The following is a 71,091-nucleotide window of genomic DNA, read 5'->3' as shown; positions in this document are numbered from 1 at the left end:
TGACCATAGATAACCCTTAGGGATTCTTCTACCCAGTAGCAGCTTAAAACATCTCCTCTACAGCCCAGTATGGGCCTGAATACTGAGAACTGCTGCTCAGTTTCATTGTCTAAGGTTGGTTACTTTAAAAAAAAAAAAAAAAGATTTTATTTATTTGAGAGAGAAAGAGCACAAATGGGCAGAGGGATATAGGGAGAGGGACAAGCAGATTCCCCACTGAGCAGGGAGCCCAATGTGGGGCTCAATCCCAGGACCCTGATATCATGACCTGAGCCAAAGGCAGAGGCTTAACCAATTGAGCCACTGAGAAGTCCCCAGGTTGATTACTTTTTTATTCAAAGACTTGTCTCCAGCATTGTTGCCCTGTTTGGTCAATTGAATGAGCTGATATTTATCCCCTCTGTGGCTCATTTATCTTGTTTCCAACAATCCTGCCTTTCATGAAGTAGGTGATAGATTCAATTGCAAAGCTACATGGGGTTTTTTGGGCAGCAACACTGATATTTTTTCAGCAATGCTGGATAGCCTATTACCACAATTGGAGGCTTTATTTATCATGCACAGATGATTCGTGCAGGGTTTTTCTGCAAATTTGAAATCCCTAGGAAGTATTAATTTCCCAAGGCGACATAAAAACACACATATAAAAAAAATAAAAATAAAAATAAAAATAAAAACACACATATTTTTTTACATACATTTAGCCATGGATTCTTGAAACTAGGAAGGACCCACTACACTTATAAGGGAAGCAACCATGGATGAAGTTATTAATTGTGGAATACTCAGTATCTAGTACAGTGTGTGGCATGTAGTAGTTGTGTAGTAGATGTTAAATATACAATCCCTCCAGGTGATTCAGTCTCTGAGTATCTATGCTCATAAACTTTGAAATCAGACATCTATCTGCTGGAGCCCTTCTCCAACCTCTCTTTCTCCATTCTGGGATTCTTTTCTGAGCCCTAGAACTATGGCTGTGCCTGCCTGCCAGACATCATCACTGGGATGGCCCACCAACCCCTCAACAGAAACATGCTTAAGAGTGGAATCTCAGCTTCCTCCCTTCTCCCCCTCCAGGGTCCTCATCTCAAGAATGGCAAAATAACCCACTTGGCTGGCCACACCAGAAACCCAGACATCATCTTTTTTGATCATTGAGGTTGTTTGCTTTCCTTTCCTATTATAGCAATACTTCAATGAATATTTCTATACTTGCTTCCTTACACCATGTTTTTATTTCCTTGAAGACGTCACGTCTTCACCACACCTACTCAGCTTCCAGTCTTGTGGACTCCACTCCCACACCTACTCAGCTTCCAGTCTTGCAGACTCCACTTATATATTTTTTAAAGATTTTATTTATTTTTTTATTAATGGGAGACAAAGAGAGAGAGAGAGAGAGAGAGGCAGAGATGCAGGCAGAGGGAGAAGCAGGCTCTATGTGGGGAGCCCGACATGGGACTCGATCCCAGGTCTCCAGGATCATGCCCTGGGCTTAAGGAACGGAGCTAAACTGCTGAGCCACCCGGGCTGCCCTTGACTCCACTTCTTAACCATCTTTCATAAATGCCTTTGGAAACCACTGATTCTATCCATCATGTCATCACAGCTGTCTCCAGGCCGTGTTCCAGAATGGCTGTATCTTGCTCCCAACTTCCTTCTTAACTTCTGTGCCCTCCTTCATGTCATTCTCCAATTGACAAACAGTGTTATCTTTGGAAAGATGCCTTTGGAAGTTGAACAAGATATTTGCTTTTACAATTGATTGAAACCTTGGCTTTCATGACTGTTGCCTTAGCTATGAGTATAAAAATAATGTACTTATAAACCCAATTGACAACTTTGTTCTCCTAGAGATCAATAATTTCCCCTGAGGCTATAAGCCTCAGCCACCTAGTCTACTCTTAGGGATGGAAAGATGGTAGGGTAAAAGGAATTACCTACAATAAAAAATACATATATTGCAAATGTTTCAAATATATATACTATATAAGAATATATATTTTATTTCATTTTTTATATATATTTATTTCAAATGTTTCTTGCCATTCTTTTGACAGTATAAAGATAAATAACGTCAGTTTCCACATCCTTGTAATAGGATAAGCCTGGTGTTTGAGCCTAGGTGCTCAGTTCATTGAAAGTCCTAACAATAGCAAGTACATTTCTGATTCTGAATTATGGGGAGAAAATTTAGACATAAAATGATTTGATTCATTGAATTTTTTTTTCTAAGAATTAGTATGTGCTAGAGACATATTGATTGCAAGGAATAGAAATCTACTCAGATGAGCCAAAATACAAATGGGATTACAAAATGTCAAAGGGAAGGTCATGGATATCAAGTGTAGGGAGTACATGGAAACTGGAAATCTGCCAGTCTCCTCTTTGCAACTGGATAGCTAGAAGGCAGACATGGAGTGGGGTTAAGGGTCTTAGATCATGAAGTCAAGGACAGCATCAAGAGATGGTACAACAACAAGATGGAAGGAGCCCACACTCAAGCAATTTTTCAGACTGAAGCCAAGTTGACCAACTTGGACTACTTGGTGTGAGAGAATATGCTTCAGTCTTGTTTAATTCACTGTTGTTTTGGTTCTCTACCATGGCAGCTTAACTTACTTCCTAAACATTGCACTCCCTATCCCTTCTACCTCTAACTCAATGCAATCTCTACATTTATCTCTCCCAGGCTGTGTGGTTTCTCTTAACTTGCTCTCTGCTTGCCACCTGGGTTCTCTCTCAGTGCTAACTCTGCCAAGATCCCCATGACTGATAACCCAGCCTTCTCTTCAATGCTAAATTCTTAAGACAGGGAGTGTCTAATGGATACACTTCCAGCTAGACATCTATTAAGCTATGGGAAGGATCATAAGGACTCTTAGTACCAGAGCTGAGGATGGAACAGAGTCTCTAGGAAGAAAATGTGGAAAGGAAGGACATGGTAAGCAACTCCAGAATAGCATAGGACTTTCTCCATAGAACAATGTAGACCATCTGTGGATCCCAAATTAAAAGCTTAGGAAATAAAGCAGAAATAACTCCTGAGAATTATGTATGAGTGACTTGCTTTAATTCCTCATCTCATTTTATCCTCACAATTACCAATGGCACAGGTACTGTGATCATCCCCATTTACAAGAGAGAAGAGTGCAGTGCAGAACACTGTGATCAGCTGAGTCAACCTCAGGCACTCTTGCCCACAGCTCTGCACCACCTCTGAAAGGCTCATAGACCTCTAACCCAGCCCTATTAGAAAGGGGAAGTCTGGGGTCCCTCGACCAGCTGCTGTACAGCAGGGTGAGACCCTAAGCCTCTTGACATCTAGCTTGTGATCTTTCTACCACACCAGGCTTCCCTAAGGGTGTCTGGAGAAAACACCTGGAAAGGTGTTGTAATGTCAGCTGCCTTTCTTGCACCACACTCTACTTGTGAGACTTTGGTCACCACTGTGGCAATTGAAAAATAGTCTTTAATTGAGTCCAAGTGGTGTGATGTGGACCCTCAGCATTGCTATTTTCCACCTCATTAGCTGTAAAACATCCCCCAGGGTCTCATCTTGAAGCCTTACAACTCCTCCCCAGTGTGGAATGGACAGATGTGCTGCCCCGGTCAGCAGGCCCACAAAGGCAGCCATGGTGATAATGCTGGCTCACTTGGATTGAATACAACAGTAGATACCCAAAGTGATGATTTTTCAGCTTGAAAAACAATTACCTAGTTAAATGATATCCATTACTGGGAATCAAGACCATTGTCTTGGGATTCTCTTCTGCTTCCCATGCCTGCTTCTCCCAGGCCTCCTGGTGTGTACAATACTGAGAGAAGGCAGGATGCCAACAATACCCGGCTGTGTCCCATCAGGTGGCAGAGGACTCTTTCCAAAACAAGGCAAGGTGGCACCTTTCTGGCAAATAAAGCAAGATGGAGCCAGTGGCTCAAATATACATGCCCAAGCTCACCCTCTCACCTTGTTGATGTCAAGGTTAGTTGACATGTGCAGAGTGTGAGACAAGAGCTCCCTATGGAAAAACTGAAGATGGACAATTTATGATGGCCTTGGCATTTACTTAGGACATCCATCCATAGGACATCTGAATCAAAGACCAGGAAGTGGGTCAAGCAGGCCAATGCTTGAAGAACACACTGAAAAGAGCAAGGACCTGGAGCCCCAGGAGTAAATCAAAGAGTAAGTCTGTTAACTAGTAAACTAAGAATAGCAGCTATTTTATCAAGCACATTCTATGAGCAGCACTTTTCATGGATCTTCTCATTTAACATTCATAAAAAAAAATCCTATGATGTACTATTATTTTTCTTGCTTTACAAATAAAACTTTGAATTCCAGGTCCTGAGATATCTCCACTACAACACCCAGACCTAGGCATGGAGATGCCACATGTCAAATCACAGCAGAGTGTTCAGATATGGAAAATTCCATACACTTTAGCTATCCTGCTTCAACAAGAGAACTCTCCTTTTATCTATATGCTAAATATTAATAGCCCCCAACCAACACATATACACACAAAATTCCACATTTTAAAAAAATCAAATAAAATCAAATCAGATCCAGCTCTGAGTTCTTCTCACAGAAGTTTCTAAGAAGTTTCTAATATCTAACACTGGAAGACTCCCTCTTTCCCCTTTCAGTTAATTTTTTTTATTTTTTTTTATTTTTATTTATTTATGATAGTCACAGAGAGAGAGAGAGAGGCAGAGACATAGGCAGAGGGAGAAGCAGGCTCCATGCACCGGGAGCCCGATGTGGGATTCAATCCCGGGTCTCCAGGATCGCGCCCTGGGCCAAAGGCAGGCGCCAAACCGCTGCACCACCCAGGGATCCCCTCCCCTTTCAGTTAGACCAGAAACCCCAAGGTTTACTCAGACCACAAAATCTAGGGAGAGACCTAGCTCCCTACTTCATGGTATCTTTGTTCATCATCACCAAGGACAGAGGCTGTTTTTAGGAAGAGAGCTCAGGCATCTCCACTTTGGGAATATGCAAACTCTGACCTTTTCCAATCTCACAGCCACTGCATACTCATCCTCAAAGCTCAGAAATAAACAGCCCCTCCCTCTATGAGAAGAACCATCTCAATTGTGAAATACAAAAGCCATTGAATCATATTTGAGCCAAGGGAGTCCCCACCTTGGAACTCAAAGCCTGGCTGTCCATCCTGCTGGGGTAAGGAAGAGGACAAATCCCTCTTCACTCTTATTGAAGTATCCCCAGCACCCCAACAAGCCAGAAAACATCTAATTTCTCAAGCACTCACCCTGTCACATCTGTTTTACCCACTGGGCTTCTTTGAATGGAGCACACCATAGCTAAAAACAAAATGGTTGAGAGAACTGGAAAATGTTTGCATTTTACAGATGAGCAACCAAGTTTCCCCAAGGTCTCTGGACTTATAGAAAGCTCATCAGAGTTTCAAAAGTTGCCTCACTCTGGATTCAAAAGCTCAATGATTGCTAGATCTTGATTTCTAAAAACGAGTCACATTGAAGGAAGCCAAAGCTTCTTTGAAAAATGTCTGGCTCAGGCTGGGACAAAAACTGTGTGACAGGGTCTATAACATCAAATCGTGTCTCAATAATATGTAAGTGCTAGGAAGAAGAAAGAAAGAAAGAAAAGAAAGAAAGAAAGAAAGAAAGAAAGAAATAAAGAAAGAAAGAAAGAAAAAAGGACACAGAAACCAAAGTGAACCAACTTGAAGGGGTTTCCAATGGACAAATCTGAGACAATGTGAATATCAAAATAAAGTAGTTGCTCTGCACTAAATTATGTCCCTCCAAATGTATATATTGGAGCCCTAAACCAAGAAGATGAGGGCTTGGGAGGTAATCAGGATTAGATGAGATAATAAGGATAGGCTCTCATGATGAGATCAGTGCTCTTATAAAAAAAGACACCAAACACGCTATCTCACCACGTAAGGACACAGCTAGAGGGTGGTCATCTGTGACCCTGAAAATGGGGCCTGACCAGACACAGAATCAGATGACACCTTGATCTGGGACTTCCAGCCTCTGTAACTGTGAGTAATACATTTCTGTTGTTTATAAACCACCCAGTCTATGGTATTTTGTTATAGCAACCCAAGCAGACTAAGCTACCACCTAAGAAATATTCTACAAAACAAAAATGCCAATGTCAAGAAAAACAAAGATAAAACTCATGAGCCACTCCAGGCTAGAGGAGGTGAAAAAGCAAGTAAAATTAAATACAATGTTTAATACCAAAACAGGATCCTGGGTTAGCATAAAAATGACCAAAAGTCATTGACACAATTGATGAAATCTGAATAAATCTTATAAATTAAATAATAATATTTAGGTCAGCCCAGGTGGCTCAGCAGTTTAGCACTGCCTTTGGCCCAAGGCAAGATCCTGGAAACCCGGGATGGAGTCCCATGTTGGGCTCCCTGCAGGGAGCCTGCTTTTCCCTCTGCCTGTGTCTCTGCCTCTCTCTCTGTGTGTCTCTCATGAATAAAAAATAAAATCTTTAAAAAATAATAATAATATTTAATATGTCTGATTTTGATCATCATACTAAAGAAATATTCTTGTTATTAAAAACACACAATAAATTTTTGTGAGTTAGAGATGCACAATACCTGCAACCTTAATCTCAAATAGTCCAGAAAAAAATGAATAATTTGGATATATATAGAGAGAGGGAATAATAAAGCTAATGCAACAAAATGTTAGTCAATGGTGAATCTGGGTGGCTTATGGGAGTGCTTCACAGAATTCTTGTGATTTTTTGGTATTTGAAATGATATCAAGATTAAGAACTACCCTCTAGACTCAAAGATAATTATGTTCACTCATATACATCCCATATGGGAGGAGGAGAGCTAAATTCAGTCAAGCAGTGAAGATTTCCACACCCCAGTGGCTAACTAGGTCCACATTTCTGTTGGGTTCACACAGCTATGGAAATATTGCAGTTAGTGGCGGGGGTTTTCTGAGTTATTCACATGGAGCTGGAGGATGAAGAATGCTGAAGACGATATCCTTAGAGAAACCCCCAGGGCACTTTTATCCCAAATGCCCTCACCCCAAGAATCAGCTTGAGTTCTTATATGTCAAGACTCTACTGTAATGGCAGAAATTCAATTAAAGCAGGCTAGCAAAAGAGATTTACTGGCTCACTTTAGCTGCATGTTCCAGGGCTTCAGAGTTCCAGGGGCTCAGAGGCTGTTGTCAAAAGTCTGTCTCACTGTGTCTTCCCATTCTGGTTACATCTGCCTTCAGGCAGGCTCTCCCTACATAGGAGCAAGATGCTACCAGCAGCTCTAGACTCGCCTTCCGCCTCCTTCGTGGCCTCAGGGGAAAGGGAACCTCTTTTTCCCTAGTGGTTTCAGAGGAAGTACTTGCTTGACTTTTATTAGAATAATGTGTCTATCCCTGATGGATTCTGGGTTGTAATCACTGATTGTCTAGGTTTTAGATCATGGAGCAACCCCTAAGGCTGAGAAGGTGAGTGGTGGAGAAGCTGTCATCTGATCAAGTACTCTGTGTGAGAGCTGGGAAGGGCTTCTCCCCCACAGGAAAAAACAGGGAGCCAAGAGGAGAAAAGGCAAGGATGGGTTGATGGCGGTGGGGGTAAAAGCAACATGTCAACTCCACCCTACACTTCGACTCTCCAACTTGCACATACCACAGCCTCCCGTATCTTCAAAATGTCTCCACCTGAGGATCCCTGGGTGGCTCAGGAGTTTAGCACCTGCCTTTGGCTCAGGGCATGATCCTGGGGTCCCGGGATTGAGTCTCATATCAGGATCCCTGCATGAAGCCTGATTCTCCCTCTGCCTGTGTCTCTGCCTGCCTCTCTCTCTCTCTCTCTCTCTCTCTCTCTGTCTCTCATAAATAAATAAATAAATAAATAAATAAATAAATAAATAAATAAATAAATAAATCTTTTTAAAAAAATGTCTCCACCTACCAGGATGCAACGAAATCATGTACAACCAAACACTGCCCTCTCCCCCTGCCCCAGAGACAACCTAAAGGCATGTCCAGATCCAGATCCAAGTCCATGACCCATGGGTGAATTTCATTAATCTTGATTAGATGTGGGTATGATTTCCAGATGTCCAGCTAATGCACGACTGAATGATAAATTAACTCTCTCTCTCAACATCTCTCTTGTATGGCAGTGGAGACAGGAAAAGAAAAATTGCAACAAAACTCCCGTTGAGAAAAGAAGACAAGGAGAAACCATATAAGACCACCACTTGTTCATATTGTTTACCCTAGGAATACAATACAAGGGCTCCCTCCCGGCAGTGAACAAGTCCTTGGTTGGTCCCTTTGGGCTGCCCCACGTCTGCTCTCTGAGGAGATCCTCCTCATCTGCTGACCTTCTTTGCCGGGTCAAGAAGGACGATTCTTTGAAAGCTGCATGTCTTTGGCAATCCAATTTCCGATTGAGTAGGTTCAAGGCCCTGGGATCGCCTCCAGGGATGAATAGTTCAGGCTTTCAGTTTTCCAGTACAGGGACTTCTCTAGAAGCCCAGTGATCTGACAAGTTTGTTAAGATTCTGGTCTGCTCATTTCAGGGCAAGTCCTCAGACCAGCATCCAAAGTTAGAATTCTGCTTGGGGGTGGGGTGGGGTGGTCCTGGCATCCAGACCACGGCTTGGGAATTTCTACAGATGACAAACAGGCTTCCCCCTGTTCTCTTATCTGACTCTCATCAAATTGTATCACTAGCCATGGGCAGAAAAACTCTCAGAAAGCCAGCTTTTATTCTCCAGCATGTCTGGGGCGGGCCAGCTTCTAGCAAAGCTCATCTCTGTCTTCAAAGTACTGAAGTCCTGCTCCAATATCCTTTTTCCTCCATATCTCTTAAAGTGAGTACCAGTAGGCACGTGGCCCCTGTCCCAGGAGAAGCAAGCTACTCTCAATCAGCTGGTTTGCTCCAAATAACTTCCCCACTGTAGATTTACAAATTCTCATTGCTCCACACCAGTTGTCATTCAGCCGATTCCTCATTTTAGGTTCCATTACTTGCAACACCCCCACGTCTGCTACCAGTTTCAATCCTGAGCCTGATCTTTCGGTTTCAGGACACAACATTCTTATTTATTTTCTCCAGTAGCTGGAAAGTCCAGAAGTCGATGCACCTTCTAGGACCGCAGGATCCAGGTGCTCAAATGATGGCCCTGGGAACTTTCTCTCTTCATCTCTCAGCTCTGCTTCCCTGTGGGTCCGCTTGGGTGGGAAGATGACCGCTGGCCCCTCCAGACCTGCAGCCTACCAGCTTAGCAACCTCACAGAGAGACGGCTTCTCTTTCCAGGTAAAATGCCAGGGGTAACTCTCATCGGACCAACCTGGGATTGCATGTTCGTCCCTGAATCAAATTCCTGAGGTAGCTGAGGGCAGCATCAGTCCTGGCTGAGCCACATGGACAGGGAGGTGAGGACAGGAATGACCCAAGGAAAATGGGGATGTTGTCATCAGAAGAGAGAGAATGGTGCCTGAACAGACACAAATGATGCACTTCCACTCTCAGTTTCTAAACTTCAATCGCAGCTGTACCTGGAGGGCAGCAAGGAAAAAGGAGTGAGCAGTCCTGCACCACCCACTGTGTGCCTTTCATCTGCTTATTTTTTCAACATAAAATTTTGAGCACCTGTTATTACAAAGAATAAGAGCAGCTGACTCTTGTACAGCACCTATTGCGTCCTAGACTTCTTGCTGTTAACTCATTTATACAGCCCACAAGTCTCCAAGGTCAGTCCCATAATTACCATCCCCATCGTCCAAGAAACTGGAGCACAATTCCCGTAGTTCAGTTGGTTGGAGGGCTGGGCATCTATGCTAGTTTCCCAGCACCGCTGGGAAATATATTCTCTGACAGCCCTGGAGTCTAGAAGCCTGAAATCAAGGTGTCAGCAGAATTGTACTCCTTCTGTGAGTCTGGGCGGACCTCCTTTTCTCTTCCCAGCTGCTGGTGGCGGCCGGCGGTCCTTGGGCTTCCTTGGCTTGCCACTGTGTGGCTTCCTCTGCCCCATCGTCACATGACCCTGGTCTCTTCTTATAAGGACACAGTCACATTGGATTAAGACCCACCTTAATGACCATATTTTAGCTTAATGACATCTTGCAAGACCCTTCTTTTAGGTAAGGGCACTTTCACAGGTCCTGGAAATTAGGACTTCAACATATTTGGGTGTGGGGGGGGGGCACAATTTAATCCATAACATCCAAGCCAGGCCTGGTCCCAGAGTCCTCTTGTTATCTCTGGGGTCAGGTCTGGGAGACAGCTCCAGCGGACCCAGAAGTGAGGACGCCAGGTGTGTACCTTCCAGGAACTTTCACGGAGTGGGAGGCCATCGGGTGGGCAGCGAGCGCTCTGATGAGCGTGGGCACAGAAACCAGGCACCACCTGTTCCCCAGATGATTCCTGGAGGAGAGGATGTCTGCATGGAGCCATGAGGGATGAGCAGGATGTAGGCAGGAGGGGCAGGGATGGGAGGGAGGAACAGGTTCCAGGCAGAAGGGAGCAGGACAAAGGTTTGGAGAGAGAGAGAACAGGTCTTGTCTGGATTTGTCATAACAGTTCAGCAGGACCAGAGCAGAGAAGTCAGAGGGAAATTCAAAAGAGGAATCTGAGGACTGCAGGGGCAGACCCAGAGTGTCACAAGAAGCCACGCGAGAGCATATGCCGGGCTCTGTCCCATAGAGGTGCTGATTTCTATGAAGTTCCCGCTGTCCTGTGGGGTCGGTGATATTAGCTCAATTTGACACAATGGAGGAATCGAGGCTCCCAGAGATCACAGCTGTCTAGATAGAGGCAGAGGCCAAATGTGGCTGGGCTCTGAGCCTGGAAGTCCCCTGAGGACCCCTCTTATTCCCCGGGGTGTAGGGATGTGAATGGGGGGGCAGTGAACAAATCACCAAGCCAAATGCTGAGTTCAAGTCCTGCCCCTCTGCTCATCAGCTCAAGACTTTGGGGGAAGTTGCTTCCGCTCCCTGAACGGTGCCTCCCACACTCAGACACCTCGCCCTGGCAGGGCTGCTGCCTGGAGTGGCCAAGAAGTGGACACAAAGGAGCTTGGGAAAGAGATGTGCGGAAAAATGGGAGCAGCCTGGTGACAGCATGATTACTATCATCATCGTCCTTGTGACTTAATGGGAGAGGATGGGAAGCAGCTGCCTGGGCAGGCCGAGCTGGAGGAAGAAGCGTCCTCGGGTGGCGGGTGGCGTCACAGGCCTGCCACCCTCCCCAGCAGACCCGCGCGTCCCCCACCATTTCCTCCCGATGCAATCAGCGCTTTAATTAAAATCAGTTCATCAGACTCTAGAGGCACAGCCAACAAAGGAAGCAGAAACAGCAATTACCTTCTGGAGGCGGTGCCTGGCGCTGTGGAAGTTTCCTATGGAGAGAAGCAAGTGGCGGTGGCCTGGCAAGAAGGGGGAGAGGGAGACCCTTCCCTCTGTGTGCGTGAGAGACCCAGGCAGGGTGCTAGGATTTCTGAGTAAGCATTCCGTCCCAGCTCCCCGGGGAGGACCCCGTCCCCGCCTGGGAAGTCAGGGTGGGGCAGGTGGCTGCCTTCCCCAGACAGCCCAAGAAGCAAGGCTGGACTTGAAATGCCTCTGTTTGGTTTACTTGGGAAGCTGGGGACTTATTATGGTTAAAATTGTCCCCGAGGCTGGACACCCCCCCCCCCCCCCGTCTGTTCTTCTGTTTGCTCATCCAGCCCATCCCTGAAGGCCACAGAGCTGGCCCAGACCCCTCCACCCTCCTGCACCCCACCCCAGTGCCACAGCAGCTCTGGCCAGGACTCCTCAACAGAAATAGAATGCAAGTTCATTTGGGGAATATAAAAAATAGTGAAAGGGAATAAAGGGGAAAGGAGAAAAAATAGGTGGGAAATATCAGAAAGGGAGACAGAACATGAAGACTTCTAACTCTGGGAAACGAACTAGGGGTGGTGGAAGGAGAGGTGGGCAGGGGGTGGGGGTACTGGGTGATAGGCACTGGGGTGGGGGGCACTTGATGGGATGAGCACTGGGTGATATGCTATATGTTGGCAAATTAAAGTCCAATAAAAAGTAAATTTATATATAAAAAAAGAAATAGGATGCAAGGCACATACACAACTTGAATTTTTCTAGCAGCTATGTTTTATTTTTTTTTTATTTTTATTTCTTTTAGCAGCCATGTTTTAAAAAGGCAAAAAAGAAAACAGGTGGGATCGATTTTAATCATACATTTTATTTGGCCCAGTGTATCCAAAGTGTTGTCATTTCAACATGCAATCAATATTGAAAATCATTACTTTTTTTATACGAAGTCTCCAAAATCCTGTGTGTATTTTGCACTCCTATCTCAAATCCGACTTGCCGCATTTCTTTTTCTTTCTCTTTTCTTTTGAGTACGCTTGACACACAGTGTTACATTCGTTTCAGGTGTGCAACATGGTGACTCAACATCTCCATATGTGATGCTATGTTTGCTACAGCTGTAGCTGCCATCTGTCACCGCACAACACTAATGGCAATATCCCTGTGTTCCCTGTGCTGTGCCTTTCACTCCCATGACTTACTGATTCCCTAACTGGAAGCCTGCATCTCCCACCCCTCCTTCACCCATTTTGCCCATCGTCTCTGGCAACCATCGATTTGTTCTCTATATTTTATACATCTGGTTCTGCTCTTTGTTTATTCACCGGATTTGATTTTTAGATCCCACATATACGTGAAATCGTATGGTCTTTGTCTTTCTCAGTCTGACTTATTTCATTAGCAGAATGCTCTTTAAGTCCATTCATGTTGGGCAGCCTGGGGGGGCTCAGCGGTTTAGAGCTGCCTTCGGCCCAGGGTGTGATCCTGGAGACCCAGGATCGAGTCCCACATCGGCCTCCCTGCATGGAGCCTGCTTCTCCCTCTGCCTGTGTCCCTGCCTCTCTCTCTTTGTGCTTCTTATGAATAAATAAATAAAATCTTAAAAAAAAAAGTCCATTCATGTTGTCACAAATGGCAAGATCTCATTCTTTTTTATGGCTGAGTAATCTCCCGTGGTGTATATACATCACATCTTCTTTATCCATTCATCTATCAATGGATACTTGGGTTGGTTCCATATCTTGGCATTTGTAAATAATGCTGCAATAAACACAAGGGGGCATATATCTTTTCAAATCAGTATTCTCATTTTTGGGTAAATCCCAGTAGTCGAATTACTGGATTGCATGGTATTTCTATTTTTAATTTTTTGAGGAACCTCCACACTGTTTTCCACAGTGGTTGCATCATTTGCATTCCCACCAACAGTGCACAAGGGTTCTTTTTCCCCCACATCCTTGCCAAAGCTTGTTATTTCTTGTCTTGTCATTCTGACAGGTGCAAAGTGATATTTCACTGTAGGTTTGATTTGTATTTCCCTGATGATTAGTGGTATTGAGCATGTTTTCATGTCTGTTGGCCATCTGTATGTCTCCTTTGGAAAGATGTTCTTCAGGTCCTCCGCCCATTTTTAATCAGATTGATTTATTAGCATTGAGTTGTGTAAGATCTTTATGTATTTTGGATATTATCCTCTTATCAGATTTATCATTTGCAAATATCTTTTCCCATTCAGTAGGCTGCTTTTTCATTTTGCAGATGGTTCCCTTCACTGTGCAGAAGCATTTTATTTTGAAGTAGTCCTAAGAGTTTATTTTTGCTTTTGTCTCCCTGGCCCTAGGAGACGTATTTAGAAAAATGTTGCTATAGTTGATGGCAGAGAAATTATTATGTTTTCTTCTAGGAGTTTGGGGTTTCAGGTCTCACATTTAGGTCTTTAATCTTTTTTGAACTAATTTTGTATATGATATAAGAAAGTAGCCCAGTTCCATTCTTTAGCACGTAGCTGTCCATTTTTCCCCAACGTCATTTATTGAAGAGACTGTGTTTTCCTCCATTGCATGTTCTTGCCTCTTTTGTTGAAGATTAATTGGCCATATAATTTCCAGTTTCTTTCTCAGCTCTGCTTTCTATTCCTCTAATCTATGTGTCTATTTCTGTGTCAGAACCATACTGTTTTGATTATGATACCTGGAATTGTGATACCTCAAGCTTTGTTCTTCTTTCTCAAGATTGCTTTGGCTATTTGAGGTCTTTCGGAGTTCTGTACAAATTTTAGTATTATTTGTTCTAGTTCTGTGAAAAATGCTATTGGTATTTTGATAGGGATTACATTAAACCTGTAGATTGCCTTGGTTGGTATGGACATTTTAACAATACTTACTCTTCCAACCCATGACCACTGGTTTATGTCCTCTTCAATTTCTTTCATCAGTGCTTTATAGTTGTCAGAGTACAAGTGTTTCACCTCCTTAGTGAAGTTAATTCCTAGGTATGTTATTCTTTTTGGTGCAATTGTAAACGAGATCGCTTTTTAAATTTCTCTTTCCACTATTTCGTTATTAGTGTGTAGAAACATAACTATCTCTGGGTATTAATTCTGCATCCTGAAACTCCACTGAACTCATTTATTACTTCTAATAGTTTTTTGGGGGAGTCTTTAGGGTTTTTGATGTACAGTATTAGGTCATCTGCAAAGAAGGCCAATTTAATTTTTTCTTTATCTTACTTTTCTTGTCTGATTGCTGTGCTTACTGCCCATATTTCGAGGGCTCAGTAGCCACATGTGGCCAGTGGCTACTGTACTGGACAGTGCAGGTCTGTACTGTGTTAATGCTGGGTGACAGTCATCCTCATTTATCAACCGGGTACATCTCCCTCCTGTGGAACTAGAACGTAGTGAGGATGTATTCACCTGCCAGAGAGCCTGGCACAGTGCCTGGCTCTCGGTAGAAGCTTCATCATTGTTTTGGAGTGAATAAATGATTCATCATGAGGGTCTCTCGGCTCTCATAATATGAAACAGTGCTAGGAGATGTGGGCATGGCAATGGCCCAGGAGTCCTGTTCCCATCTTGTGGAAGCCCTGCACCAAAGAAGAAACAATGCCTCCAACAGGTGAGCTTCTAACATCTGGCATTCACTTATTTTAAATATCAGCCCTGATGTGTGTGCACCAGCAAAGGAAAGCAGGTAAGTCCATGGGGTAGGGGTGGGGAAGAGTTGGGGGCTGGAGGGAGACCTTCCATTTCCTATATTGCCCTACTTAATTTCATCCATTTGTTTAGTCAACTATAAATGCTTATTAGCTCATTAGTTTGTTCATTTAGGAAATGTTCCCAGGGCACTTCATTTAAGCCAGGTATTTGCCAGGTGCTGGTGAGTTTCTTGAATAAATAAGAAATCATCCTATCTCTTGTTCTGTAATCCTCAGTGGACTTGTTCTAGCAGAACCAATGTTTAAACTAGAATAAACAAGCAAATGAGCAACCTCCATATAAAACTAACACCTTTCCTATCCCCCCCCCATGAACATTTTTTTTTTAAGCTTTATTATTTAAGTGATCTGTACACCCAATGTGGGACTGGAAGTCACAACTCCGAGATCAAAGTTACGTGTTCCTTGGACTGAGCCAGCCAGGTACCGCATGTGAACTTTAAACTAAGCTTCCATCTCTCCTTCCATTGACAGTACACCTACTATGTGCCAGGTACAGTGCTAGGCCCTCTTCCTACCATCTCATTTAATCTTCCATTTTTAGGGATGAATAAGCTCTGGATCAGGAAAGGTTAGGTAGCTTGCCCGATGGCTTCCAGCTGGCAGGTGGCAGAGCCAAGATGTAAACCTGACTCTCCAGCCTCCCTAAACAGGGGCTTTGGACCCTACTGCAGCTCCCTGTCATTGCTGTGGAAGCTCTGCTCCACTGTCTTCATGTCTTTGAGGCACACAGTGCCTGGCACACAGCAGGTACTCCGGGAATGCAGACTGAATGGATGAATGGGATATTTAGTAAAGAATTAATGAATGAATGAATGAATGAATTAATTAATTAATTCTTCAAAACTTTGTGATAATTTGTTTTCTCACTGGTCTAACTAAAAATATAGGTCCTTGATAGGCAGGAACCATAGCACAGAAGGCATGTGGACTCTGCAATCAGCTAGATCTGGGTTCAAATCCTGGCTTGGCCCATATTTACTGAACCACCCTGAGTGAGTTTCTTAACATCTCTGAGGCTGTGTTTTCTGAGCTTTGGAAGCAATGTATGTGAGATTCTATGCCTAGTGTAGCGTCGGTGCTCAGAAAACACCTGGTAAATGGGACGGCACTGAATTGCAATTGATTACAGAGTCTTGGGGAGGGCTGGGGAAGAGAAGGCTTAATTTTGGTTAGAGGAAGATGAGCCGGCATCAGAGTCATTCAGGAAGCTTGTATAATCTCAAATGCGTGCCCCCTTCCAGAGAATGAGATTCAGGGCGCACTTGCCTGATAATCCAGACACTGGTGGGATCACTTTTTGAAATGATCACCCTGCAGCATTCAAATGGTCAGAAAAAAAATGTGTCTTGCAGCAAAGGTCGACAGAGGGAGAGTAGAGACAGGCCTCAAAGGACAGCAGGATTTCCTGTGCACTTTGCTGCCTCCACCGCTGCTGGATTTTCTCTGTCCGCTACAGGAAGGGTGGGTCCCAGGCCATCTCTGCCCCTGTGATGTGCCTTGAATAATTGATCAAGTCACTCAGTGAGAAGCTCATGAATTCTTAAACCCTTTTAAGGGCCTCCCAGGAAAGGAGGGCATGCCCTCAAGGGTCACTGTGGCCCTGTGCCCTCTCTATCTAGGTCTCAGATGAGGCGAAATGTTGGGGTTGGGCTCCCCTGCTGTGGCCTTCAGGCCAAAAGCCATTCCAGAAATGGAGTGTTTCCCCTCACAGGATCCCCAATTCTCTGCAAACATGGATTCTACACCAGTACTCGGCAGAAGGGCAGTTTGGAGACTGTTCCCAGGACCCAAATCCTCTAAGTAGACCATGCATAGATACATCTATTTCCTCTATCCCCATTCCAAGCTGCCAGGACCCAGAGCATGAAGGCGACTTAAAACTTGGGATGCTCAGGGCCCTGGCAAATTGCTCCTCCAACAAGTACATAAATTTAAAAAATGGAAAAATGCTATGAAAAAAAATAAGGTTTTTCTGTTTCTGTTTTTTTTTTTTTTTAAGGATAGATTACTTAAGGTAAGGGAAGGCCTGGAGGAAGTAGCTTTTGAATTGAAACCTGAACCATCAGGGACGCCTGGATGGCTTAGGGGTTGAGTGTCTGCCTTTGGCTCCGGTCCTGATCCTGGGGTCCAGAATGGAGTCCCGCATGGGGCTCCTTGAGGGGAAGCTGCTTCTCCCTCTGCCTATATCTCTGCTTCTCTCTGTGTGTGTCTCTCATGAATAAACGAATAAAATCTTAAAAAAAAAAAAAAGAAAGAAAGAAAGAAAGAAGAAAGAAAGAAAGAAAGAAAGAAAGAAAGAAGAAAGAAAGAAACCTGAACCATCAAAGGAATATCTGGAGAAAGACAGCCAGCCGAAAGCAGAACGAAGAGCAATGACTGTGTCCCTGTAGGGAATCACAGTGAATGAGAGGGTTAGTGGGGTATAAAGGAGTCAGAAGACTGGATCTGGGCAGCCCCCGTGGCGCAGCAGTTTAGCTGCAGCTTGGGGTGTGATCCTAGAGACCTGGGATTGAGTCCCACGTCGGGCTCCCTGCATGAAGCCTGCTTCTCCCTCTGCCTGTGTCTCTGCCTCCCTCTCTCTCTCTCTCTGAATAAATAAAATCTTAAAAAAAAAAAAAAAAGAAGAAGAAGAAGAAGACTGGATCTACTGGCCCTTATGAGAGCTCTGGGGAAAAGAGCAAAGATACTCAGCTTTCTGGGTAGACATAGCCCCTTGTCCACACACACAAAATTCTGCAAGAGGAGCATGGCTGAATTTTAACCCCCACTTGCCTGTCTGCCAGGCACCCTTGTGCAGTATACAATATGCTGAATTATTCTTGGAGGACTTGGGAAGTGTCATTATCTGCCTGTGATAGAACCAGACAGAAGGGGGAAATCAGAGCTCAGTGCTGGCCAGGTTAAATTTGAGATGCCATTAGCCATCCAGCAGAAGTTGCTGAGTAGACAGATGGATGTGCCCATCTGGAGCTCAGGGCAGAGGTCTGGTGTCCTCCCTGGATCATCACACGCTTGGATGAAGTGGCCAAGGAAAAGCCACAGAGTGGTATTTCCGACATGCACATCTGCTTGTGAGGTGCTTACTAGTCCATGGGAGGAGGTGAACAAAGTGCTTTGAAATCAAAATTTAAGGAGATACTCACTCCCAGGGTCACGTAAGTGCAGAACTGGCACCTGAGAGTGAGTGCCACCTTAAAGTCTGTGTCTTAAATCTAGTCCTGGTTCACCCCCTGTAACTCAATGGAGAAAAGGTAGTCATAACAACTAACAGTGCTGGCACAATCAGACACTCATTTGGGAAAGGAAAAAAGAAAAAGAACTTTATGCTTTCCTTTATACCACATATAAAAGCAAAAATAGATCAGAGACCTGAACATAAAAGCAGGAACTTTGAGACTTTAGGGGGAAAACACAAAGAAAATCTTCATGACCTTGGGGTAGGCAAAGATTGCTTAGGCCACAAAACGCATGGACCATAAAAGAGAAAAAAAAACATCAACTGGATTTGATCAAAACTAAGAACTTTTCTTTGACAAAATTCCATTAAGAAAATGAAAAATGCCAGAGGCCCAGAGAGACTGTGTGCAGTATATATATCTGACCTAGAACTTGTTTCCAAAACACGTAAGGAGCTCCTACAACTCCATAGTAAAAAAGGACAATTGATCTAATTTTTTTTTTCAGTGTATAAAAGAGTAGAACAGACCCTTTGCAAAAGAAAAGAGACAAATATCCAAGAGTGAGCAAGTGAAAATGATGTTTGAGATCATCAATCAGGAAAATGCAAATTTAAACCATAATGAAGCACTACTCTACACCCACTAGAAGGGCTTCCGTTAACAACAATGCCAAGTGTTGGTAAGAACGTGAAGCAACTGAATTCTCACACACTGTTGGTGGGAATGCGAAATGTATGAGCAATTTGTAAGACAATTTGGCAGTCCATTACAAACACACAAGGAAGCCTTTCCAATCTGAAAATGGAAACAAGATCTCTACACCAAGACCTGTACCCCAATGTCCAACATTTTTTTAAAAGACCTTATTTATTCATGAGAGACACAGAGAGGACGAGAGGCAGAGACATAGGCAGAGGGGGAAGCAGGCTCCATTCTGGAAGCCTGATATGGGATTCGATCTCAGGACTCCAAGATTACTCTCTGAGCCAAAGGCAGCTGCTCAACCGCCGAGCCACCTCGGCATCTTGAATGTCCAACACTTCTGTCTTGATGGCCAAAAGCTTGGAAACAACTCAAGGGTCCATCAGCAGAAGAAAAGCTACAAACAAGAGTGGTCCATCCCCACACAGCAACCTTACTCGGCAATCAGAATGTAACTACCTATATGTGCCACACCACGGACGACTCTTGAAAACCTCACGCTGAAAGAAGGAAGTCAGACAAGGAAAAAATGCAATCTGTAGGAGTCCATCTATGTAGAAATCTAGAAAAGACAAATCTTATCTCTAGTGATAGATAAGAATGGCCTCTCTTATCTGAGGCTGGAGGTGGGTGATAGAGGTCGACTACAAGGGAAACAAGAGGGAATTTTAGTGGAATGTTCTACATCTTGATTACAGTTCTGGTTACAAGGGTGTATATATGTACCAAGACCCATCCACCTGGATCTGCACAATAGGTACATTTACGTAAATCATGCACCAATGGAGTGATTTGAATACCTCCATTCAAGCTGTTGTTGACAACCTTTTAAATCCTTTGTTCCTTCTTGTTACTCTGAGTGTGGCAACCTGAGAAGGTTTCCTCTCCTCAAGGGCATTGTGGTTAAATAGTTTGGTTCTGGGTCGGGACATAATAGGCATTAAAAATGGACTCAGGGGACACCTGGGTGGCTCAGTGGGTTAAGCTGCTGCCTTAGGCTCGGATCATGGTCTCAGGGTTCTGGGATCGAGCCCAGCCTCAGGCTTCCTGCTCAGCAGGGAGTCTGCTTCTCCCTCTGCCTTTGTGCTCTCTCTTGCTCTCAATCTCTCTCAAATAAATGAAATATTTTTAAAGAAGAATGCACTCAGGAATTGGGGTGCATGAGGGAACTGGGACTCAGAGAGGAGACCAGTCTAAGGACATAAGAGTCTGATATAGGTATTGACTACAAGGTGTTGCAGGAGGGGAGGGGGAAGTTTGGGTTTCAAAAAATAAAACCAAAACAAGCAAAGAGGCAGACGTCTGTCTGTCACCCTCCCACCTCCTGTCCTGTTTTCAGAGCTGAGTACTGGAGAGGTCAGGGTGCAACCTCCAAGTAAGTCCAGGCCTGCCATGCGGGTAAGGGCACAAACCTCAGGACTGTGGAGCAACTGCCAGGTGAGATGTCCAGGTGAGATGCCCGGGGATGCCTCCCCGCGCCTCCCACCCCCAGGAACACAGTCTTCACCCAGCCGCGAGGGTGCAGGGGTGCGAGGTCCACCCGGTGCAGGTCTCGCCCCCCCCACCCCGGGTTTGGTGAGGAGCAATGCTAGCAGCTCTCTGCTCTCACTACTCTTAGGGAACCTAGAAGCTCTGCTCGGGAAAGTGAGGCAAGGCAAGGCAATGCAGAACAAGCCGAGCTCGCCTTTAAACCTCCTTTTTGCCCCATTCCAGGGCTGGAAGGATACCAAGAGGCTGGTCCCTGACCCTGATCCCCAAGCCTGGGAGCAAGGCAGGCCAGCCCCTCGCGGCGCCATCCGCCTTGCGCTGTTGGTCCAGGCGGGCTCCCGCTCCCCCACCCCGGCCGGGTGACCCCCGGCCTCAATTTCCCCACTCGGGGCCCCGGGTGCTGGAGGGGAGCTGGAGCGCGCAGGGGTTCCGGCGGCCCCGCCCTCGGGGTGGGGCTGGGGTGGTCACGTGGGGGCCCCCGAGCCCCGCCCCGCCCCGCCCCCCGCCTCTGCGGGGTCCGGGTCTGGAGCGGAGCGCACCGAGCCCGCGAAGCCGCCACCCGGGGCTGCTGAGCTGAGGTCGGCGGCGCCGGGGGTCCGGGGCCAGCTGTGCCGGCGGCTGCACCCGCAGGAGCAGGAGCAGGTGCAGCAGGTGCAGCAGGTGCAGCAGCGAGGACCCGCGCGCGGGCGGCAGCGGCGACACCATGGATCTGTCCTTTATGGCCGCGCAGGTAACGGGGCGCCCTCCCCGCGCGCCCTGGGCTGCGAAGTTTGGGGAGGTTCGGGGCCACGGGCTCGCCGGAGGTTTCCACCGGGCGGTGGCGCCGCGGGGCTTCCACGTCCCCTGTCCTTTGTCCGGAGCCGGGCATCCCCGACCCGGAGGCGGACGAGCGCGGCGCCCGGGGGGGGGGGGGGGGGGGCGGGCCGTGCGCCCCGAGCGCCCCGGGTGCACCGGTTCCCGGAGCGCGCGGGGCCTGGGGGTGCGGGTCGGCCCCTCCCTGCCGCCCCCCTGCAGGACCCAGGACGCCCCCAAGGCCGTGCAGCCCAGATCCGTGCAAACCCGGCTGGGCGGGCTGCCTCGCTGTCCCCTCCCCACCTTCCCGAGGCGCGGGAGACCTCGCCCCCCCACTGTCCCCTAGACCGCAGCCCCTGCAGCCTGAGGAAGGGGGTGAGACCCGCTCTGTGACCAGCCGCTGGAGCGCAGCGATCCTTTTATCCTTTTATCCTTTTTTTTTTTTTTTTTTTTTGCTTTGTGCTGAGCCTGTAGCCACCAGTGCCCAACGCGACCATAGGTCTTCCCTTCGCACAGAACAGGTTGCCGATGGCAGGAAAACACAGATGACCTCTCATCACTGGGCCCTCGCTGAAGGAGGGCCCCCTGGAGTTCCGAGCGTTGGGTGGTCCTTACGTTTCTTGGCTCAGCTCTTGAGCTAGAACAAAGGCAGACAGACACCCCCTGGCTCTGCGCTTTGCGGAGCTGCCTGTGGCCTCTCGGGGGCCCAGCGCCGGGGACAGTCTGGCTCCAGGGAAGGCCACGTTTCCTCTAGGAAAAGAAAGCCCCAGTCTGAGCCCCATAATCAACTCAGATCTTGCACCTTCTGAGTCGATTATGTTGGGAGCCCAGAGGTAGGAAGGCCCCCGGAGTTCCCCTCCATCCCCTGCATGTGGGCCAGGAGCCCCACTTGCTGCTGTTTAATTTTCCAGGGAGTGGATTTTAAGACAACGCTTCCCTTTCCCTCCCCCAAATTTCACCCCGATGGAAGCCTGTTGAAAAAGTAGTAGCCAAACCCAGGCTGTATGGACAGCGAGTCCCCGAACAGTCATGGAAGGATGCCGGATCCCCAGGATGGCTCCAGATCCCAGCTCTCTGCAGCCGCTTGTTTAATTTTCCAAAATGTTCTCTGCTTCTGTCAGCTACACTGGTCTTTTTTTGCCTAATTTTCTGTCGCCTGTTCCTAAGCCCATGTTTATAAAAAACTGTCATGCGGGCATCATTTTAGACCGTGGTGACTTTAGCTACAGGATAAGTGGAGCAGCTTCACCAGATTTATTTGGAGGGGACAGAGGAGCTCACACGTCTGTCTCTGCCTGCCCCCTCTGCATCCCACTGAACAGCTTGTGTCCATGGTTACGAGATAAATTGATCACTGCTAACCCCGGGGCTGGCTGGAGCCTCCGCAGTTGCTATGGTAACCTGACAAAATAAACAGGGCTTTGCACCATCTATATAGTCAGAGCTTGCACAGAGCTTGGGTTCTTTTTGTTTTTGTTTTTGTTTTTTTTCCTGTCTCTTTTTTGTTTACTCTCAAGTTTTGTGTGGTGATTGTATTCCTGCCAACAGATATCTGGGCATTGATTACATGCCCAGTTCCGAGCGAGTTGCAAGGAACAGAAACGTGATTGCCATCACAGGGGGACAGACGCAGAGGTCTGTTGAGCACCTGCTGTGTGCCAGCCACTTGCACACTTTATTAGAGTGAATCCTTACTAGTCCAGGATGTGGGCCCCGTTTGTTATTCCTCTTTTTACAGATCCGGAAAGCAAACTTCAGAAAGATTAAATAATTTGCCCAGGATACACCATTATTAGGAGGAGGAGCACGCCAGAGCTTCAAATCTGGGGCTGGGTAGTTTTTCACAGCTGCTGGGGTTTCCTCCTTTACTGCTCCACCCTGAGAAGGACATGCTCTAAGGGACGGGGGACATATCTAAAGATGAGTCATCTCTTCTGCTTCTTCCAGGAAATGGTCTCACAGGGTGCGTTGCTTTCTGATGTTGCTCTGTCCTCCTCATCAACCACGAGAGTGGGAACTTTTGCTCTTTATCTGCAGCACTGAGTGCTTGGCCGCGGGGAGTGCTTACCATGTGGTGAGCACCACCATGAGAGTGGAGTGACCACCAGGTGCAGGTCACCCAGCTGCTGTCCCCGCACATCAGCAGCGGACAATTTTAATGGGGAAATGTTAATGCCTCCATCTACTTGTTCGGCAAAAGTTGGGTACCTGCCTTGTGCCAAGCTCCGTGCCAGGCCCCAGGACTGGGGTGCTGGTGACCAAGTGGAATAGGGTGTAGGTTTTCTTTCTGGGTGCTTCCAGAGGACTGGGATGGGATGAGCCAGGCTATGCCCAGCAAAGGGAATCCATCAGGGCTGGGTGGACCAAGACGCTTGGCACATAGTAGGCTTTCAGCAAGTTTCTGTTAGATGATTGGATGGGGGTGAGACAAGATGGATGTGTATGGTGAAAAGACAAGAACAGGGAAACAGTGCGTTCAAGGAGTCACACCCCCACCCCCACCCCCCGAACACCTTTGAGGACGTCAGTCTGATGGAGTAGAACTACAGACAGATCTTCCCTGGTGTATTCTAGGCAGAGAGGCAGGAGGGAGGGAGGCCTGGAATATAGTCACAGACTCTGCCAGGAAGAGGGAAGGTAGGGGCATGGGACAGCTGGGACAGGGGGCCAGCGCCAGGTCACAGAGGTGCTGACTGTTGAGTGGGAAGTCTACATTAATCAGTGGGAAGTGGGAGCCATTGCATGTTGTGGAGCAGGGAGTGGTTATAACTGAAGTAGTGCTTTGGGAAGATCCCAGCCCCAGCGGAGCCCAGAAGCATGAGGAGGCAGGAGTGGAGCTGGAAGTGCACACCTGCTTGATCAATTAGCTTGATTAATTGAATGAAACCAGCTTTTTGTGACTCCAAAAGCTTCTCTCCCTCCTCAGTCTCATGAACTGTGATTCCTGCTTCCAGTTTTCAAAGACTCAGAGAACATAAGCCTTTCAGAAAGGTTTGCCTCTCAAAGGCTAAGCATTACAAGGACACCCTTTATAGAAGGAGAGGGTGGACACCCGGGATCAGGCCATTGCTCTGATGCAGATATGCCCTCGCTGTTGTGGGCTCGTGGGGTTATATGTTGGGGGCTTGGAAGAGGCTGTGGACACTGATGATGTGAACACTCAGCTCACAGACCCCACATCACCCCTGAGCTCTGGAGGCTCCCAGCCGCCCATTCCTCCACCCTGGACACACCCCTGCCCCGCTCTGCAACAGGCCCTGGATCCCCAGACCCCCTGTAGAGTTGAACAGTTAATAAGAGATGTGCAGAGACCCTGAGACCTCCATGAGGAGACAAGAGAGTGAACATTTAAGGAATGTACTGTGTGGGCAGGAAGAGGGCCCAGGAGCGCTCCTCTCAAGTCGGAGGCTGTAAGGCCGTGATGAACAAGCACACGGATGGCTCAAGAGCTCGGTCTTGTGTTTGTCTCATGCTGTAGGGAACAGTGACTAGTCTAACCCCAGGAGATCCCGATGTTGGTGCCATTAGGATCCCCTGGGAGCTTTTAAGACCTGCTGCCTCTGCCCTGCCCCCAAGTGCCCCCATCAGAGTCTCAGCTGGAAGCACACATCGGTATTTTCTATCATTTCCCAGTTGATTCCAGTGTGTGTGCTCAGGGTAGAGGCTTGAAGCTGAAACCACACTTAGGGGCTATCTCCTTCCCCCTCCTCGGGATGGAACAGGTCCTTGGCTCTCTGGTCCCTGTCAGGTCACAAAAAGTCATGTGGTCACTGGAAGTCACCCGAGTATGGGTTCAGCAACTTATAAGAGTGAGACCCAGAATAATATAACCCGGGACCTGCTCCAGGATTGAGGGTCTCTCTTCCTCCTGACCGCACCTGCCACAGGTGGGAGACCTGTAATCAGGCAGGTGGCTTTATTAGTCCCATCATGCAGACGGGGAAGCAATGGAGAGCCAGGGTGGCTCCACCGACAAGCAGAGGAGCCAGGAGTAGAGCGCCGACCACAGGGCCATCCTGCATGTGAGCGCACCACCTTGCAGACCAGACCCAGTGTGGGGTTGGGGTGGGGAACTTGGGGCCCCACCGTGAATCAGCTTTAGGAAATCATCAATCCCTGGATACAGAGTGTTGTGTTTATGTCCATTAAAAAAAAATATTTTGCTTGTTTATTTATTTGAGAGAAAGAGCAGAAGCAGGAGGAGGGGCAGAGGGAGAGGGAGAAGCAGACTCCCCCCTAAGCAGTGGGGCTCCATCCCAGGACCTGAGATCATGACCCAAGCAGAAGGTAGATGCTCAACTGACCGAGCCACCCAGGCACCCCATGTTTATGTTCATTTATAAAGACACTGGTATACTGGATTAGGGCCCACTCTTTAATGACCTCATTTTAACTAGATTATACTTGCAGAGAAACCAGTTTGAAAGGAGGTCATGCTCACAAGTATGGGGAGTTAGGGCTTCAAAAGCATATTTTTGGAGGAGACACAATTCAACTCACAATAGCATCCAAAGATCCAATCAGGTTCTTGATTCTTATATTAGTGGCCCCTGGTCTTCGAGAGGCAGCGGACGGATCGCTTCTCTACACTTAGTTTCATCATTCCGTGAAATGGGCACAAAATAACCCTCCCCTTGGAACTGTCCATCTAGTCCCTCAGCAGATGTTTCCTGCGGGCCAGGCCCGGAGCTCTGGGGAGGAGAGGGCCACGGGCCTGCCGTGTGATATGTGACATGGTGTACGTAAACGCAGAGCCCAGAGGAGGCACCTAACGCAGAGGTCAGGGAAGGCTTCTGGAAGTTTGAATGGAGCTGTGCGAAGGATGCCTCGCCATTATGTAGGCCCAGAGAGCAGCCCTGAGCTCTAGCTCTTTGTGCTGCCATGCAGACACACAGGCCCAGGTCTGTGAGGTTTTCTGGGTTTCCAAGAAAACTGAAAATTTGGATTTTTACACACAGGCTGGATTTTTTTAAATGCGGGCCACTAATTAAAGATTTTTAGTAAGCCAACCAACCACAATGTGAGCTGTTTCAGTTACTGATTGCTCATTATTTCAGTTACTTAGTGGCTTAAAGCAGTCATTTATTTTGCTCGCTGTTTTGTGGGACCAGATCTGGGAAGGACTCAGCAGGGCAGTTTTTTTCTGCTCAGTGGCAGCTGGGCCTGGAGTCCAGCTCCAGCATGGAGTCCCAGCATGGCACACACGTCTGGCGGCTCTATTCAACTTGACCATTCTCTCCACTTTGTCTTGCAAATGTTCCTTCAGGCAGCTGGGGTTTCTTGCCAGTATGGTGGTCTTCTTGCGTGGCACTGCCTCCCCCCTGGATGGGCATTCCCAGGTAGAAGCTGTGAAGCCTTGAAGTCCCAGAATATCAGTAACTCTGTGGTCATTTGGTCAAGGAAGTCCTAAGGCCAGCTCAAATTTCAGTGGAAGGGATCCAATTCCATCTCTCAATGTGGGGAGCAGCGTGCATGTCCAGGAGGAATGGAAGGAGTGGATATCTTTGGGGCCTGGCCGTTGCATGGGGCCAAACTGGGCAGGCAGGTGTGTGGGTGAGGGTCATCCTGGGGGTGCCCGTGCAGTTGCTGTATATCGATGGGATGTGTGTAGAGCTGGACAAAACCTTGGGAACTACCACGCTCAAGAGAGAAGTAAATTACTACTAAGGGAGGTAGGCCATGACTTTATTAGGCTGAACTGTATCAAGTTGCTGATATTGGGGGCGCCTGGGTGGCTCAGTGGTTGAGCATCTGCCTTCATGCCCAAGGCATGATCCTGGAGACCCGGGATCAAGTCCCACATTGGGCTCCCTGCATGGAGCCTGCTTCTCCCTCTGCCTGTGTCTCTGCCTCTCTCTCTCTGTCTCTCATGAATAAATAAATAAAATCTAAAAGAAACCAAAAAAAAAAGTGGCTGATATTTGGTCACTTCGACCTGACAATTTCATATAGTTCAGCCTAATGACTATACAACCTGGTGAGACAATAAGTTCTTGAGTTATGGAGGGGTGGAGGGAGGAGACATGGGGTGGGGATCAGTACCTGCTGGGGAGATCTGAGGGGCTTCCTGCGTTTGAGGAGTGGAGGCCTCCCCCTCCCAAGACACACACACACACACACACACACACACACACACTTCTCCCCTTAGCTAGGCTTTTAGAACCTTGGCCTCCTTGGTGGGAGGACACAGTCACATCTGGAACGTTGTGTTGATGGTGGGCGCGTCTTTCTGGAAGACAGCATGCGTGGTCTAATCATAGCTGAGTTACTTCTGCTGCCAGGCCACCCTCCTGCTGTCCCTCCCTCTCTCTGGACCTTGCAGGGCTCACAGTTAATTTGCATTATAATCATTTTTCATGGAGGAAGAAAAAATTCACAAAAGAATCTGGTAGTGTTGGAGAGGCAATTCTGTTCTCTCTTAAAATGGACATAGCTACATTCATGGGCTTGTGGGATTTTTACGAAAGATCTGCAAGACACCAGCAGAAATTTTCTCTCCCGAGAGGAACACAGCACCGCCCAGAAAAACAGAATTCTAGAGAGCCTGGCAATCTGCTACTCAGAGAACGTTTTTCCCCAGCCAGCGGCTGCTCCTTTTTCTTAAAGCCAGAATTATCATTAAAATACAAATTGTCTATTATCTCAGATGTTTTTAACCAGAGGGCCTGTCTTGTTGTGCTTCAAATTCTCATTTAAAAGATTTAAATATTTTATCATTCTAATTAGACCTGCTTGGGGAGAGAATATAACGCTACATTTTTGCGGAGGTGTAATGAGCAGTCAAGGGAGAATAAAAATCCATGGTACCTTTTGTAGACTGGGTTTCTAGACAGCATTTTAAGAGTCAAGACATTCCATCTGACTGGCAATAATTCTGTGTCCCAGAGCTAAGAGAACCGGGGCATCTGGAGGTGGATTGCGAGTCTCCAATTAAATACACAAGTATTTAGGTCCAGCTGCTGTGTACTCGGCCCTGCTCTTAGGATCTGAACCCCAGTTCCTTCTACTCTAAGCTGATGGAGACCTACCTCTCTTCACTCCCTCCTCATTCTGTCCCCTCAAGATGTCCCTTGTGCCTTCCCATCAGAACTGCCACTTATCAACTGCTTAGGGGGGTGCCAGGCAGGCCCTGTGTTGTGCAGCGTGCAGAGTCTCGCTAAATCCTTTTTGGCAGCTCCATAGAATAGGCAATTTTAGGATCTATTTTTACAGATGAGGAAACTGAGGCTTAGGGCACACACAGCTGGGATTCAAACCCAGATCTTTGTTGCCATGTCAGCTTGTTTTCTTAAATGCAATACCACAGTCTCTGCCTTCTGATTAGTCTTTAAGCCATTCATGTTTAGTGTGACTTTTTTTTTAATGTGGTTGGGTTTAAATTTACTATCTCACAATTGCCTATTGGTTCCATCTGTTCTTTGTTCCCTTTTCCCTCTTTTTCTGCCTTACTTCAGATTAAGAGATTTTTAGTATTCCATATGATCTCCTTTGTTGGTTTACTAGCTCTGTTCTGCTATATTAGTGGTTGAGGATTTGTGGTATATGTCATTAAGTTATCACAGCCTGTCCACAAAGCAATTTTATGGCACTTCACATATAGTGTAAGAACCTTACAGCAATATCCTTCTCTTCTCCCCCCTCTCAGCTGTTGTGCTATTACTGTTACACGTTTCACTTCTGCATGTTATAAACCTCACACTACATTATTATCTTTGATAAAAGTCAATCATCTTTTAAAGCAATTTAAGTACTAAGGATAAAGTCATATGTATTTTCCCATAGGGTTATTATCTCCAGTGTTCTTTATTCTCCTGTGTAGATCACAAATGTATTATTTTCATTCTGCCTAAAGGATTTTCACATTTTTAGTGCTGAAATGCTGGCAATGAATTCTTCCAACTTTTATATGTCTGGGGGGAAAGCCTTCTTTTTTGGGGGGGAAGGGCTGTCATTTTTGAAAGTTAATTTTTACTGGGCGTAGAATTCTAGGTTGATAGTTTGTTTTTCAGTGAAGATACTATTCCACCATCTTCGTGCTTGCAATGTTTCCACTGAGAAATCTGCTACCATCGGATTTTGTTCTTCTAAACATAATATGTCATTTTTCCTTTGGCTGCTTTGACAGTTTTCTCTTTATTGATTTTGGGCACTTTGCTTATAATGTGGTTTAGTGTAGTTTTTTTTTTTTTTTCATGTTTCTTGTGCTTAGGATTTGGGAGCTTTCACATCTGTGGGTTTATACTTTTTATCACCTTTGGAAAGAATTCTGCTGTTCTTCCTTTTTTCCCCACAGTTTTATTGAGTTGACATATAACGTTGTGTAAATTTAAGGTATATAATACAGTGATTTGATATGATCACTGTATCCTTACCTCACATAGTTACAATTCTTTTTTTCTTATGGTGAGAATTTTTAAGATCCATTCTCTTAGCAACTTTCAAATGTATTGTACAGTATTTTAAAAAAATTAATAGATTTTACTTATTAATTCATGAGAGGCCCAGAGAGAGAGGCAGAGACACAGGCTCCTGCAGGGAGCCCGATGTGGGACTCGATCCCAAGACCCCGGGATCATGACCAGAGCCAAAGGCAGACGCTCAACCACTGAGCCACCCAGGTGCCCCTTCTTATTTCTTTACATATCATTTCTGTTCCCTCCTCTCCTTTTTTTGGAGACTCTATTTACACATATATCCGGCCACCTACATGTGTATGCCAGCTCCCTGGTGTTTATTCTTTCTTGTTTGTGTTTCATTCGGGGTAATTATTATTGACATGTCTTCAAGTTCACCAGTATTTTTCTTGAACATCTAATCTCTATGAATCCCATGCAGTGTATTTCTGATCTTAGACGTGGTAGTCTTTATGCCCAGAATCTTAATTTATGTTTTTTTTTTTTTTAATATCTTCAATTCTCTTTACATGTTCAGTGTTTCCTTTAGCTTTTTGAGCATGTGGAATAGTTTCAACAACTGCTCCTCCACCCTCCTCTGCTGGTTCTAAATCTGCCTCAGTTCTGCTTAAGTTTGATTGACTACTTTCTCCTCACTAAGGGTCATATTTGCCTGCTGCTTTTTGCATGCCTGGTAATTTTTGATTAGATCCCAAACATGAATTTTACCTTCTGGGATGCTAGATAGTCTTGTATTCCTATAAATATTCTTGAGCTCTATTCTGGGATACAGTTATGTTACTTGGAAACAGTTTGACCCTTTGGGGGCTTGCTTTTAAGGTTTGTTAGGTTGGATTGGAGCCATCTTTAGCAGAAGAGCCATCCTCACCCACTGGTGAGGCAGGTGGCTCTGGGTATTCCACCCAGGGCTCTGTGAATTACAAGATTTTCCAAGTGGCTGGTAGATTCAAGGACTCTTTCAGGCCTGTGTGGATGCCAGGCGCTATTCCCTGCCATCCTTTTGGGTACTTCCCACCTCCAGTGCTTCCCTGACCCACATGCACTCATCGGTCCTCTCCTAATTATCTGAGGGGTCCTTCCAGAGACCCCCAGGACCCTCCGTAAACTCTCTCCCGTCCATTGTCTCCAGCTGCATTGGTCTCCCCGGACTCTCAGTCCCATCTTTTCAATCGGGAACCCACTGGTCTCTGTCTGGGTTACCCTTTCCTGCTCCACAGCCTGGAAATTCTCCCCAGGCAGGCAACTGAGTCACTTGTAGAGATTACCTGGCTTGTTTCCTGTCTCTCACAGGTCACTGTTCTTCACTGCAGGATGTCCAGTATCTTGAGAACCATTTTTATGTATTTTGCACATTTTTCTTGTTCTTTCATTTGGAAGGGTAGATCCAGTCCCTGTTACTCCATCTTGGCTGGAAGCAGAATTTTCTTAAGCCTGTGTTTTTAACAACCATGTCCCCACCTTCTTCCTTTCCTGCACTGTGGAAAGCCAAACTGCATGGGCCGAACAAATTCCTTTCCATTCTACTATTGTCCCTCGAATTTCTTCCACGACGTCTGAGATATTGAAAGGGCCAGTGTTGTGATGCAGGTGTCAGGCCTGTGTGCCAGCAGCCGGAGGTTAGGTGGCTTAGTGAGCCGGGGTCAGTTCCCTGATGCATCCCGGCAGGCACCTGCTCTACAGGGAGGCTCAGTTCCCAGAAGGATGAGAGTCAGGGGTGGGCAGCAGGCCGCTGCAGCCTCAGGCCCACCCAGGCTGGGACCCTGCGTGTCTTCCCCAGGCCCTGCGATGGCCCCTCATCCATCCCCACAGCACGGAGCTGGGGGAGCTGATTAGAAATGCAGTGACACTTGGCTTCCAGCAGCTTTGGTGGAGGGGACCTCGGGCCCTGTGCCCCCGCCTCTCTGCGGAGCCTGGCAGTGCTCCTTCTGCCTGCACCTCCTGCCTCCTCTCTGATGTCCTGCCAGTCCCCTTCCTCTCCGCGGAGTTTCTCCTGGGGCCCCTCTGTGGGTCCCAGTAACCAGATCTATCAGGCAGGGTGGGCTTGCAGGCAGCATGCCACAGAGAGGCTCCCCACAAGCTGTGTCAGGCAGTGTCTAGGAGCCAGAAAGGGGCTATCATCTTTGTCACCCTGATCATCATCATGTGAGTGCACATCACACAGAGAACGTCACCCTCAGGCAGGCAGCTGGGTGAGGCAGGGTGAGGGAAGAGGGGCAGATGGTGCGGCTGCGTCTTGGACATGTGGAGGACCAGGCTCTGTGCCTGGACAGCACTGCCACACACCCATTTCAGACAAGGGTTCCTGAGGCCCAGAGAGCCTGTGAATCTGGCCCAAAGTCACCCAGGCTGGAAGGGGTGAGATTGGGTTGGGTCTGAGCCAGGGCCCAGGGACTAGCTGGGGGACAGCTGATGGATTGCAGCCCTGACACGGGTGTCCTGGGGCGCCCTGGACAGGTGTGGTTCCATGTGACAGCCCCCCACAGCCCAGCGCCCCTGTTAGCCGCCCTCCCTCTCTAGAGCCCATGGGCACAGAGGGGACTGTGGCTGCAGGGAGTTGTTACAGAGCCCAGACAGGCTGGCGCCAGAGGCTCATGGGGGGGGGGGGGGCGGCGCAGGAGGCTGAAGGAGCTGGGGCCGGGGCTCTGGAAGTGGTCCTCCCCCCCCCCCCTCCTCCGCCTCCGCACCCCGCTGCCCCTCTGCCTCCATCAGAGCATCATAGAATCCTGGCATTCCCCGAGGACAAGGGTTCCTGTTTCCTTTATGCTGGGATCGTGACTCTCCAGCCCAGGGCCAGACCTGGTAAATATTTAATCAATGAATCCAGAGAGCTAGGAATCAACAGAAGTGCAAGAAAAACTGGATAGAAAACTGTCTTGGGGCGCCTGGGTGGCTCAGTGGCTTAAGCATCTGCCTTGGGCTCAGACCACGATCCTGGGGTCTTGCTCCCTGCTGTGAGCAGTCTCCTCCCTCTCTTCCTGCTGGTTCTCTTTCTCTCTCTCTCTCTCTCTCTCTAACTCTCTCTCTCTCTCAAATAAATAAATAAATAAAACCTTTAAGAAAAGGAAAAAAAAAAAGAAAGAAAACCCTATCTTGCATCACTTTGCCAGACACTTCCGGGTTCTGGATCACAGCTTTCTTTCCCCGAGGCCCCCAGTTACTGACAATACCTGGTCCTGCTGTCACTGCACCCCACGACCTGTCTGTGATCTCCCCAGCTCCCTCCTTTCCCCCCCCCCCCAGAGTGCCTGCCATGGGGGTGGGGGTCAGGCCTGGACTCCTGTTTTCCAAGCATCCTTTTGTTCCAACCTCTGAACGGTCCCACGGTGGGAACTGATGAGGTGGTCCTCATGCCCAGAGCGGTGAAGACCCCCACAGCCTATATCTGATGGGAGGGACTTGGGTTTGAGTAGAGGGCTGGTCCCTCTTAACTCCTGGGCCTCAGCATCCCCCGTAGCCCATCTGGGGATGAAGTACCCCTCCCAAAGAAAGACAGCGCTGCTAGAGTCATGAAGCATTGGTGGGGAGCACTCACTCCAGGCAGGCTGAAGCTGAACCCTCCCATACGCCAAAACCTTACAGCTCATGCCCCTTTACACATATATCTGCCTCCCCTCTCTGTCCAGGAGACCCTCAGAGGCTAATGGGACTAGCTGGGCCTTATTCCTCTTTGGAGCCTCAGGGCCAGGCCCATAGTAGGTGCTTAAGAAAAGCCCATGGGATGGGCTCACACAGTGAGCCCCCAAGTCTAGGAACCCCAGTGTGAGTTCTGACTTCCGTGTTGCTGTAGGACCCTGGCCAGATCACCAGGCAGATCCACTGTAATCTCAGAACCGCCCCCCACCCCCCCACACACAGCATACCTTGTAAGGTGGCCCTCTGGGTATCTTCAGCCACGGGGAACTCACCACCTTGCAAGACTGTGACTTCTGCTGGAATCAAGCCTTGCCCCTGCACAGCCAGGAAAATCACTTCCTCTCTCCAAGTCCCGGCATGCTCCACTGTGCAATGGGATAGGAGTAGTTGTGATAAGTTATGATAAACCTCAAGACTTTGAGGCTTAACACTGGTCATGTCGCTCCTACTAAGTGTCAGTAAAAGGAATTACTCGCAGCAAACTTTCTCTCTTGAGTCAAAAATCCTCTTCCCTTTAATTCTGCCCCTTGGTCCCAGGCAGTGAGTCTAATCCTGCTTGCACAGTGACCTCCTCTGTGATTGCACAGGGCCCCGGAGAGCACATGAGGTGGGGGAGCAGGAGGCCCGAGTCCCAGGGCTGGCTCTGCCATGTGAGACCTGGAGGGGGAGTGAGATCCGTAACTTCTCGGAGCCTCAGTGTCTCTGTCTGTTAAATGGGTGCAGTAACACCTGGCTCACGGCACGGGCAGGAGAATGAAATGAGATGATGGTTGTGCAAACAGTACACTTTGTACAAGACTGCATTACCTGTTACTCTGAACCACCTTCCTGTATCCTCCCTTGGTATCATTCTTGGTTTGGGACTAAATGTTAACTATTTCTCTCCACTGGTTTCCCAAATGAATATTCCCTCTGGAATCTTCACTAGGTCAGGCAGTGTTCTCATAAATCCATTTTCTTAAAATAAGATGTGATGCTCCAGAAGAATCCATCACCTCCTTGGATCCAGCCCTGATACACCCATGAATATGGCCATGGAGAATCCAATCTTGCTTTCCGTAATGCTATACCTTTGACTCATGCTGATGAGAGACCTCTCTTTTTGGAGCGCTACTTAGCCATTTCTACCTTCCAGAATGTGTACGACTGATCTTTTTGAACCCTAGCACAGATATGTCAAGAGCTGTGAAGCGTCTGAAATCCCATCCTGTTTGCAAGTGCGCCTGCTATAATTTAAAAGACGCTGACAGAAGCCATGAGGCTCCTGGATAAAGGACTTTATGACTCATAGCGCAGCCAGTGGCATGAGCTTCATGTTCTCACCAGGGCACCTTACCGCACGAGCCCGGAAGGATGATGCCGAGCAGCCCGGGGGAGGCCAGGCACACACTGGGTCTGTGGAACGGCCGGGAAACCCCATGCTTCGGAAACCCCACACTTTTAAGGGAGCTGCTGGCAAACCCACCCAACCTTTGTCTTTGAGAGAGATGTCACCCTGGTCAGGAAACAAATGTGTCCTCTGGCACCGAGGGGACATGCTCTTTCTTCAGGGTGGTTTGCTCTGCAAACATCCTTAAAAAATAATCTGAAACGGGGCCCCTGGGGGGCACAGTCAGTTTGGCATCTGACTCTTGATTTCAGCTCCTGTCATGATCTCAGGGTCCAGGGATCCAGCCCTGCGTCAGGCTCAGCGCTTAGTGAGGGGTCTGCTTGAGGTTTTCTCTTGCCCCTCCCCTGTTCTTTCTCTCTCTCTAAAATCAATCAATAAATCCTAAAAAAATAAAATAAAATAAAAGATAGTATGAAACAAAAGCTGTTGATTCCTTTGTCCAAAGGGCACTTGAGAGGTGGATGGAGAGTAGTCTCCCGATGATCTATTTATACTTCACCCTCTACCCCCAGTGCACAGATCTGGGCTTGTGGCTCCCTTGGCTACTCCTGAGCTGTGTCACCTGGGGCAGAGTACTAGCCTCTCTGCGCCTCCGTTTGTGCAGCCTGAAGTAGAAGTGCTGTGAGGGATTCTTTGCAATAGCTTTCTGGAAGTGTGTTTGCTGTGCTGGTGCAGAGTAGGCCGTGGAGAGAAGGCAGCAAGCTGCGGTCACCGCGACTTGGAGCTCATCCTTCCAGCCCCTGATTCTCGGCCCTGTGTCTCCACCATCCTTCCCTGACCTGGTCCTCATGCTCCTGCCTCTTCTCTCCTGTCAAATGGGCAGGATCCCTGGCCCGGAGCCCATCAGCTGGTGGTGAGCGCCAGGAAGCTGGGGTTGGGAGGTGTGGAGCAGTAAGCACAGAGCCTGACTGGTGCCCAGGCTTAGGGGACGTGGGTGAGTTACTTTCTGAGTCTCAGCCTCCTCATCCGGACCCGAGAACCTGCCCCCTGGGATTTAGAGACAAATGAGAGGAGGTGATAAACAGGGCCCCATTTGGAGCATTCCTACATGAGACAAGTGCTCAGCAGGACCATTATGGTGCTATTCTGGGAGTCTGAGCTTCCTGAACTCAGTGTGGGGCCAGAGACATGTGTTTCCTACCTGCTGGGAAAGGCGACCACTCTAGCCGCTCCCTGGAGAGAACTGATTAGGAACAAACAGCACAATGAAGGGGGCTGCGAGGGGGCTGCGGGGCATGAGCTGGTTTTGCAAACTTGCAGACCTCTCCGCATGCTGGGCATCCTCGTGGCAGGGCCCCTGTGGCCTCCTGCGAAGGGAACACAGAACTGCCCAGGCCATCCTCCCAGGTAGCTCGGCCCCCAGAGACCTGCTGTCTGGTCTCAGCAATGCTGCTCACACACTGTGTGACCTTGGGGCAGGGAGATGAATGCTCCCTCCTAGGCTCCATTTAGGGACTCAGTGTAGTGAGGTGGTTTAGGGTTGGAGACGAAGGCAGACACACTGGGTTTGAATCCTGAATTTGACACTGGCTGGGAGACTCGAACATGCTGTGCATCCGCGTAGGCCTCGGTTCCCTTATCTGTGAAGTGGGGATGACGACCTTTCCCGCCTCGTGGAGCTGTTGTGAGGATCAGACACGGCCAGATGCGTGCAGAGCCTGGCCACTGAATGGTGCGTGCTGTGATGTCCCATTTTCTGTGTAGTGGTCTGCAAAACAGGGTGGGTGGGAGTGGACCACGGGATCTCTTACTGCAAGGGGACATGGAAAGACTCCCAGAGTCAAGGTGGGCAGACCCTGATCCGAATTCTCCTTAGCTTCCCCCTGGTTATGTGTGACCTTCTCTGCGCCCGCCGTCAGTGCAATAGCTAATCACACCTCCTTCCATCGCATGTGACAAAAGCACTGGTCACCACGCCTGGCCCGGGAGGTGGGTCGGTGTTCAAGGTGCCTCTCAGCTCTGAGCTTGTCAATCAGCAGGGCTGCTGGCTCCAGAGCGTGTGCCTCTATTTGGGGCCATAGCCAGCTGGAGGGTACCAGACATGGAGTCTTGGATGGGCCAGAACTGGTCGGATTCTCAATGTGGGCCGCACACAGGTCCCAGTGGCTGGAGCTGCCCATCCCTCTGTCCCAAAGCAAGGATGAGTCCTCAGGACATCCGCTGGAGCAGCTTGGACTGATGGACACCCCCCCAGCTCAGTGCACCCCAGGGCAAGCGAGGTGGACAGGAAGGAACAATGCCTTCTGCAAAAGGAAAATCTGCTCAGCCTTCTCCTGGCAAATGACATCTCCTGAGCCCTCAGAGGTGGAGCCCATTTCCTATCTTTTTAGTCAGGAAAATTCAGTGGTGCTGAGGGATATTCTGGGGGGAGGAACCTGCAGGCTGCCATTCCCTGGATCGATCATAGAGAGGAATGTGAAGACGCGAGGGCTCCTCTGGCTGGGTTCATGTCACGGTGGTGGAGGAGTTGAACCCCAGCTGCCATTGGCCCCTGGGGTCACTAACCAGTGCCAGCCACGGTGACACCTGCCGCTTGCTGGGTGCCAGGCTCTCTGCTGAGTGCTTTCCATGGAGCAGCACAGCTAAGCCTCACCACTGTGTTCTGAAGCAGAAATGACAGTTCTGCTCAGTTTTCAGATAAAGCAGCCGAGGCTGGGAGAGCTGGGTAAGTAAGCAGAGCTGGGATTTCAGCGGCTGCCAGGTGACCACATGCTATTCCCCTCCTTACTCCCTGGGCTCAGTGGCTCTGCCGTGAGGCTTATGTGTTGCTAGATCAGAGCTGAGCCCGAGCAGGGAATCGGAAGAACGGCAGTCCTGGAGCCCCTCACATTTCCACGGTGCTTTTTGGTTCTCCACGCAAAGCAGGTGTCAGAGCAGGCTCATACGGGAGCCTGGGGCAGCAGCTTTGGTTTCGAAAGTGGAAACCCAGGTGCAGGGAGGAGGAGTGGATATCCCCAGGGCTGGGGTCCAGCCTGGTAGTAGCCAGGGGTCCCGGAAGAAGCTCCCGCAGGAGGGGCAGCCCTGCGCAAGGCTCAGGAAGCAGCTGGTGAGTGGCCTGGGAAGGTCCCTGGGCAGAGGAGCAGGTGCACATCCGAAAGGTTCTCTGCAGGCAGGAGGGGGCTGCGGGGGGCTGGTGGAAGGGAACTGCACCGTCAGACAGAAAGGTGGACAGATGCCAGGTCTTCTGGTGCCCATTCGGTGCCCACCGGGGATGAACCCCTCGGGCCTGCAAAGCAGAGGTGCTCAGACCACAGCATGAGCCAACTGATGCTACTCCTCGGGCCCTTGGGCCAAGGCCGGTCTCCCTTCCTTAATCCACTTCATTCATTCAACAGCCATCCTCTGGGCCTGGGTCTGGCTCTGCACTGGGTACCAGGAGAAGAGGTGGCCGGGACAGTCCCTGCTACCAAGGGGCCAGCCGTCTGGTGGGAGAGCAGGGGAGCCATGAGAACTGATGATACCGAGAGAAGGGTGGGGTTGGCCTCAGAGGAGGGCGTCTCAAGCAGCCTGCAGGGGCTATCTGGGAGGGCTTCCTGGAGGAAGTGGTGTCTCAAGCCCTGCTTGAAGCCCTTTAAGGGCTTCCTGTCCTGCTGCTCTGCGTCTGCATGCTTGAGGCTTTCTTGAAGGCTGCAGCAGCTCTGGGGTGGCCATAGTTTCTGGAAGGAGCAGGCTGGCAGGTCCTTGACTCCTGTAATTCTGCGCTCCAGCCAGTGCCAGGTTTTGTCTGTTTTGGGGCCTGCAAAGTTTGGCACTGGGGCAGTGAGACCCCTCAGGAAGTAAGGCTGGCCAGGGCAGGGGTGAAGTCCAGGTGTCCCTCCCACCTTCTCCTCCCAGAACCCCATCATGTCCCCTCTCCTCGTCACACCTGTAATGCACAAGGCCCGATGTCAACTGCTGCTCTGAGCCCAGGTGCCACATGCCTGCCAAGCTCACTCTGGATGAGGCCAGGCTCCTTCCTGAGACCCCTTCTGTGTGGGTGTTTAGGTCTCTGGGTGTCGGCCCGGGGACATTTGCCCACCTGGGAGCAGTGGCTCCCCATTTGGGCAGGGAGAGCGCATGGGGCTCGGATCTCCAATCACAGACTTGCATCCTGCTGTAGCAGGAAGAGGCCTGTCATCAAAGCTCCCTTCACACAGAGCTGGTGTCTGTCCCGTATGGGACAGTGTAGGGGGTGTGGGGACACCCTGAGACAGGCCCTGCATCTGTGGCTGGAGCTGGCCTCTAGAAAAGATGTCCTTTTAGACCATCTTGCTCCTCCTCTACCTTCTCATCAGTCTTAATAACTGATCTGTCCTTATAATACCCTAAAATGCCTCCATTTTGGGGACACGTGCTGTTCTCCTGTGTCCCCTAGCCCAGCTGTGCTTCTGCCTTTGGAGGAAGACACAGCTGCCTTCAAATTCTCTGCCATCCAGGCTCCTGTGACTTGAGCCAGTCACATAGCAGCTTTAGACTTGTTGCTTTGCCTGTGAGATTGAGCAAGTGACATTTGTCTGGAAGGGTTGCATGGGGCCTTTGAAGAGCCAGGAGACAGGCCTGGCACTGAGCACTGAGCACTGTCTAGATGTAAGGAAGGGAGGCCCAGGAAGGGGGACCACCCTATGTGCCTACTCAGGGTCAGAGACATCAACTCATGACATTAAGCTGTCCCCCCAGCTCGGGTCTGGGGACTGCTCTCTGCTTCCTCTGACCAGCCTGGCTCCAGCTGGCAAGGGCTCCTGGCTCAGACCAGTCCCTTCTCCCTGAACCTTGTCTCAAAATCTCATGGTTCTCTTCCCCCCCTTGTTTTTTTTTTTTTTTTTAAGCTCCGCTGTGAGTCAAGGTTGGTACTAGGTGGCAGGGTGAGATTCAGGGTGTTGCATTTGAAGGCTCACCTTGCAGTCACAGTGTTTCCTTGCAAAATAGTTGTGTGCAAGGATGCAAAAGACCTTAGCTTAAAATTCCTCATTTTAAGACAATCAGCAGGTTGAATTGATTATTGATTGGGGCCAGTACAGGGGATCGGCAGTCCAAGGGCCACTTACAGGCAGGCTGATGGAGAGAAAACCTCCTGATCGTGACCTTGGCTGACCGGGTAGTTTTCTACAGCAAATATTCTAACAAATGATAACAATATTCACAGACTCAAAGTGGTTAAGTCAACAGCCTTTAGAGCTGTTGAAACAGAGCATTTATTATAACATCAAAGCTGGTGGCTCTTCTGGGTAAATGGAAAGAAGCTTGACCTTTGGAGGACAAGAGGCAGACTCGATGGGGCTTTAAGTTCAATTTTACGGCAACTGTGATGTAAATATTTCATAATCTCTCCTCTTATCTAAGCGAAGCTAGACAAAAGGCCCTGTATCAACAGCTTCCTGGTGTCTCCAATTTCAAGCATACTTATCTGTGGATTCTGGTTCATTCTGTTTCTGGCGACGTGTAACTTATTGACAATAACGAGCACAGGTTGAGGCGCGCGGCCTGATGAAGCTCCACGGTGTGCAGAAAATTGTTGACACATCAGGCCCGGTTGCCGTCGCGTGAAAGCTCTGCTTGCACAGTTGGTGCTTGGCCGGAGGCTCCCTCCCACCCTATCTGCGAAGGGTGGCTCACCTGGCTGGCCCTGTTGGTGCCAACAGTACGGTTCATGCAGAACTCCCGCTCTCCTTCCCGGAGTCTGGAATTTGGGTTTGCGCTGCCCAGGGGGTGCCTGTGTGAGCAGCCCCCCAGTAAAAACCCTGGTGCTGAGTATCCTTAGTTGGCTACATTTGGGACATTTTGTCACAACCTGTTGTTGGGGAATTAGGGGCATCCTGTGTGACCGTACTGGGAGGAGACCCTTGGAAGCTGGTGCCTGGTGTCCTGCGGGCTTCACACCCCTTGCACCTTTTCCCTTTGCTGATTTGTTGCTCTGTGTCCTGTGCTCTCATACGGGGGAGCCATGAGTCTTCCCAGAGCATCATCAAACCCGGGGTAGGCTTAGGGGCCTGACATACACATGTACCTGCCCCCGTGACTGCCATCCAGGTCAAGAAGTAGATCATTTCCAGGGCCCCCTAGAGATGCCCTCTTGTAGCCAGTGCCTCCCAAGGACTTGCTTATCCCTCTCACACTTCCTGCCAGGCCTTAGGGAGCATCTTCCACCGGTCACTCCTCTACAGCTCTGTTTGCACACAGAATGGCTTTTTTTTTTTTTTTTTTTTTTTTGCACACAGCTTATTCACAAATGCATCTTTTTTTCTGAAAATAGCTGCCTCTGACCCAGCCATGTTTTATCTACCAGAACGTTCCTTAATGACATCGTTTCTACTGACCCTGTTCCCTGACCCCCAGCACTTAACTCCCTATTCTTACTTTTAAAAAACCTTGTGGATATTGGCTGATTTTTATTATTATGGACATTATTAAAATGCTCCAGGTTGGGGGGGCGGTTCATAGTCAACTTTCTTGCTGGAGACTTCTTAAGGAGCTCTAATCTCTCACTGGGTCTGAGAACATTTTAAAGCTGAGTGGGATTCATCAGAATGGTTTTGAATGGGGCTATCGTGGTGGGTTTTCTACAAGTGACTCTGGGAAATGCTGGACAAAGTCTGTTCTCTCAAGCAGGGAGCTTTGGGGGATGGGGTACAGCAACCACCAGGCTGCTGTCTTCCCCGGGGGTGGGGATCAGGATCCTCTCAGGGAGTGACAGGTTTTCCATAGTTTTAGCTGAAGGAGACACAGAAAGGCCTCCGGAGTTTGCCTCCCTTGTTGACCAGGGACAATAGCAAAAAGTCCAAATCAGCAAATAGGGGCAAATAGGGTTAAAACAATTCAACCCCTTGAAACAACAGGATTCTGAAATCCCTTTGGATCTCGCACCGATGCAATTAAGTACTTTTAACTCTTTCCTTCTGTGCAATTCATTTTCATGCAAACTCTCAAGAGACCAGTGTGTTTCCGATGACGTGTGAATGAGGCTCCTAAAATAAACGCAGAGCCGCGCAGAGCCCAGCCCACTTTAGTGGCCTTAATGGACTGAAATAACCTGATTAATTCATGTTTACATTTTGTTTCGTGGATAAATAGGATCCATCTTTCTTAATCGGGTATTTCCGGTGCCAAAGTTGAGGTCACTCTATAGAATTTCCCTCCTGGAAGCCAGATAGGGGTTCACTCCAAACCGTTTTGCCCTTGGCCTCCTCTCTCTGCACAGAGAGGCGTTAGGTAAGTATTAGGCACAGGATGGAGCCTGTTCATCACAGTGGGTTAAGCTGTATGTATATAAATCTTTTAGTTATAAAGGACATTTGAAAGCAAGAGAGCAAACCGGACACACTTTCTATCGACAAGACGGATGTTAACTGGGGGCCAGGAAGACTGGCCTTCACAGAGTTCTGTGCTGTGGCCCAGCTCACCCCCCACCCCCACTCCCTGGCGCCTCTAGGATACAGGCTGCTGGTGGCCAGGACGAGGGCAGCTGGCAGGTGACTTATCTTCCATGCGAGGGGCCCACAGCTTGCCCAAGAGCCTCTGACTCCACTACCTCCGTTCTGCTATGCCCCGCTAGGTACCTGAGCAAATCATAACTCTCTGAGTCCCTCCGCATGTCTGAAAACAGGCTCAGTACCTGCTGGGCTGGTTCACTTTGAACATCAGATGTGCTGATGTGTGTAAACGGCTGCACACATGTAACAGTAGTGATAGCGGTGCAATCCGACATTTGTTGGACACTAGCTCAGTGCACACCGTGGGCACTGTATATGTGCGAATCTGCACAGCAGCGTGGTGCAGGAAGTGCTCCTAGCGTCCTTCCCATTCTACAGATTAGGAAACTGAGGCTCAAAGCTGTGTTGCTTGCCCAGGTTGTAAAACAAGCAAGTAGCAGAGGGGGACTTGGAGGTCTGCGGTTGGGCATCCTTGCTATCCACCTCCGTGCCAGACTCACCTGTCAGGTGCAGTGTAAAGTGTGGGCTATTCTTTAATCTGGGGGCCCCTAGCAGGCCAAGGTGTTTGTCTTTTTTTTTTTTAAAGATTTTTATTTTTTTTTATTCATGAGAGACACAGAGAGAGAGGCAGAGACCCAGGCAGAGGGAGAAGCAGGCTCCTCACAGGGAGCCTGATGCGGGACTCGATCCCGGGACCCCGGAATCATGGTCTGAGCCAAAGGCAGACGCTGGGCCACCCAGGCGTCCTGGGGCAGGGGCGGGGGGTGGCAGGTGTTTCTTAACACAGAAGCATGTGTCCACACATTCCCGTGGCACTGCTGTGGCCTGGCCAGCCCTCCTCTCCTGGACCATTGCAGGCACCTCTGACCTGGTGGGTGCGGTGAGTCCCCTCCTGACCCTTCCCACCGTGGCTTACCTGCTACAGACCGTTGAGTTGCAAGGAACATACTGAGCTCCTAACTGCAGAGTTTGTAATCGTTCTTGGCAGAGCATGCGCCATCGTAAAGTAGTAAAAATAAAGGCATAGCCGCCACGACCGCCACCACCTACAGCTACTGCTACTACTAGTAACACTAAGAAATATGGTAGCTTATTAAATTATTGTCCACCTGGTGCCAGGCCCTGCACTTAACACCATGCACCAGGCATTGAGCTGCACGGCTTTACATCCATCGGCCCATGAAGCCCTCCCGGCTCCCCAGTGAGGGTGTTCTCATTAGCCTCCGTACAGATGAGAAGGGTAAGGCTCAGAGAGGGTGAGGGATTGGTCCACGGTCACACAGCTCCCTGGTAACCGCGTCAGATGGATGGCCCTGCTCCTTTTCCCTGCATTGCTCCCCGTTGGAGTAGTCGGGGTTTGGTGTGACTTGTTGCCACTGGGCAACACTTGGCGACAAGTGTTCTAACTTGGGCGACACTTGTCGCCCCGTGTTATAGTCCCTGAGATCATGACCCCAGCTGAAGGCAGGTGCTTGACCGACTGAGCCACCTACGTGCCCCTGGCTGAGCAAGCGCCTTCCTCAACGGGATGATTGTTCTAATGCTCGGTTTTCTATCTGGTAACTGTATCCCTCCCTAATAAGTTCATCGGACCTCCTGAAGAGAAACCGTCTATCCATCTGCCCTGAGCCTTCAGTATGTTCCGAGGCTAGAAGCCCCTGCAGGCAACTTTCTTATCTGCTCACAGCTTTTCTCAGAAAGTCACTGCGCTTATCAAGCATCTGCTGTAGGTCTCTGAACCTGCCCCCCCCCGCCCCCGCCCTACCATCTGGCAGCTGGGCTGTTGTCCCATGGGTCAGATAAAGAAGGTGGGCTTGGGGTGAAGAAGTGTGTCCATGGCCACAGAGACAGTGGCCTGAGCCCCCAGCCCTCTGTGTACTTCAACCATGTGATGAGCATCACAGCCTCTGATTGCTCCCAGTCAGTCAGGAAGGAAGGAAGGAAGGTGGGAGAGAGAGAGGGTGGGAGGGAAGGAGAGGAGGAAGGAAGGAAAGACGGAAGGCAGGCAAGCCCAAGGACCGGGGGATCTTTCTATTACCCTCTCGCTTATCGCCTCTTCTTTCTTGCCTGCCTCTTGCAAAAGCCGACATTGGGATTACAGCCCCCCCACACACCCCCCCATGGGCATCTTTACATGAATCTTCTGAAACTGTCATTATCGCTGGGAAAGGAGGCATTTTCCACCTCTGAGTGGCATCCTTGCCACACCATCCAGGGGACAGGCCCACATCCCTTTTCCAAACTTCTCAGCTGAAACCGGACCAAGGGTTTCCGACAGAGGACTGAAGTGCTTTCTTTGCTCCTCGGCTGTCAGGTACAACCTTTCTGGGGCATCCTGAGCCTCGTTAGCTCTGAATCCTCTCGGGAAGAAGATGGCCTTGTTTCTGAGATAATTTATTTCCAACAGGCAGGCATCCTGTGGAGCATAATACAGACTTGAATTAGTCCAGACGAGCCTGGGAGCCTATGTTGAGTACCTGCTATGGACACTCAGGATCAAAGGTGACAGCTCAGGTCTCCCTGTTCCTGGATCATGAAATGAGTATCAGTATATGGTAAAACTGTGACTTTTATTGCATAGAAACATCTTTTCTTCTGACCCTTGCAAAATCTCCGGGAGGTAGAGGAGGTAGGGATCATCATGTCATGACTATTTGAGGTTTGGAAGCTGAGGCCAGAGAGGTTTCTCAGCAGCTGCTGATCTGAAGCTGTGAGCAAGCTCTCTGCTCTCCTTGCCCCTGGCCGAGCCCCCCGATGGTGGATGGCTGCCCTCAGGAGCAGGTTAAGAAGCGGAATGCCAGCTGCAGAGGAGTCATATGCTCTACTTTAAAAGCCCTCTTGGCCCGAGGAACAGAACCGTGAGGTCCTCTTGGGGAATCATGAGTGTTATGATCCAGTCTTTATTTGCTTTCCTGGCACTTGGCTTTTTCTGTGTTTCAAACCAGCTCTGTGGACCAGCCTTTCTCTGTGGCAGGCACTGCCCACGGTGCCAGCCTCCTTTACTTCTCTGGCCCTGTTTTCTTGAGAGCACACTGGGCTGGATTTCCTTCCCATGGAGAGGCAAGGGGCTGTGATGTGGCTTCCCAAACACAGATGGGGGAGGAGAGTCTTCCTCTGGCTTCTGACCTGTCTGGATTTGCAGAGACACTTGTGAGTGCAGCGGTGCCCGGGGACTCAGTCGATTAAACATCTGACTCTTGATTTTGGTTCAGGTCATGATCTCAGGGTCCTGGAATCGAGTCCCATGCCGGGCTCTGAGCTCAACAGGGAGTCTGCTTGGGATTCTCTCTCCCCTTCCCCTGCTTGCTCACTAACGTGCATCCTCTCTCTCTCTCTCTCTCTCTCTCTCTAATAGATAAATAGATCTTAAAAAAACAAACAAAAGAAACACCCGTTATAGTACTCGTGCTCTGAGCAGCCTGGTATCAACAGTGGCCAGCTTTCTGAGCCAGCAACCAGTGCAGCCCAACAAAAGATGGGGAGAGAGTACTACTCACTTAACTCACAATATCAGCAAGTGTAGACAAACGACCCCCTTTCTCTGCCTGACCAGCTTTCTGTCCATCTGTAAGGACCTATCTGAAGGGGCACCCTTTCAGGAAGCTGTTCTGGAAACTTCCTAGGACATGAGTCATCCCCTCCCTTGTGTCCGATCTCTCTCTTCCTCCTGTTGTGGAGGAGGGGCACAGCAGATTCGTCAGGAACACCGCCGGTGGGAGGAGGCTGGTGTTTTCAAAACGTTCCCCTGGAGGTCCCGATGGTCACCCCCAGTGGAGAGTGCCCGGCCTTTTGTTGCTGCTATTTGTCTCATGCCACAGTGACTACTGAAAATGATTTCGTGGTATAGAGGAAAGGAGATTAAAAAATGATCCAGGGGCACCTGGGTGGCTCAGTGGTTGAGCATCTGCCTTCGGCTCAGGTTGTGACCCCGGGGTCCCAGGATCGAGTCCCACGTCGGGCCCCCTGCCTGTGTCTCTGGCTCTCTCTGTGTGTCTCTCATGAATAAATAAATAAAACCTTTTTAAAAAATGATCCACACATTTTCCTTATTGCTATAGTCACCCTCCACTTAAGGCAAGAATACATTCAAATGAAGCCTTTCCTTACTTTGAAAAAAAAAAAGGAAATGAAAAAGATCCCAAAGGGTCCACGTAGGGAGGTAAGCACGCTGGGGATGCCGTGGCCCCAGCCGCCCTTCACTCCACGGTGTACACGCTCGCGGCCACGGAGCGATGCTGTGTCTGAATTAATCTCATTTGTCAGTTCTGTTCTCTGCCCTGTCTTCCTCCCACTCTCCCTCTCCTACTTCTCTCTTTCCCTTTCTTTCTCTCTCTTCCTCCAAAGTAAGCAGCACGTGGTTTTTCTCCTTGTACCTCTGGCTTCCGGCCAGTCTCCCTGGCATGCGGTAGATGCTTGTCCAGCCAATGAATGAAGGAACAGTTGAACGAACAGATTTCCCAGCCTTCACCCCAAGGCCTTGAAACTCCACTTGGTGAAAGGGAATTTGGTATGATCAGGGGGTGTGGGCCCACACAGGGGACTGGTCTCTCGGCTTCTGTTGAATCATTCCTAAGATGTTAGTGAATTCACTGGGGGCAGGACAGGTACTAGTTGATGACAGCCGTTGCCAGCTCTTCCCTAAGGGAAAACATTAGAAATCCCCAGTGTTCTGTGTGTGCTCTACTGTTTATACCCAGTGATGGTGACAGGGATTTCTCATGGCTGAACCAACCAGGCCCTGTCGAGAGGCCGGCAGGTGCAGCAGGCAGGGCGGCCGGTTCTCCTCGAGGTTCTCAGCCAGTGTCATAAACCCCAGCAGGGGCCCCTGATTCTCACTGAGGACCACAGACACTCGGCGGAGGACAAGGTCCTGGGAGTCCCGGACCACCACGGGCTGGCCTTTCAGTCCCTCAAGGCAAGTGCTGCTTCCATTACTGGTAATCAAAGATGATGTGTGTTCTGACAAGCCAGCGTTTTTTGTTTTTGTTTTTTTTTTTTCCTGCTGCGTTGTGCTCAGTTTCTATGGCAACGGTTTCAAAAGTGGTGAATTTGCTTTTTCCTCTTCATTCTGTAGTGCTCTGAGACTTTCCAGAAATACCCTTATTTTCCTGGGCCCCTGGGCTTTTCGTGGGTGTAGACATGTTCACTTGCGAGTAGAACCACCTCGTCCACGCAGACACGGTATCGGGTGGCACAATGCACAGCAACTAATTGAGCAAATCGTTTTTAATAAAATGCTCTGTGCGAGTTAACATGCTAGGTACTGGGAATTCAAGGGGAAACCAGACTCCTAGGCACTGGGAATTCAAGGGGAAACCAGACTCCTAGGCACTGGGAATTCAAGGGGAAACCAGACTTCCGTTCTTGTTCTTAAGAAGCTCACAGTCCCCACCTGCGCCCCGATGTTTCTAGCAGCAATGTCCACAATAGCCAAACTGTGGAAGGAGCCTCGGTGTCCATCGAAAGATGATGGATAAAGCAGCTGTGGTCTATGTATACAATGGGATATTCCTCAGCCATCAGAAACCACGAATAAATGATAAAATGCCACCAGGTCCTTCAAGGGCCCACCACGCACCCTGTGTAGAGCAGGCTCTCCATAAATATTAGCTTTTATTTTTATTCCATATGCTGTTTTTCAGTAAGAACTCATCAGTGCGTTAGCAGCAGCCAACACGAGTGGCAAGTCCCCGCAGTATTGCCGTGACCTCCCGCCCACGGGGAGAAAGACACCGCCAGGTGGGCGGCTGGCTGTGTGTGGTGAATCTGATGTAAGGGCAGAAGTGACTTTTGCCTTGTGCTCTTTCAACAGCATAGCCAAGTGGGAGGCCAGTTCTCTGCAGGACAGCGTCCCAAAGTAGCTTGGGGCCGGTGGCTTCATAAGAAGGCTCTCGGGGCTTGGGGTTTGGGCGAGATGCCCGTTGGAGTGATCATAAGCAGGATGCCCGGGGGTCGGGGCCAGCGTGGACTCGGGTCTGCACCTTCAACATCTGCAGAAGGAGGCCGAGCCCTTTGCTGATACCCTTGTGGGAAAGAGAAAAGGATTTCCCACTTGTGAGTGAGACCAAAGCAGGGTCTGTTTGTTCGTGGTGTGTGGATGGTGTGGGGAGCCCCAGCTGGCCAGCACGGCTCGGGGAGAGGGTGGGCAGGACACAGGCACGTTCCTCAGCAAAGCCTGCACAGCGGGCCTCTGTAGGAGGCTTCCGTCCGCGGCCCCTTGCCACCTTTACACCTTCTGTGTTCCAGCCTCTGAGCGCGGGGATATAGGAGAGACTGTTCGTTTCCCTAAGAATCATCCTGTAACATTGCTATGAACCCCCTAATGCTCAGACTATTCATTTCCAGAATAATCATCCTGGAGTGTTGCCTGGAACCCTGTAGCGGTCAGGCACTTGGAAGTCGGGCTCTGGAACTTCGGGGGAGTCGAATCTATCGAAGTTGTGGTTTTACCATCTGTAAGATGGGGAAATACTACCTCCCTGAGAGGCACTTTCTCTAACCAGGGTGGGTATGGGGTGAGCAAGAAGCAAGGTGACAAGGTGACATGAGAGAGACAACGTGGTGTCCTGGGGCAACGGGCCTGGGCAGGTGGGGTGGCTTTTGAAGGTTTCAGCCTCCTCCACTGTCCTCGAAGGCCTGGGGCTCAGAGGCTGATGACTGACATGACGGCTTCATCCTTCACTGGGAATGTTGAGCTGGCCTCCGGGAAACGCTGCCTCCCTTACGTCGTAGAGGGTGTAAATGTTACCATTTTACAGGGAAACGCTCCCTTTATTTGGGGGGAGGGGGGGCCTTCTTTCCAGCACGTGCCACGCGGACCTTTGTTTTTACAACCTGGAAGTTGATAGGGTGCCCTTGGCACAAACTCCTCATCAAGGACATGTCGTCAAACCTGCGCTCATTAGCATATCTTCCAGCACCTTCCCAGGTCCCAGGGAGAAAACTCACTGGAGAGTGAGATGGGAGTCCTGCTTCCACTTAAGACTGCAAGCCCAACAGCCTGGCTCTTGGGATGGGAGTTGACTTCTGTGCTGAGACAGGAGGATTGGCCTAAATGCCACCTGTAAGCCCCAGCTTGGCCAGGAGCCCATGAGGCTCACATGTTCACACACACCTTCCAGTTCCTTCTTTTTGCCAGCTGAGGGCTTACCTCTTCCTGGAGGCAGATTCTGCATCCATTTCGCTGAAGGCATGAATGAAAGCGCCCCAGCGGTGCCATTCTGGAGACCCAAATCAAAGGTGCACTGGGGACAAAGCTGCCCGCCCCACATCCTACTGTGAGGTCTGCCCTCAGGATGCCCCTGGGTCACCTTAATCTCTCCATTCTTGGGGCCTGCAGGGTCTCTGTGGGTGGCTCAACACATGTGGGTGAATGATGGGCACAGGGGGATACTCTTTGTCTGCAGTTTGCAGACAGGGAGCTCATTCTGAGCATTGCCTGATGTGCCGGGAACAGGGAGCAACGTCCCATAAGGTGTGGATGGTCTGAATAGAGGTTCCATCTCAAAAGTCATTGAAATCAAATTCAAGAGGCACTGGGTGGCTCGGTGTCTGCCTTTGGCTCAGGTCGTGATCCCAGGGTCCGGGGATCGCGTCCCGCATCGAGCTCCCCTCGGGATGGGGCCCAGCCTCTCTCTGTGTGTCCCTCATGAATAAATAATTAAAATAAAATCTTAAAAAAAATAAAATAAAAAATAAAATCTTAAAAAAAAAGAAAGAAATCAAATTCAGGATTCCTGTGCAGGCCTGACTCTTCCCTCCATCTTCTTAAAGGACAACTTTTGAAGTAGGACAGACACACGGGACAGCGTACAGCTTGATGTGTGTTTTCCAAGTGAGCGCCTGTAAGCAGCACTCGGATGAGGATCCAGCCGGCCTTTTACCCTGAAACCCCCCGTCCCTCTTCCCAGCAGCAACTATAGGCTGAATCTGATGCCAGATAGTAATTTTGCCTGGTTTTGACCTTTATAAAAATCGGAATTTTGCAATCTACACGCTATTGATGTTGGGACTGGATCATTCTGTGTTGTCAGGGGCTGTCCTGTGCATCATAGGATGTTCAGCAGCATCCCGGCCTCCACCCACGACGAGCCAGTAGCACATCCTACTCCTCAGCTGTAACAATCAAAATGTCTCCTGGGGGTGCAGAATTACTCCCAGTTGAGGGCCGCTGAAATAAATAGAATCTCGTAGCATGTTCTTATTTGCCTCTGGGGTTTTGGGGTCATCATTGTGTTTGTGAGATGTATCCATGCTATGGTACATGCTTGTGGCTCATGATTCTCACTGTAGAATTCCACTGTGTGAATACGCCCCAGTCACATATCCATTCTACTGTTGGTGGGCAACTGGCTTGTTTCCGGTTTGGGGCTATCCTGAATAATGCTACATGGACATGTGTGTCCAAGTGTTTTGGTGAACACGTATTTGCATATCTGTTGGGTGTGCACTCTGCTTTGTGAGGTCTTTTGCTTCTTTGCAAAAGAAGTGGCCACGTGGCGTCCATGCCTGCATCATAAAGGAACTTCCTCACACTATGAGGTGCCCCCAACAAACCCCTGCCCCCTTCAGCCTTCTCCTGGACCTGGCGGTATAGACTCCAGTGTCTTGATCACCATCATCCACTGCAATCACTCCATTTAAGCCCTCCCCACACTGCCCAGTGGGGATCTCCAGCCTCTGAGCAACTGGCCGCAGCCCAAGCCCTGCCTTCTGGTGGGGCCTGGGGGGAAGCCTGTTGACCCAGCCCTGTAGCCAGCCCTGGGAGGTGGCTCCACTCAACCTTGGGGAGCTGTGTTCCAAATCTAAGGAAATAAGAGTCCCAAATGTCCATTGGGAGACCAGCTCCAGGGGACAGGGACAGGCAGTGGCTCCCGCTCTGAAGACCTTTCACATGACTATCACTTCCCTTGATTAAAAATGTTTTTTTTTTTATCCATGTTATGTGCTAACCAAGGCAGCAGGAGTTAGATGCCAGAACCTTAGATTCAAATTTCTTCCCTCCCTCCCTCTCTCTTTCCCTCCTTCTCTGCTAAAGTGACTCTGCATGTAAAGCCTGGGCAATCCAGGGGTTGCGGAGAGAGTAAGAAACTCCCCAAGGCACTTATGAACCTAAGACAGCATGTAATGTGCACACGTGCAAGCGTGTGTGCGTGTGAACACACACCGTATCTTATGGATGCAGGACGCAGTGCTCTGGCATTGGGGAGGCGGCAGGAAAGCCACAAATAAAAGGCTTTGAGAACCAAAGGAAGTTGAAACTTCGAGGGAGGGTTCCAGAAATAGCAGCCTGGCCCGGAAAGTTGAGTAGGATTTTGCTATGTACAGGTCTAGGACGGGCTTCTGGGTCAGGGAAGGGTGTGAACAGCCACAAGGAGGCAGAAGGGGCAGGGTGCTTAGTATGTCCTCAGGTCAGTGTCAGCCGGCCTGTGGTGATGTCACGGGAACTCTGCAGTGGACCTCGTGCCTCAGTTTCCCTACCTGTCTTGGCCATACAGGAAAATCTGGGGGCTGTGGAAAGAGCAGGCTTCAGGGTCCGACGTGGGCTGGGGCCCAGCCTCACTAGCCCGGCTCTGCAGGTGGGGTCCCGTGCAGGGGGAAAGCCAGAGTCTCCCCACCTCTCCCCCACCCCTCCCAGGGGTGGAGAGCATGGCTCAGAGCAGCGGCGGCCTTCCGAGGTGTGCTGTGATTTCCTTTCTAATGTGCATCCTGGGAAGTACCCTCTCCTGGGCATTCATACACTCTGTAAGTTCTCACAAATGCGTAGAGACCGTGACCGCACCCACAGTCACGATTTGGAACCCTCCCTCACCCCGACTCTCCCTCCAGCTGCCCTCCTGGTCACCCCACACCCACGCCGGCTCCCACCGTCCACCCTGGAGTGGTGCCTCCTCAGGAATATCCCGAGAATGGAATCACACAGGGCATAGCCCTTTCTGTCTGGCTTCACTCACCGGAGTTTCATGCATTTGAGATCCCCCCACATTTGCGTCCATCAAGAATTAATCTATTTTTAGTGCCGGGTAGTATTTTATCACGTGATTGATTCTACTCCTTTTGTTGTTGTTTTTTTGTTTTGTTTTGTTTTCTGTGCTGTTGAAAGACATCTGCGTTGCTTCCAGTTTGGGCAGTTACGCGTAAAGCTGTTATAAACCTTTGCATGGATTTTCCTATGAATGTGAGTTTTCATTTCTTTTGGGCAAATACATAGGAGTAGTCTTTCCAGGTCATCTGCTGCATGTACGTTTATAAGAAACTGCCAGGTTTTCCAGAATGTCTCTACCATTTTACTTTTCCACCTGCATTGTATGTGAGTCCAGCTGCTCACAATCTCACCAGAACTAAGTAATGATCTTTTTTAAAAAAAAAAAAAAAATGACCATTTTAGTAGGTTAGGTGTACAGCGGTATCTCAGGATGGTTTTATTTTGCATTTCCCTAATGATTGACAATGTTGAACATCTTTTCACGTGCGGTGCTGCCTTCTGTATATCTTCTGTTCAGTGACTGTTCAGAGCATTTACTCATTTCTTAAAGTGACTTGTTTTCCTATTGTTGATTTTTCAGAGCTCTTTATATATTCTAGTTACAAGTCCTTTGTCAGAAGCATGATTTGTAAATATTTCCTTCCAGTCTGTGACTTGTCTTTTCATTCTCTTACCGGTGCCTTTCACAGAGGAAAAGTTTCTAATTTTGATGAAATCCGGGTTACCGATGTTTTCTTGTATAGATTGCACTTTTGGTGTTGGACCTGAGAACCCTTTGCCTTCCTAACTCAAGGTCACAGACATCCTTCTCCTCTGTATTTTTCTAAAAGTATTCTGCTTTGATGTTTACATTTGGGTCTGTGATCTACTTTGAGTTAATTTTTGTGTAAGGCATGAGGGTGAGGGGTTGGGGGGGTAACTTTTATATAAGAGCTCAGGTTTCAGGGACATTTATATTTATATTTTTTGCATATTGGCATCGAAATGTTCTAGCATCATTTGCTGAAAAGACTACCCTTTCTTCTTTGAATTTCTTCTGCGATTTTTTAAAGACTCGACTAACTGTATTTATGTGAATCTACCTCTGGACCCCTTGTTTCTGTTTCGTTGATCTACGTATCTCTTCTTCTGCAAATGCTACGCGGTCTTAAGAACTGCAGCTTTATAGTAAGTCTGGAAATGAAGTGCTACTGTGAGTTCATCAACTCTATTCTTTCTTGGCTATACTTGGTCCTTTGCCTTTCATAAATATGTTGGAATCCGCTATCTACACACATGCCTGCTAGAATTTTGACTGGGATTGCGTTCAACCTGTACATCAACTGGGGGAGAATTCACATCTTAACAGTATTGAATCTTCCAGTTCATGAGCATATGGTTCCCTCTATTTAGCTATCCTTGTATTAATTTCATCAGTGTTTTGCTGTTTTCAGCATTCAGATCATGTACGTGTGTTGTTGGATTTGTACTTAGTGATTTCATTTTTTGGTTCTCTTGTAAATGGAACTTTAAAACAAATTCCAGTTGTTCCTTGTTTGACAACAGACGCGCAATCGATCAATATTTTTAGTATGATGTTAGCTTTAAGTGGTTTTTTGGTGGTAGTGGTTTTTTCTTTTCGTAGATGGTCTTTATTAGATTAAGGAATTCCCTTCTAGTTCTAGTTTGCTAAGAATTTTTACCAGGATTGGATGTTTGTCAAGTAATTTTTCTTTTTTCCTTTTTGAAGATTTTTTTTGAAGATTTTTATTTATTGATTCATGAGAGACACAGAGAGAGAGAGAGAGAGAGAGGGAGAAGCGGGCTCCATACAGGGAACCCAATGCGGGACTCGATCCCGGGACTCCAGGATCACGCCCTGGGCTGATGGCAGGCACTAAACTGCTGAGCCACCCAGGGATCCCCTGATTTTTCTGCATCTATGGGGATGATTATGTTTTGTTTCTTCTTATTTCTGTTAGTGTAATGAATTACATTAACTGATTTTTGGAGGTTCACCCTGACAACAAGAAATAGATTATCTTTTTATGTATCCCTGGATTCGGTTCGCTATTATCTGTCATCTACTTGTTGTCTATATTCAATTAGGATCTTGACCTTCCATTTTCTTTTCTTGTCATATCTTTGATTTTTGTAGAATAGTGTTGGTTGGCTTCGTTAACCTGATTTGGGAAGGATTCCATAAAAAGATTTAAAAAGTGTCCTTCCCTCTTCTGTGTTTGGTAGAATGAGTCAGTGAGACCATTGAAAAGTTCTTTTTTTTTTTTTTTCCCAGAACATTTTTGCCTCGCCTTCTACAAGCGGTGGTCCCAGTGGTGGTCCGACCTTAACGCTGGCGCAAAACCTCTCAGGGCTGCACCTGGACTTTTCAAAGGCTTCATTATGCTTCTTTGGGTCACTTGCATGCATGCACAGTTCAGAGGGAGCCCAGAATGTGTGCAGGTTCCTGCAGAGAATTAGGGGATCCCTTGTCTACTCTCTCCCCCTGGGATAGTCTTTGGCTCCCAGGGGCCTTCTTTCTTAACCCTTCGACTGAGAGTCTGTGTTTCATTGCCCTATGTGTCACATAGCTCTGCACTGCCAGGATGCCCAGTGGGCAAAGCAGGAGACAGAGAGAGGAAAAGGATGAAGGCACTTCCCCAAACTTCTCAGACTGCTGGGGCCCTTTCTTCAGTTCTTCTGGCCAGAGAGAAAGGTTTTCTCTTGCATTTTAAGTTCCCTGTCCCTGCCACTGCCACCATGGCCACAGAAGCACAGCCAGCAACTGGGACCATTGGAGAGAGAAGAGAGAAAGAAATTGGAGACTCCCGCAAATTCTCTGGCTTCTGGGAGCCCCTCTTCCCTGCCTCTGTCCAGAAAAAGGGGGTTCTCTAGAGCTTTTGCTGTCGACCCTGGGAGACAGGAGGGAGAACCCCAGTAAACTCACCGTGCCTGTCTTCAGGATGGAAAGTAGAGAAAGTCAAAAAACCTCTGCTATGGTGAGGCCGTGAGAGGGGAGCAGGCCTGGCTCTGTGCCCACCCAGCCATGACAGTGGGGACGATACTTAAAATTAGGGACCCCAGGTGTTGAGTCCTTAGAGCCAGGACACGGTACTCACCCCCACAGCACCCCCACAGGGTGGTGCCCACTATTATCCTCCTTGAACAGATAGGAAACGGAGGCCCAGAGAGGGTCAGACACTTGCTCGTGTCACGCAGCCCGAAAGGCACAGAGCCAGGGCTCAGGCTCATGCTTGATTCTTCAGTTCTGAGGAATTAACTGCAACCTGCCCGGAGTCACCCTGGGAGATCTGTTGCTTTGTTCTTATCCCTGTTAAAGTGCATGAAATACCATTTTACGACTGTGTATTAGTCTGTATTCCTTTTAAATGTCAGGCCCTCCAGGGTTCCCCTTGGGCATCCCTGATGCCGGTCCAGCTCCTCCAGGTGCAAAGAGGGCTCTCACCATTTGTTGAATGACTAACAAACGGATGGATGGCGCTCCCAATCTATCCAGCCTTTATATTTGGACCACGGAGACCCTGCGAGAAGTAGTAAGGGGCTAAACTGTCTTTATGATGTTAGCAGGCTGGCTGGAGGTATCCTGAAATTTTCCAGTGACCTAGGTCACCCAGGGAGCCTGCAGATGGCATGCCCCAGAGAGACAAAACTGAGGGCAATGGCCCCTTGCACAGACTCCGAGGTTGCAGCTCTTTCTCAGACTGACCGCACACAGAGTTGCCAGATGCAGCAAATAAAAACACAGGAGGCCCAGTTAAATCTGAATGTCAGATCATCTTTCAGTATAATTTTTTTTTGCTGTAAGTGTGTCCAATGAACTATTTGGGACATGCTTACACTAAAAAATGATCTTGCCGTTGTTTCCCTAAAATTCAGATTGAACCGGGTGAGGATTTTATCTAACGGCCTGTCTCCCGGCCCTTGCCACGCATCTCTTCCTTTAGAACCATCTAGACCTGACTCCGGCTTTCTCAGCGTTTGGCAAGGGCTTCCGGGCACTGGGCTTGGCCTTAGCCATCACTCAGCTGAGCCGCTCCCCCGAGAAGCGAGGCTCAGAGAGAGAAGCAGGGCCAGGGGTCCCAGCCCTGAGCGGCACCAGAGTGCCACCACCCACTGGGAGTGGGGACAATATAGATGTCTCTACCCTCTTATGAGTTTTGCGTTGAAACCCACAGCCCAGGAGCATCAGATCCTCTCCTCCTGGCTGGGATGCCCCAGGGGCCCCGAGGATGGCCTTCTGGGGGGGGGGGTCTGGTGGCCAGCAAGCCCACTTCACAGAGCCTCCAGCAACAAATGCCCATTGTCTCGCATGTCCCCTCCTCTGAAGTGTGGGCATTATTCAGGAAAGTCCTCCAGGGCCACCTCTGGTTACCAAGCTTTGAAGATTTCCCTGTGAAAGCATTTTCTGTTCTTTCCTCTGGAGAGGCCCAGCTTAGGGGAGATTTATCTAACCTCCCCCTTCTCTCGGCAGGAACAGATGGGGACTAGAGCAGCTCTGCAGGGCAGGGGTGGGGTGGGGACTCTGGGAACCCCGGCGGATGGTGCCCTGGGGTCCACACAGCCACACCTCCCTGGAGCCCCTCCACACCGTGCCCGGCCACCATGAGCCACACAGGGACTCCAGCCCAAAGGGACAGGGACCCGGGGGCAGGGCACCGTGCTGGCCTGAGAGTGGCCGAGCTTGCAGTGGTGATGGTCACCCATCCGTTTGTGACCTGCTCCAGCGCTCAAAGCATTGCTCTTGGTGTTACAAGTTGAAAAATACCGAAAAGTAACAGACACCCATGTGCCCCGTGAGCGGAGGAGACTCTTTGTAATATTTTATCCTGTTTGCTCATCTTTTCTTAGCATAAAATATTATATAGACAAAACTAGTTTCCTATGCCCCCAAGCCTTTTCCTCAGAGGCAGCCACTATGGTGAATGGGGCTCATACCTTTATGATCCTTGACTTCATGTGTGTGGATCCGTGTCTAATGTACAGTATTTTGTAGGCATGCTTTTTTTAAAAAAAAAAATTTTTTATTTATTCATGAGAGACACACAGAGAGAGGCAGAGACACAGGCAGAAGGAGAAGCAGGCTCCATGCAGGGAGCCCGACGTGGGACTCGATCCCGGGACCCCAGGATCACGCCCTGAGCCGAAGGCAGATGCTCAACCACTGAGCCACCCGGGCGTCCCTGCAGACCCTTTTAATGTCAGGGATGCTGTCTGAGTATATTCGGTGACGTGCCCCCAGCCCCCATGCCACCACCGCAGAAACCATTCTCCACCTGCTGTGCGAAACCTGAGCTTGGACAGGTTAGGTTAAGAAATGGGCCCGGATCTCCCAGCCAGGAAGTGCTGGCTCTAGGTGCCCGCAGGATTCTTGGCCGATGGTCCAGGATTTTGTTCATTCATCCAATGTTTTCTGAGCACCTGCTGTGTTCTGGGCACTGGAGACGCTGCAGGAAACCGGGAAGGCTCCTGGCCTCCTGCAAGTTACTGTCAGGAAGCACACAGCCTTCATTGAGAACAGGGACCTTGAACGTTGACCTGTCTTGGTGTCCCCTCTCCAACAAGCCCACGGGTTTTTTTCTGACTGGGACGTGATCGCCTCTTGTGATGGGGAAATGAGCTCCCCCTCCTCCCGCCCCTGCCCTGTCCTGTGGCACCCTGATGGCTAGTGTGACTCCGCAGAGAGATGCTTGGGTTCCAATTCTGCTTCCCTGGGCCTCTGTCTTAGGCAGGATGGTCCTCCCAGGGTGTGAAGTTAGATTTCTTCACCCCCAAATCTGCTCTGAGCTGAACCCTCATCCAAGGATTCCCTCCCGGGGGACCAGTGACCACACCTGCCCACTGGTGTGAGAAAAGCTCAGTTGTCATCCAAGAGGCATCTCCAAGGGACCTTCCAGGTGCTTTTCTCGCCACCTGCTTCTGGGGTGACTCCAGTCACCATCCCTCACTCTATAAATCCTCCTGGTCAGCTCTTTCCAGCTTCCCAATAATGCGATTGAGGCTGACCGTTTTGTTTGTTGTTTTCTATTCACGGATTTTGCCGTTTAAACTTGTTTTTGTATCTGTTCCAGCCCTTTGAGTGTAGAATCTGTTTTACAAAAGGAAAAAAAAAATAATAAAAAAAAATAAAAATAAAAAAAATTTAAAAAATTAAAAAAAAAAAACAAAAGGAAAAAACATCAAAAGAACCGAACACCTAAGACAGCTGGATCGAGTGACAGTTGCTGGCCAGACTTGGAGCATCTCTCAGCCTAAGCATAAGTTGGGGGCAGGGGGGGCCTTTCTGTTGCACCTGCAAAGAGTGTCTGATTAACTGATCGTATAAAAGCTCATGACTGGCAACTCCAGGTTCCCCATCCCTCCCTTCAGCTTAAGCAGTTGGATAGGAGATGCATGCGGTGCTCCTGGTTTTGAATTTCTACAAAAATGATAAAAGGAAAGAATATGAGGAATTACTGAGTGACTATCTTGGGCCACATTTTATCATCTATGACTTTATTCCCTCCTTGCAAGAATCCTGCTGGTTCCACTGAAGATAATGAATTATCTCCATTACTTACAAGCGAGTTAAAGAACCCATTCTGGCTCTACTAGATGGGATGAAGCAGGATTCACCCCCGAGTCTTTCTAGCCTTGTCTCCACCCTCTGAGCATCCATCAGCTACCAGCCGTGGTCTCTGGCAGCGCTGAGCTGTCATGACAGGTGCAGGGCAGAGAAGGGGCTCACCCTGTGGAGAATGCACTGTGTCCCCCCACAGGGGTCTCTGGACTGGGTTTAGGGAGACAGCCGGTGGGGAGCCCTTCTGCTGACTTTAGTTCATTAATTCCACAGGTTCTTATTTGTCACCTTTTTTCTGTTAACAGTGGAGCTGAGGGAGCTTTAGACAAAGAGGCCACGTGGTTGCCTTCACAAGTCTTCCCTGTGTAGCGGTAGACCGACCTCCAGTGAGGTGAGCCTCTGGATAGGTCACCTTGTGGGGCAAAGAGACTTTGCAGGAATGATTAAGGTTAAGGATCTTGAGGTCAGGGGCACCCGGGGGACGCAGTAGGTTAAGCATCTGGCTCTTGGTTTCAGCTCAGGTCATGGGATCGAGCCCCTAGTCGGGCTCCAAGTCCTGCGGGGAGTCTTCTTGAGTTTCTGTCTACCTCTCCCTCTGCTCCTCCCCCGTGTGCTCTCCTCTATCCCTCTCTCAAATAAATAAATAAGTCTTAAAAAAAAGAGAGAGAGAGATCTTGAGATCAGAGATCATCCTGGATTATCCAAGGGAACCCAGTATAATCACCAGGGTCCTTATAAGAGGGAAGAAAGAGGTTGGAAGATGCTGCACTGCAGGCTTGGGAGACTGAGAAAGGGGATCACGGGCCAAGGGGGGTGGCTCTGGAAGCTGGCAGAGGCGGGACCTCAGTGAACACCTTGCTGGTAGCCTGGTGAGACCTGTGTCAGCCTTCCTACCCCTGGGCCTGGAAGGGAATAAATATGTGTCATTTTAGGCTACTAAGTTCATGGTGACTCCTTAAGGCCACCATAAGGAACTAACACAGGGGGACGCCTGGGTGGCTCAGTGGTTGAGCATCTGCCTTCAGCTCAGCTCAGGGCGTGATCCCGGGGTCCTGGGATCGAGTTCCGCATCGGGGAGCCTGCATCTCCCTCTGCCTATGTCTCTGCCTCTCTCTCTGTGTCATGAATAAATAAATAAAGTCTTTTTAAAAAAGGGGAAGAAGAAGAAGATCCGGCCCCACCTCCAGGGGAAGCAGACAGGAGCTGTGTCTTGGACGGGTGCCCACGAGGCGAGGACCTGGTATTGAGGTCACACAGGAGGGAGGGCTCCAGTGGAGAGGAGACCTAAAGCAGGGATGGGTTTAATGGGAAGGCGCTGGACCCAGAGGCCCCGCTGCCCCGCCAGCACCTCACCCCGCCTTAGGCTGCCTGTGCCTGAAGCAGCTGTGAGGGCAGCCCTGGTGGCGCAGCGGTTTAGCGCCGCCTGCAGCCTGGGGTGTGATCCTGGAGACCCGGGATCGAGTCCCACATCGGGCTCCCTGCATGGAGCCTGCTTCTCCCCCTGCCTGTGTCTCTGCCTCTCTCTCTCTCTCTCTCTCTCTCTCTCTCTCTCTGTGTCTCTCATGAATAAATGAAATCTTAAAAAAAAAAAAGTGGGATTTTATTTAAAAAAAAATGAAGCAGCTGTGACCCTTTGCTCCTGTGTCACCAGCTTGGGGCCAAGAGGAGCTCGCAGCTCTCTTCCTTAAACTCTTAACTGTATTTTTCATAGAGTGCGTATCCGTTGTTATTCTCATTTGGGTTTGTCGTGGTAGCTATTAATAGGCACTGAGTGGTTAATTGAAGTCAACATATTAATTTAATAGACGGCTAAACCATAATGGACGGGGGGGAAGGGACACGTAGATTAACGCAGCGCTGGCTGTGTGCTCCCACGGTGAACACGTCCCCGTAAGCAGCAGCCCTGGCCTGTCCGAGGTCCCCAGCGGCCCTGCTGTCGCTACATCCCCCAGGTTGACAGCTGGCAGGCCCCCACCTATAAAGGACAGAGCTGTGTCGTGATGAAGTGCAGGCTCCGTGAGCGAGCCCAGAGAGGCCGCTCCTGTCAAGGCAAGCAGGTGCTCCGCGGAGGCTGCCGCGGTCCGGGCCGGCCAAGCGCAGGGCTGCCTGAAGGTAGCTGTGAGTTGATCCTGCTGGTTGTATTCCCACCAGATGTGCTCCCTTCCTCCGCCCCTGCCTGCCTCCCTCTGGCCTCTCCTTCCTCCCTGCTCTCCTCCGCCTACTGGAGTGTGACCCTGTGAGAGCGGGGCCCCCACCTGCCTCGCTCACCTGTATCCAGAGGCTGGTGCTGTGGCCCCTGATGAACACACCCCTCGTCCGTATTTGTCAGTGGAGTGGCTGAGTGAAGTGGCCCCGATTTGCTCCCCTGTCGTCCGAGTCTCCCTGGGGACGGTGATCTTTACTCCGGAGTCTGACCCCGGAGTCGGGGAGGCTGTGAGCAGAGTGGGAAGCGCTGGCCGCACGGCCAGACTGGCCCTCGACCCTGACTCCACCACCAACCGGCGCCGTAGCCTCGACCTCTGCTGACCCATCTGGGAAATGGGGATATAGTGGCACCTCCAACAGGACAGTGGCACCTCCAACAGGACAGCTGAGTGATTAACTGTAAAATCTCTTGCACATTCCCTGAGTCTACGGCAGGGCCTCCGTGCTGGTAGCAGCAAGTGCTCAGGAAATGTGTACCAAAGGACACACTCACTCGGGGGCCGTTCCCAGCAAACACACACTGGGAGCCCAGTAGATGCCAGAGCCAACCCTGAGCCTAAGGCACATCCACCCCTGGAGTGACCCAGATGGCCTGGAGCAGGGACGGTCTCTTCATGGGTCCATGAGGGGTCCACCGTCCCCATCCCCAGCCTGGAGCCTTTACTCCCATCCCTGGAGTGCAAACGTGCTGACATCTTATGTGTGAGGCTTTGGGAATTAGAATCACTCTTCTGGGGAGTGTGTCTCTGTACGCCAGATGCTCTGAAGGGTTCATACCCGTCGACTCCGAAGTTCCGTGCCTGGGCATCTGACCCAATAAATAAAAATGCGTGTACAAGCATGTATTTACGCTCAAATGCACATATGGGATGCTTATCAGTGCATTATTTATAAAAGGAAAAAAAACGAAATTCCTGAATCTCTAATTCTAGGGGGAGGCTTAAATCAGGGTGTGTAAGGACGCCTCGGTGGCTCAGTGGTTGAGCCTCTGCCTTTGGCTCAGGGTGTGATCCTGGAGACCCGGGATCGAGTCCCGCATCAGGCTCCCCGCAGGGAGCCTCCTTTTCCCTCTGCCTGTGTCTCTGCCTTTCTCTCTCTGTGTGTCTCTCATGAATAAATAAATAAAATATTTTAAATAAATATATTGGGGTTTGTATTTGTGGTGGAATAGTGTACAACGGGTAAAATGGTGTTTGATGGACTTGTCATACAGGAATGTAAAACCACATATTCAGACGTGTTTTCTCTCTCTCTGTCTCACACACACCTACACCCGCATTCACTCACCTAGGAAAAAGGTGCCAAAGAAAAATGGCACAATGTTAACAGTGACTAACCTAAAGCAGTGAGGCAGATTCTCAATTTTTCTTTTTTTTTTTTTTTTAAGATTTTATTTATTTACTTATGAGATACAGAGAGAGAGGGGCAGAGACACAGGCAGAGGGAGAAGCAGACTCCATACAGGGTCTCCAGGATCATGCCCTGGGCTGAGGGTGGCGTTAAACTGCTGAGCCACCCAGGCTGCCCTCAATTTTTCTTTATCATCTTTCACATCTCCTTAATGTTCTGAGCGTGATAACTTTACGATGAGCAGAGGCAGGGACGGCGTTTTACAAGCCGTGCCGGCGTGGAGGGCCTGGCCTAGAGGGGTCTGTACGTCCCGGCGACTGTCGGCGGCTGTGGGTGCGCTGCCCCGCTGCTGTGTGCCTTAGTGCTTCCATCTGTGAAATGGGCATGAGCGTATCTGCCTCCAAGCGTTGCTTAAAAGCTATCTCCTCACTAGCTTCAACCTGGCACTGCCCGTGAGAACGAACACGAGGAGAGCCCCGTGAGAGGCTGTGTGTGCACACTGCCTGAACAGGCAGCTGTGTCTTGGGGGGGTGCCTCCCGAGCCCCATGAGCCCCAGTTAATTCTCTGTCTCCCTCTCCGCAGCTGCCCATGATGGGAGGCGCCTTCATGGACTCGCCCAACGAGGACTTCAGCACGGAGTACTCCCTCTTTAACTCCTCCACCAACGTCCACGCGGCCTCCAACGGCCAGGGCCAGCTGGAGGAGCCCCCGCGGTCCTCCAACGACGCCGTCTTGCTCTGGATTGCCATCATAGCGACACTGGGGAACATTGTGGTGGTTGGGGTGGTGTACGCCTTCACCTTCTGAGGTTCGGGGCGCCCACGAGCTCCGGGCCGGCTCACCCCGCGCTGGGCTCACGGCAGGGCCAGGCTTTGCTCGGGGCACCGGCACTGTTGGCCTTTGGCTGTGCCCACATTCTGGAACCAGGAGCTCTGACCACGCACACAGCCTCTCCGGGGGCAGCGACCCTGCAGGGTCGGGAATTCCCCCAAGCAGCCCTGATTTCCACATTTTCCGTGCTGTGGTCAAGCTGATCCAGAAAACACGGGAGCGTGAGCTTCCAGCCCCTGGAGGCGTGATGGGGCAAAGACTTCGAGGAGCAAATTGGAAGATTTTTGAAACCGTATTCCAAGAAGGTAAGAGCAGAGGAAACAGCCAGTTAGGTGTGAAATATGGACATGGTTGGACGATCGCTTGCCGGCAGTAAATAATCACGTATGTGTCTTGTTTTTATGCCAACTTACACCCCTGGTGTGTGGGGTGCCGGGCAAGAGCAGCCCTCAGAACTGGAGTGTTCCCAGCCCAGCCTTGGTCTCCCACTCAGCCCTCCGGAATACCGGTGGTGGTTACTGGGCCATAGAACATTCCTCGTGTGACTTGGACAGGGCACCTCTGTCACCAGACACTTGGCCCCTTTTGAGACCCCGATGCATCGGGAAATCCAAGGCCGGGGGGATTACTGGTGACGTGGTGGGATTTCCAGGGGTAGGGGGTTCTCTGCTGGACGGACTTGCTCTTCTTTTTAAAAAGAGAAGCAGCGCCTTTAAAACTGCACATCTGCCAAGTAGTCAGACCACCTGCCTGAAGACGCTCTTTCTCCTCTGAGCAATCACGGGACTTTAGGGATGGCGGGCTCATGCCCACCTGATCTTCCGACGGATGGGAGGGAGAGGGCGATTGGCGGGTGATCACAGGGCAGGGTGCTGGAGCCCCCGGGGCAGGAGGGACGCTTCCTGACTCACCAGGCTCTCTCAGCCCCAAAGAAGCACTCTCTTAAGCAAGTTCCGACTTCTCAGCTGCCCTCGGGGAGAATGTCCACGGGGTCTGGAAGCTGTGTGCCAGGTGGGCAGGGTGCTCAGACTCCTGCATCGTACCCTGGGTTTGGTGACCGTGTTCCCCTGAAGGCAGGGACGAGCTCTGTCCGAGTCAGCCTCCTTGCATTCCTCCAAGTCGGTGGCTGGGGGGTCTGGGAGGCAGGGGAGCCTCCTGCAAAGACCAGAACCGGATGGGAGACACTGGGAGAGAGGGGCAGCACGGAAAAGGACTCTCTCTTCTGTCCTTAGAAAAGGCCCCTGCACGGTATCTCCCTTCCCCAGATGGCTCCCCTGTGCCCAGCAGAGTGGGAGAGGCTCACACGCGGGCTCCCTCACTTGCAGGCCAAGAGTGGCTTTCTCCTCGCCCCCCTGCTCCCCCGTGCCGTGCAAAAGAAAATAAATGCTCTAAACGTCCCCTATGTGGTTGAGAGACTTAAAAGCCTGGGTGGGAAGCTGTGGTGCTGTTTGGGGACAATTGCAAAAAGGCTAATTGTGTGTCCCTGTGGTCTCAGGAGAAATGAGCGTTCCTGATGACAGGCAAAGGGACGTCTTAATTGTCCAGAGGCAGTCATTCGCCTGCGAGGTTGGCGCTGAGCTGCTGTGATAACAGGATTACCAGCCCAACCTCCAGACAGCGTTAGCAGACGGCCGCCAGTTCTGTTTAGCCACATCTGTCACTGTGGCTGTGCACGCGTGCACAAATGCTGTGGCTCAAGTGGAGGTCACGAGCGCAGAGAGCCAGCGTGACCCTTGCAGAGAGGGACCTTGTGCCTGGGCTCCTTCTGGAATCACTGACAGGGCTGTGCTAACCGTGGGACCAGGCTGGGGGCTGGGCTGCGTGGCTAGCCATGGCGTGGCCGTCACCCCGGCTACTTCTCTAGCAAACTCTTCTCCGTCCCAAGCCCCCACGTGTGCCCCATCAGCAAGGGCTTTTCTTATACAGGTGTCTTCAGGAGAACCCAAGGAGGAGGTCCAGAGCCAGGATGGGGAACCCAGGTGATGCTTGGTGTCTTTGTGGGGGTCACTCTGGCCCAGATATCCTGATTCCTTACCTTCTGACCCCACAGCCTCAAAGGAGCCCTGTGAAGAGGCAGGTGACAGCTCCCTGTCCTCCAAATGGCCTGTGGCGATGGCAGTGGGAGAGAGGGTTCTGTGTGCTGTGACAGAGGAGGAGCAGAGTGTGGTCCTAGCTCTAAGGAAAGACTCCGCGTATCCAGGGCAGCCCTGGCGGGCCGGGTGTTCTCTGGGTAATTCTGGGCACAGGGGTCTCCCCCGTGAAGGCTTTCATTTCCCCTGGCATAAATGCCAGTTAAATTCAACTTCCAAATATTTCCCTCTCTTCAGTGTCAGGACCACAGACACAGGACCTGGAGCTTGAGGGACCATCTTATTCAAACTGCCTTCTACGACTGTCCCAGTCTCCTACAGTATTTTTATCCATTTTTTTTTTCCCACCACCACTTAGATAACAAGGATAGATGTGCATGAGAATGTCCAATTAAGGGTAAAGGACAGATTTCCAGCCAGAGAGGGTGCTGTGCTGTCCCGCCCGCCTTACTTAGCTCGGCTCTGCCTTGGATGTTAGGTAACAGGCAGGCACGGGGCTAGAGACGCACATGTATGTGTTTAATCTGGATGATTACCTCACAGCATCATTGCTCCAGTACGTAGATATGGAACCAGAAGCTCAGAGGGGCGGGGGGGAGGAGGGCGGGTGTTGGAGGGGAATGGGTGATGGGCACTGAGGTGGACACTTGACGGGATGAGCACTGGGTGTTTTTCTGTATGTTGGTAAATTGAACACCAATAAAAATTAATAAAAAAAAAAAAAAAAAGAAGCTCAGAGGGGCGGAGTAACTTGCCTGAGGCCACACAGCATGAAAGTGGCAAGCTGAGATTTGAGTGTGGACCCTCCGGCTCTAAAGCCAGCCTCCTGCTGCTGCACCATGCTGCCGTCAGTGGCTGGGTGGCACCTCCAGGGTACATTTAAACAAGGCTCTGGGTCTACAGAGGCCATTCCCCAAGGCCCCATGTCATGGTGTGGCCCGGGCCAGCTCTGGCTTCCTCCACAGGTAGAAGTCTGATCGTCCTCCGAATGGGGCGTGCTCGTCCCCCTGCCCATTGCCCTCTCTTTGTCTAAGCTTCAGGGATGAGGCCCTGTCACCTGCCCCTCTCTTTAAAGTTGAGCACAAGAGTTTTTGTGTGGCCAGAGAAGTTACTAGAGAGCAGCTTTCTTGGGAGACGTGCAGAAGGACCCTGACCATGACCGAGAGCCCAACAAAGGGGTTCGTGCAAGGAGGGAGGCTCAGGCAGCCAGAACCGCCGAGGAGGGTCAGGATGGTCCGTGTTGTGGGTGAGGCTCCAGCCCAGGCTCAGGCCTTCTGTTGAGACCCTCTCCCGAGCAGGCAGGATGGAGGCTCCTGTCCCACGCCCCAGCCTGGGGCTCCCACCTGGCTTCTCCTAGGTAAGGTTGGCCCCAGAGCCCACCTTGACTTAATGAGCCGATGCTGAGGAAGAAGGGGCTTGCCTCTTCAGGAGCTGCTCTTCAGAGAAGGGGTCCTGCGTTTGCTGGAATGTTCCCCGTGCTTGGGCCTCTGACATGCCTCCTCATCTCCCCTCTGCAAGCCACAGGTGTCCGTACCTGTGTTTGTTTGCATGTGGGACACTTCACTGAAAAAAGCAACACCTGCTTTAGGAGGGCTGGAGCCACTGTCACGGGAGCTTTGGAGGAGAGGCCAAGAGGACACGTTAGCCAGGTGTGTCCGGAGGAGATTCCACCTCCTGCACGGGCCTGGGCAGGGTGATTGCTCTGCTGTCCCTCCCTTTTCCCTGAGATCGAGGTCAAGAGGCAGGTGAGAGTTCCCTGCCCTCCCCCTGCCCTCCAGAGAGAGGCGATTGTATCTTCTTTCAGGAGATCCCTGGGATCGGAGGGGAAAAGTTAGGGAGGGCAGGCTAGTACCACTCGGCTGGGGAGGCAATAAGCCATTTTCCAGCCGGTTCCAAATGGAAGGCCTGGATGCCGGCCAGACCGCTAGCGTATGTTGGAATCCCTCCCTGGAGACTGGAGAAACTCGGCCATCGTCTGCTGTGCGCCTGACTCCTTCCAGACAAATGCTCCTGTCCTTCCTCAGGAGCGTGACCTTCTTTCATCATTAGCAGTGATATTATTGATAATTATTATCCTTACTGTGGTCATCTATCGTGCATCTTCCTTGTGCTCTGTTTGTATCCCATTGACTTCTCAACCCATCCCTGAGAGACAGAAATGAGGTGCAGAGATGGGCACGTTAATTATCATCCCCCCTTTTTTTCTGCTGAGAAAACTGAGGCCAGGCCAGGGCATCTGAGAACCCACATCTAGAGAGCTGTGATTCAGATCCGCCGCTGCTGGCTCCCCAGGCTGGGTGGCTACCCGGTGTCTCCCTGTGTGCACGCTCTCCACCGTGAACCCTCTGGAACGGACCGTCCCAGGACGGGGACTCCGAGGCTGGGGCTGTTTGGGTCCTGGATCGAGGATTTCAAGTGTAGGTCCTGGAAGGGGGACAGGAGCATGTGCACGTGTTGAGCAGTCTGAGAACCTCCCAGCAGTAAAGAGGCATTAGAGAGCCCCCAGTGAGGACCTGTAATGTCGGGGCGGGTAAACGTGGTGGTGTTGCCAGCACCAGCCCCAGGACCAGCATCGTGCTCTCTGCCAGCTGTCGCCCGGCGCCCTTGGCCGTGCCCTGGCACGTGCCCTTGACTGCCCCCAGAATGAGTGCTAGTTGGGCTGGGTGCCCTGATGGAACAACCAAGCAGCTGTGCTCAGGGACCCCACGGGAACAGTCAGAGTCCCATTGTCCCGTAGTGGCCTGCCCCACCTCTCCTGCCCTGCCTGCCCCGTGGGCCCCTGGCCTCGGTCATTCCGTGACAGGGACATGGAACAGGCCGGCTGAGCTGAATGCTGAGAGCCCAGAGGGACAGAGTTCATAATCTCCAAGTGGAAAAGAAGGAGCCCCTCCAAGAGACTCAGGTCATCAGAATCAAGTAGGTGTCCAGATGTCCCCAGAAAGTCACTCCTGGGAGATTAGACCTTGGGCATTTTCTTGCCTCTCTTTTTTTTTGGGGGGGGGGGGGCGGGGGGTGTGTGTGACAGAGGACAAAATAGTGCAAACCACAGTGACTGAAGAGAGGAACGATCCCCCAGAGTGAGAAAAGGGCAGCTGTCAGGAGCAAAATGGAATGGTCGAAATGTATGAAAAATTGGCTCCATAGATTTGGGAGTGTAAGTCTGTGTTGTTTGTTTTGAGTCACTGGGAAGGTCATAAATTGTTTTATCAAGAGAGATGATAAAAGCAGAGGGAGCCCTGGGAGAGGCAGGACAGGCTGCACGGTACCCCAGACGTACCCCACACCCATCCTTCGGCCACGGTACGGACTTGCACCTGCTGGAACTCGAGGCAGCTGCTTTCGTGAGGCTCCATCCTCTGGCCCTGGGTCCTTCCCGCCATCCCAGGAGGGCGGCTGAGACCTGTCCTGCCTTGGGGTTAAATCCTGACACATCCCCAAGGCATATGTGCAGGGAACTTGTGTGTTGTGGCAGTTGGGGAAATCCAGAGCCCTTATTCTTCACCATGTGGCCCCTCCATGTGGCTAAGCAGCCACCAGTGATCCCAGGGGCTGTCCCACTACTGTCTTAAGGAAGGAGAGAATCACTGCACGTCCAGTCCAAAGCATTGTCCCAGCAATCCAGGTGATTCTGACCAGGGCTCTGCATGCTGGTAGGGAGGGAGTTTCCAAACGTTCACACTTCGGGGGGACGGAGTCTCTGAGAGGTTTGTGAGAGCTCGGGCTGGTCGGCAGGAGCCCAGGGCATCCATGTAGCAGCGTTTCTCAACCATTATGCCGGTGGTTCTCAACCTTGGAAAATCCTGTCCTTTCAGGGGAACTTTGGCAATGTCCGAAGACAATTTTGGTTTTCACAACTTGATGGGGGGTGACCTCCTACTGGCATCTAGCGGACAGGAGCCCGCGATGCTGCTGAACACCCCCAACAACACAGAATGAATGATCTGGCCCCAAAACACCAATTGTGGTGAAATGGGGAAAGCCGGCGGTGGGCAATGCTAGCTCCAAAGCTCCGCTTTTCCCCCTTTTGTGAGTCACAGAAGACATCAGAGCTCTTCTGGGCAACAGCAGGGATCCTGGCTGCGGCCTTGAGGTCAGATAATCCCAGCGGAGGGCAGTGGCCTGCAGCCTAGCAAGTCTTGGGTATCCATGGACTCCCCATCCCCACCACCTTGGGCTCTCAAGGGGAGACTCGGCCCGGATGGAGGAAGCCCTACAAAGCGGATGGGAAGGCGAGGCTGAACTTGTCCCAGTAGCTGTGGTCCCTGGGACCCAGAGGGACCTGACCTCTGCTGCACCTGAGAAGCGCTGCTGGGGTGGGGGGCAGCGGGGAGCTTGGAAGGGATGAGGATGGGAGGGGCTGCCTAACAGCCTGTGGGCAAACCTGCATCTTAACCTTGTTTTTGACTCTCCATGTGCCCCATCCACCCCCCCACCCCTGATTGAAGGCATAGTCACACTTTCTACTATTTAAAGTTTTGCGGAAACCGTATTGTAACGAGCCGCTCTCCAGGCACCAGTTCTTCACGCAGAGAGAATCAGAAACGTTTCTGTGTCTTACTAAGGTTTTCATAATCAACTTGTAAGTAGTTTACTTAATTAATAAAAAAGGTATTTTAACTATTCTTGTAACCCTTTGCTACTCAACACCCCCCACCCCCAGTTTTGCGATGAGATCACTAACTTTTACTACAGTGAAAAGGCGATTTCTTAATGGAGGGCTTCAAGGCGCTCTTTGGTGAAAAATATCTAACCTTGGTGGATGTAAAAATGTGGCTGTGGAGTCGTGTCCGTTGTCAGCACTATTGCTTTTGTCTTTTTCTATTATGATCATTAAACACAAAAATCAAAAACGTTACCTCCTAAGTGTCTGAATCCAACGTGTGCTTTAGCTAAGGATGCCATCGATTTGTCGCAGCTAGGCTCAGCCCCAGGCACGTCCGTCCTGGTGCCCCGTCTGCCCCACTCAAGGAAGGATGACGACCCCCCCCTCCCCGGGGCCCTCCCCAGGCCCCCGGCCTCACACCTGGAACAGACCACAGGAGCCGCATCCACTTCCCCATCGGGAGCCCTCACCCTGTGAGTCCTCTGAGAGCAAAGTGTATCTTACTCAACCTTTTAATCCCCCGCACCTAACACCGTGCCTGACTCACCGTCAACACCCAACAGACATTCAGGGAATGAATGAATGATGTCTCAAAGACCGGCCCAGTGAGCCTGAATTTATAGTTTCATTCATTCACTGATGGCAGCAAACATATGGCACTGACTAGGTGTTCCGTGCAGCTCTGAGCTCTTTACACATATTAGCTCACTTTGTTGCCACAGCAACTGTATAAAGTAGGCACCACTGTTAGCCTGTTTCTGTTTTTACGAAAGAGGAAACTGAGGCAGGGCGCATTTCCTGGCCCAGGGCCATGTAGCTGGTGTCTCTCGGTGGCAGGACCAGGACTGGAATCCAGGCAGGGCTCAGAGTCCGTATTCTAATGGCTGTAAAATGCCTCCTTGACATTTGTTGAGCTCCAACTGTGTTGCAGCAGGGACGCTGGGGCAGGTGAGCGGCCCCTGTCCCCGAGCACATGCTTGAGGTAGAGAGAGCCACAGAGAATGTCGCTGTCAGTGTTACGTGCCCAAATGAAAAGGGACCAGGTGTTGAGTCCTGCACCAGGGTCCCTATTAATGGGTCCATATCAGGCCCCAAAGGCAGTCCTCTCTGGTCCCACTGAGGCAGGAACAGTGCAAGAAACTGATGGGCTTCGTGGCTTAGGCAACAGCTGACAGCTAATGGGAGCTTAGACCCACAGCCCTGGGCCCCAACTTGAAGTCTGGTCATCCTAAAAGGTAGGAGGGGTCTACCTCTGGAGGGGGTGTGGGATGGGGCAGGCCAGTCAAAAAATCCACGGATCAGGTGTCAAAGGCTTTAATGACCAAGCGGTCTTGGGCTGCAGAAAACCCCCCTCAACACACACACACACACACACACACAC

At 50.0% G+C, this 71,091-nt stretch overlaps 1 protein-coding gene across 1 annotated transcript; it reads left to right on the top strand.

Moving 5' to 3' along the window:
• The first annotated feature begins 20,970 nt into the window (after positions 1-20,970).
• Positions 20,971-64,414, top strand: C6H14orf132 (chromosome 6 C14orf132 homolog). Its single transcript, XM_041759950.1, has 2 exons — positions 20,971-21,184; positions 62,769-64,414. The coding sequence occupies exons 1-2, from the start codon at positions 21,158-21,160 to the stop codon at positions 62,991-62,993; spliced, it is 252 nt and encodes an 83-aa protein (XP_041615884.1). The 5' UTR covers positions 20,971-21,157; the 3' UTR covers positions 62,994-64,414.
• The last annotated feature ends 6,677 nt before the right edge of the window (positions 64,415-71,091 follow it).

This window comes from Vulpes lagopus, chromosome 6 (assembly GCF_018345385.1).
Source record: "Vulpes lagopus strain Blue_001 chromosome 6, ASM1834538v1, whole genome shotgun sequence".
Classification (NCBI taxonomy): Eukaryota; Metazoa; Chordata; class Mammalia; order Carnivora; family Canidae; genus Vulpes; species Vulpes lagopus.
This window is presented reverse-complemented; position numbering and strand designations above follow the sequence as displayed.

Excerpts from the sequence above, each read along its gene's own strand:
- C6H14orf132 (XM_041759950.1), top strand. The coding sequence starts at position 21,158 with ATGGATCTGTCCTTTATGGCCGCGCAG. Across the intron at positions 21,185-62,768 it reads TGTCCTTTATGGCCGCGCAG|CTGCCCATGATGGGAGGCGC; the intron begins GTAACGGGGCGC and ends CCCTCTCCGCAG.